This window comes from Eulemur rufifrons, chromosome 23 (genome assembly GCF_041146395.1).
Source record: "Eulemur rufifrons isolate Redbay chromosome 23, OSU_ERuf_1, whole genome shotgun sequence".
Classification (NCBI taxonomy): domain Eukaryota; kingdom Metazoa; phylum Chordata; class Mammalia; order Primates; family Lemuridae; genus Eulemur; species Eulemur rufifrons.
The window spans coordinates 21,513,961-21,585,869 of NC_091005.1; the positions used below are offsets into that span (position 1 = coordinate 21,513,961).

The 71,909-nt window shown below is 42.9% G+C and overlaps 1 protein-coding gene across 2 annotated transcripts; it reads left to right on the plus strand.

The window, feature by feature from the left end:
• Positions 1-1,232: 1,232 nt before the first annotated feature.
• GAN (gigaxonin) lies at positions 1,233-49,544 on the plus strand. 2 transcript variants are annotated; one of them, XM_069456336.1, is made up of 11 exons: positions 1,233-2,152; positions 26,822-26,936; positions 29,453-29,803; positions 31,537-31,754; positions 31,973-32,094; positions 35,804-35,916; positions 36,866-37,015; positions 37,910-38,046; positions 38,300-38,428; positions 48,653-48,762; positions 48,850-49,544. In XM_069456336.1, exons 1-11 carry the CDS (start codon positions 1,986-1,988, stop codon positions 49,029-49,031), a joined length of 1,794 nt encoding a protein of 597 aa, XP_069312437.1. In that variant the 5' UTR covers positions 1,233-1,985; the 3' UTR covers positions 49,032-49,544. The 2 variants fall into 2 exon arrangements, with proteins under 2 accessions (XP_069312437.1, XP_069312438.1); XM_069456337.1 differs by having other exon boundaries at positions 1,233-2,146; positions 26,798-26,936.
• Positions 49,545-71,909: the final 22,365 nt, after the last annotated feature.

The window sequence follows — 71,909 nt, forward strand, 5'->3', positions numbered from 1 at the left end:
TATGTTCCAAGCACTGTGCTTGGCACCTGGAAATCATGCCAAGATACAATAAACATACAAGCTAACAGGTGACATGGATAAATAAACCCATTACAATAAGTTTCCTGCCAAAGCAATGTTCACTACAGCAACTGCTTAGAGAAAGACGTGTCAACTGCTCCCAGGGACACTGGGCAAGTATCACAGAGAAGATAAGCTTGAGCTGCTCATCTTGCTTGATTTTTCCTTTTAATTATGGTATTTTTCAACATATATAAAAATATAGAGACTAGTACAGTGAATCTCCACGTATCTATTACCTGGCTTCAACAATTAGTAATTCGTGGCCACTTCTGATTCATCTTTTTACCCACCTGCTTCTCTCATCCCTCTGTTTTGTTTTTGTTTTGAAGCACATTCTAGACATTTTTTTATCACTGCACCAATGAATACTGAGCTGCATTTGAAGACGGAACTGAAAATGTGTGGATCATCCATTACTAACATCCTTCCTCCCCTCCTATTCTTCTGTCCTGAAGGCAGTTATATACTAATTCCTACTAGTGACTCCAAAGCCTTGGGTGGTTCAGGGTAAACACCCAGGACTTTATTGGAGCCTTTGCATCAGCTGAAGGAAAAGACTGAGCTGATCCAGTGAAAACTCCATTCTGCCTTGTCTGTTATGCTGACCACATTCTTCTGATCCTTGGTCCTCATAAAATTTCTAACTCTTTTGAGGTTTATATTTGCACAAAATGATAGCTACATTCCATACTTCCATGTATCCTCAGCAACCTCCAGGGAAACTTCAGACAGTATGGGGCTTGCCCTGCCAGCTGAGCTGACCCAGAGTTGCTTCCTGTCACAGCTTTGATGGTCCCTGGGTTGGGAACCCGGTTGAATCTAAACATCTGGCCTCTCTACCACCCACCCCTTCAGCATTTCCTGTCTCTTGCGGAAAGGTACCAGCATCCATGTAGTTAGTCACTCAACCTAGAACATTTATCTTTGACTCCCTCTCCCTCTGTCTATTCTTTTCAAGCAATCCACTATTGTCCCCCCATCATCATACTTTCATCCAGGCTACCATTCCCTTCTCGCTGCAATATCTAAGCACCTATCTAAATTTTAGCACCCCCATGCCTGCCTCATTCTTCGGGTAGCAGCCGAGTGGTCTTTATAAACCCCCCTGCTTAAAACCCTTCCATGGTTCCTAACATCTACAGGATCAAGACCAACCTCCTCACCACAGCCAAGGAGGCCCTGCAAAATTTAAGGCCTCCCGCGTACTTCTCCAGCTTCATCTGCTACCTCTCTCCCTAGCCTGTAACCAAAGGATCTTTTCAGGGTCTGTTTTCTCGGGTCTTTGTGCTCTCACCTGGGAAGCTCCTATTTTCTCATAAATAAATAAAGTATACCTACAGTGCCCTCGCTTACAGGTGTTAACTCATACGAGTCCACAACAACACTGAGAAGTCGTTTTCATTTTGCAGAAGAAACAGGATGAGCACCTTACCCATGGCCACACAGCTAGTAAGAGGAAGAGCTGAGTTTAGGATTCAAACACGCAGCTCAGAGACCACGGGCTTAACTAGAGTCCTAGCGTGCCCGCACATCCTTCCACCGCAGCAGCGATCACCACTCTCAGCCGTCCACACCTCCCCGCGTAACCCTGGCAGCTACCCCGCGCGGACCAGCCCGCCTGGCGGAAGAAGAGAATAAGGCTTCTGATTGGCCGCCTCCAGCGACGACGGGCGAGAGGGAAGGGCTCGGGGGCGTCGCGGAGAAATGACGCAACGCCGTGACTCCTTAAAGGCGCCGGCCCAGAGCGCCGCGGATGGCGCAGGCGCGTTCCGGGGCTTCAGCTTCTGCTCCGATCGCGGAGCCGGGTCGGGCGGGCGCGCGAGCGGAGTGTGCGGACGGGGCGCGCGGGAGGCGAGCAGCTCAAGGGGTCCTGCCGGGCGGCGTCGGGAACTTGACCCGCCGGCTGAGGAGCGGGCGCCGCGATGGCCGAGGGCAGCGCCGTGTCCGACCCTCAGCACGCCGCGCGCCTGCTGCGAGCGCTCAGCTCTTTCCGCGAGGAGTCCCGCTTCTGCGACGCGCACCTGGTCCTCGACGGGGAAGAGATCCCGGTGCAGAAGAACATCCTGGCGGCGGCCAGTCCGTACATCAGGTGAGGAGGGGGCCGCGGCGGGCGGGGCCGGGCGTGTCCCCAGAGCTCCTGGTCCCCGATCCCCAGGGCGCAGGGGTCCCCCACGTCACCGCTCAGCGCGGAGTCCCTCCCGGCAGACACCCCAGCCGGGCCTCGCTTGTCGCCGACCCCCAGGGCCCTTGTGGCCTCCGGGCCGGGCCCGTGCTCCTCACTGGACCCCCGCGCCCCTCGGAGTTGTTTCCAGACCCGGTCCGCGACCCCTCCGGGTTTCCACAGCCACGGTGACCGCCCGGGCCTCGGAGCCCCGGAGGCCCCTCAGACGCGGTCCGGGGCCGGCCCAGGACCCGCACCACGAGCTGGGCGGGGCCGCGCCCGGGAAGAGCCGCCCCCTCGCCCAGGCCCAGCCCGCGGATCCCAGCTGAAGTTTGCCGGCTGTTCGCCTCCGAATCGTCGCGCAGAGGGCTGGGCCGGACGCCGCCGACGGGGCCGGGAGCGCCCCTCCCCGCGGGGAAGCCAAACAAACACTGCTTCCCGGGGTGTGGGCAGAGAGGATCCTCTCCTTGGGATAGGTGAAATCCGACCCCCAAGGCCGGAGTTGTTCTGGTCTAGCGTGACGTTTCCCCTCCCTTGTGGGCACTCTATTTAAAAGAAGAGTTGTGCGTTACAGACACACGTGAAAGTAAGCTGTAGCGAATTTTAAAACTTACTGTAATTCTCAGGATTCAGTTACAGCCCAAGGACCGTGAGATTCTAGCGACTAAGGGCATTTTAAAACTTAAGTAAAACAAAGCTTAAACTGATTTGCCAGATGAACTAACCAGGTGCATGTACAAGTGTATCGGATCTTGCAGGAGGCTGTTTTCTTTTAGCAACTTTCTTGCAAAGTAAGTTGCTCTTTTAACAAAAGGGGGAAAAAATGCTAAAAGCTGGAGAAGCTGCCCAGTAAGCTGGTTAAATATAGACTAACAGTAGAAAATGTCACTAGAATTGACAGGTCAGAAAAAGCAAAATCATGTGTACTGTATTCTTAGTGCTTTGTCCCAGCAGAACTCAGCACACAGATTGCACTGTAACCTTTGTATTGGAAGACATTCGTGCTAACCTAGAAGCAGTTCAAGTGCTCTTGTAGTTCTGCCTTCTCCTGGCTCTCTTTTGTAAATCTATTTGCACCCTTTCTTTGTGGATTTAAAGAGGGACGGGCGTGGTGAGGATCTTTGTTAGTATGGAATTTAGGTTGTCAGTGTGACAGCTCATAGCTGGCGGTTTAGAGATTTTAACAATCGATATCAAATTGGAAGCAGCAGGCCAAAGTCTTCCCTGAATCCAAAGTATTCTGTGTTTGGGGAAATGCTTAGGAAAACTACTTTAGATGCATTGTTGTTACAGTTCTTTAAATGGCATCTCTTCAGCTTAAAAGAAGTAAATTGCAAATCACTGAACACGTACTCCCCATCCCTGATCATTTTTCTCCATAGCATTCACCACTATAATGTACCCTGTATTTTACTCATTTACTATGTTGATCTTTCTCAGCCACAATATAAGCTCGATGAGGCTGTGATTTTTCTTTTGTTCATCGCTGTACCCTCACGCTCAGAATGAACAGTGCCTAGTGGTTTAGTGAATGTGTTGAATGAATGACTGCCTTCCTTTCTACCACAGCAAATTGGACGTTACATTTCCATGTGAGCTGTTCAGTTATACCTAATTGAGAAGAGCACTGGACTGAGAGTTGGAAGACCTGCTTTCTGCTTCCAGGTTTTACTTGTATTAGCTGTGGGTTGTTGGTAAATAACTTATTCTTGTCTTCAGCTCACTAGTCTGACAAACAAGGAATAAAATCATCTCATTTGATCTTTGACCCTCCGGGTGAGGAAATTCGTAATAGTGTTTTGAACACCTCATAGGTCTGTGCACAAGTCTACAAAGGTAGTACCCATTGAATTAAAAAAAAGCTCCTAGTCCTATTCTGTCATTTTCTAAATCAGAAAATGGGAGCTCAGTAGACATTAGTGACTTGTAGTGTGAGGTTATTTGTACTTAACTAGTTGAACTAGGATGAGATTCAAAGTGAATGGTACCTAGTCTCCTACTCTTACCATACTAAGTTTAACTGTTCTTTGTGTAAACTCCACCACTACCTGACATACAATATGTTATAACTAAAATGCCTATCAAGCGCTTTTAATTTTCATTTTCAACCATCTTGTGCAGTTGGGCAGGTATTTTTTATTTTTTATGAATAAACACATATCTCTGGATATGTGTTTCATCAGGGACAGGTTAATTGCTTTAAGTTTATTTGTCTATTGAAGTGGTAGAATGACATGGGATTTTTTTCAAATTGTCAATTTCAAAGCTGTTTCAGAGTAATTTCACCAATCTATATTACTATCTAGAAATGAACAAACTGGTTAGTAATTTGTAACACCAATAATATGGGGCTTTTACAATGTATCTTTTTTGTTTGAACAGTACTTTAGGGAATTATATTGAAACAATGGATTTGTATCTTCTAGCACTTGATGTTTCTTATCTTTCCCTTTTGAAGCATAAGCATTTAGATTTGTGATATCATTAATATATTAATTTGATGTTCAAAAGTTTGGTGATCTCTGAAGTTTTATATAAATCTGACATTGTTTCAAGTCATTAGTTAGCTTAGTTTTGGTAACTGTCACAAGTGGTCTAAAATTTTATGGTTTTGAAGCTGTGTTACATTTTGCTTCCTGTGTGTCCGACAAAGGGAGCCAGTCCAGCTTTGTCACACTAGGATTTAAAGCAACTGTTTGGTATACTTTCTACTTAATATAGAAAAGTCTTTTAATCTAACATATTGGTTTAATCTTTTCCAGTCCTTTATCTTTGGTCTAGCATTTGTTTTATCCTCCTGATAGCCTTAGCAATCATCCCACATTATAAGACTTTAAATACAAAAGGAAAAAGCCAGAAAACTCAACTTCGGCATCCAGACCCTCACAATAAGCTGATGGAAGTCTGACATTTCTGGGTTGTGTAGAGTATGTGTCATGCAGCCTTAGGGTATAGTGCTCTAGCCGGGAGGCAGGGTCTCCTATAGTCTCTCATTCAGCTCCGTACGTGGGATGCCACTTTCCCAGCATGCCCTTTCCCCAAAGCTTCTCCTCATTCTGATCCCTGGGTGACATTTTTTTCCTTTGGTTTATTGGGAAAACTAAATTCAAAAGTAGCTGACAAACTTTAAGAATGACAAAACTGAATTCGTAGTTATGATGACCCACAGAGTTTTCCCTTTCTCAGCAACTCTGAGGCCTTCTGGGAAAAGCTCACCAAGGCTTATAGGAAATTTCCCTTTCTTTTGAATATTGCAGTTTGTTTCATGTCTGAGGCTCTTCCTATTCTGGCACAATCCCATTGATCTGATGCAAAGTTCAGACCAATTTCTCTCCTGGGCTGTGGTTCTTGGGGAGTGATGTAAGTGAACTGGATTTGAAAATGAATTGCTGTGTGCTTCTACAGTGACACTAAAGTGGCTCTGTACAGGTTCCTCATCCTGTGTTCACATGTAAAAGTTTGGGCTTTTCTAGGGACCTATTGCAACATTAGTTTGTTTAGCTTTCCGTCCTAGAGAGTAAAGGAAAGAAAGAGTCCCAAGATTTTTAAATCCTTTGATGAGTCAGCTTACAGTGTAAACAACTTTTTAGTTCTTGTTCTTATTTTTTGAGAGAAAGCTGGCTAGTGAGGGTGGTGTGAAACATTGGGCCTCCAGTCCAGCTTGGCCATCTTGAACAGCTTTTCCAGGACCTAGTTTCCTTATCTGTGAAGTGAGGTTGGTTGGGCTGCATGAACAGCAAATCCCCTTTAAGTCTAAGTTATGTAGCTCTATGCTATTTTGGTTTTGTTGTGCATGTTGTAGAGAGGAGGGTCTGTTTCTATTTTTGTAGCTTTATTGTATCATTTAAAGTTTTATTATATATTGATGTTAAAGCATTTCCCTTCCCTGTCATATAGGACTTGGTTGGGTATTGTGATAAAGTCAGCCCAGTAGAGTTGTGTCGTAGCAAGCATTTATTTTATGCTGTTCATCTGGGTATGTTCCAAGGCCTAATTATCGATGAGCCTGTTTTGCCATTTAAATCTAAAATTTAAGATGATACTGATGCAACTACTTAAGGAGACTAATAGGATCTTGGTAGGAGGTCCAGGTTTCATTGTTTCATGGAAATTGTCATTATCCTTTTTTTTGGATATCTGAGCTTTACACTGTAATTTAATGTTACATGGGCACTAAAGTCCATGGGTATGAGGGTATTGTGTACTACGTGCAGAGCATGCTCTTAGTCTCCAATTTTCCTTTTCTTGATTAATTTATGTAAATAACTGAACAGCCTCTTATCAGATTCTTTGCTTCCCTGTTAATGCTGAGAAGGCACCATGGAGACAGCAGCATCCACTAAGTACTCCCTGGTATTGAGGAAAGGCGGGTCGGGAAGCAGTAATTTCAGAGTAATGCTCAGTTAATAGTATTTTGCTTTCTTTACAGTATTTTCATCATCTTTTTTTTTCCACTTGTGCTTTGCATTTACAGTCTTCCATATCTATAGCAGCTGCTGGATGATTGTTGTAAGGATTTTGAATAGTGATTACAGCCTGTGAAGTTTCTTGTTGCTCATGGGTTCAGTTACAAATTCTAATTTCTTAGTTTTACTGAATCCTGAGCAGTACTAAAGTCAAATTGACTTACCTATCTCTTGTCATACTCTTATGGTGATGGAAAATAAGTTGGACCTGAATATCTTTTAATAGATCTAGGTCTTTCTTGTTTTTATCCACCTACCATAAGGCATCCTTAACAACTGCTTGAAAGATGAAATCTGTCCTGAAGGTCTTACAGTACCTTGGTTTAAAATGATTTTCATTTTCTTTTCTTTTCTTTTTCTTTCTTTTTTTTTTTTTTTGTAATTACAGTCTTGTTTGATTAATCCCCATTCTTACTTAGTTTTTCAAAAGTGATATTAAAATATGTTCAGTTTCAAAAGAGCAAGGAAGTATTTTGTTTAGGCTTCTAAGGAAACTAAGCACTTGTACATTGGAGCTCTATTTAAGTTTAACACGGACTGCTCATTTCAGCTTAAAAATATTTGTTTATTTAAGACAATGGTTGCCACTATAAGTAGCAGTGAATGTTCTAATTCTGGAGAGGTTTTTGAAAGGTTTCAAATGATGAAACAAATCAATAAAATTCTTGTTAGACTAGTCACTCTAACATAAAGGGCAGTGTGGAGTGTTTATATTTATTGTAGAACTTTCCTAAAGATTGTTATTTTGAGTAACAGTGATTTATTAGAAGTAAAAACTAGGTCTAGTTAATACTATTTGTCTAGTTGGTAAGTTATACCCTTTTAACTTTTACCCTCTTCTTATAGTTTGTATTTTCTCCTCTAAGTCCTCTTTGATCTTAAATTAATTTTTAATATATAATTTAGAGATTCAAGTAAAGTGCTTTTTCACATAGAAACTCTGGTTCCTTAGAATTTAGATTTGGATGATATAGACTAAACATCCAGTTCACAAAACCACCATATCCACTGTTTAAAGTGCTAATCAGTTCTCATGATATCAAAGTAGGACTTAAAATCTATTTATAATTCATAAAGAAAACATAATTAGGACAAATAAGGAGTCATTTGGCTTATGAGTGCCATGCAGTAAGTCCTTTAGGGAGCTACATCATCCTTCTGAAGGATACAAGACTATCATTTTGTGTACTAAAGCTATAATATAAACGAATAATTTGTAAGTTAGAATTCTGAGTTAAGGGTGGAGATGCGGGGGTGTGGGTGTGACAAGTGGCAGGCTGTGGTTGCAACCTTGAATTTGAATGCTTCCCTTGGGTTCTCTGCTTCCTAAGCCACAATGAGTCCAAAAACGGAAGGGGATCAAAGACTCAGGTAAAGGTGGCAGCTCCAGCTCTATGGAGGGTAAATATCATATGTCCACTAAGTGCCCTGACACTCTGCCAGAGTTGTTGACCCTGGTGCTCGGAAGAGCAGAGTTAAGTCATCTTCCTAAATATTTATTGCCAAATAGTGACGTAGCCATAGGATGATGGCCTAATGTTTTGCTGCTTCCATTTCTCCATAGGAATATATGGTGAATGATCTAACTTGTCACAAATGATAGGAATAATATGAAATTGAAATATATAGTACTTTGCCATTTGCTCTTGCAGGGAAGGAATTTGGGTTTTTCCTCTGTTCAAAGATATTAGAAAAATGGAATACTTGGGGAAATATTTTCCCAAGTAAGATCTTTTTTTTTTTTTTTTTTTTTTTTTTTGAGACAGAGTCTCACTCTGTTGCCCAGGCTAGAGTGAGTGCCGTGGCGTCAGCCTAGCTCACAGCAACCTCAAACTCCTGAGCTCAAGCGATCCTACTGTCTCAGCCTCCCGAGTAGCTGGGACTACAGGCATGCACCACCATGCCCGGCTAATTTTTTCTATATATATATATTTTTTAGCTGTCCATATAATTTCTTTCTATTTTTAGTAGAGATGGGGTCTCGCTCTTGCTCAGGCTGGTCTCGAACTCCTGAGCTCAAACGATCCGCCCACCTCGGCCTCTCAGAGTGCTAGGATTACAGGCGTGAGCCACCGCGCCCGGCCCCAAGTAAGATCTTGGTGAAATATTTTGTGAGTCTTCAAGCAGTAAAGCTTTGAGAGGCAGTGCATGTCATAAATGGAAAAGGGGAGGACTGGTTTTTAAAAATTGACCATTGGCCGGGCACTGTGGCTCATGCCTGTGATCCCAGCATTTGGGAGGTCAAGGTGGGAGGATCACTTGTGGCCAGGAGTTCGAGACCAACCTGGGCAACATATCAAAATCTCATCTTTATAAAAAATAAAAAATTAACTGGGCATGGTGGTGCACTCCTGTAGTCCTAGCTACTCGGGAGGGGGAGACAGGAGGGTGGTTTGAGCCCAGGAGTTCAAGGTTGCAGTGAGGCATGATTGTGCCACTACACTGCAGCCTTTAAAAAAAAAAAAAAAAAAAAAATTGACTGTCGAATAATGGAACATAGACCAATAAAATATCTTTTGTCTTCCTTTTTGGAGTTAATATGCTAATTTGTATATATTTACTCAGGTATTTACTCATATATACTATATATTTTTACTAATAGATACTTTGTGGTTCTCTTAACTACAAGTTATTTCTGTATCTTTTGAAGAACAATTTTAAAGACCATTTGGCGCTTGTGATTTTTGTGTTAGCATGGTGACATGAGTAGATACATTTTGAAACATAGTTTTATAGTTATAGTAGCATTCATCAGTAACCAATTGCCTATGTCTCTGAAAAATCATAAATTGTTTAGTGTTATTAGGCTCAGCACATTTGCATTTTTGTCATTTAAATTGCTCAGTCCCTGATTTGGGACTTCATGTTGAAGCCTCACATTTAGGATGTGAGCTTGGAATGAGTCTCTTCTAAGACACAGAGAACATTCATTCGAAATGAAGCCAGAATTTTGAGGACAGTGGGACACTGCAGAGCACTGAGAGAGAAAGGTCCTTAGAAAGAAAGGTCACTGATAATCGTGTTTGCCATTCTTCTCTCCATGCGGTAGCCCACCTTCTACCTCGGGTAGAACTGGGGGCCCGCAGGACCCGTTGGCTAATTGTTTAGTCTTCCATTTGATTAGTGGAAAGAACAGTTTCCCACAAACTTCCAGCTTCTCTTCCTGCACGAAAGCTAGTACAGGGATTTTTGACTTTAGCAAATGAGAGACTTCTCTCTGGGGGTGTGGTGCATTGATTTGTTCTCCTGCCTGGAGTCCTTAACAGCTATTATGTGAACAAAACTACCCATTTTGTCTCCTGCCTAAAAATTATAATCCATGTTGTCGGTAGGGAGGAAGTAAACTTTTCATTTTTATCACCTCTTGCAGTGGGGCAGGAGCCAAATAGTTGCCTTTTCCTTTATTTGCAGGCTTCTTCCTTATTGGTAGGAGGAAAAGGGTTGTGAAAATATTCACCGCTGTCACAGCTGTTGGTACATTCTTTAGAAATGTCATCACTGCCTTAAACCATATGCTGTGGGGTTATGTTTACCAATAAGCAGTTACAGGTGGAGAATTAGCATTGTGTAAAATTATTGAAACGTATTGTGTATTATTTCATCACAGATGCAGGTCATAGTAAAGGGACCGTATATATAAGTAGTGTTGGTTGTTCAGGGGTTGATTACAGGTTTAGTCATTCATTCAGCAAATACACAGGAGGTGACGCAGGAAGTCTCAGCAGCTGCTCGGTGCTGGTGAGACGGTGGAAAGCCACAGACAAGGTCACTGCCCCTGTGGAGCCTTCATGTCAGGAGTTTACAGAGTGTTATGCCTTCTGGGACCCCATTTTCTTGTGTGTTGCCTGCCATTTGACCGTGTATTCAGTAGTCTCCCACAAACAGTATCAAAACTAAGACTGGGTGCATGGAGACCTAAGAGAATCTATTTTTCTACCTCTGTGGGGCAAGAGAAGGAAATAAAAATAAAACTAAAGATTTTAAAACTATTATTGATGTTCACCTAATTTTGCATTGTTGTGTATCTTTGTGTTATGGGTGGTATCAGAGTCTCAAAAATGGGGAAGGAATAGATTGGCTGTATTTGTTGGAGTAGACACTACTGAAAGTCTGCTAAAAGTTTATTTAATTGGCTCATTTGACCATTTACTACCAATTAATCGCTTTTACAGAAATAACTTTAAGTAGAGAACTTCGATTCTTGGCTAAGGTTCTCTAATGTGCTTGATCGTTCACTGACCTTTGCTTGAGCCTTCCTGTGTGGCCCTGCCTGGGCTGGACAGGTGGGTTTCCGGGTCCACGGAGCCTGGCTGGGAGGCGGGCAGCGAGAAAGTCTAATTACAGAGCGATGTGAGCGTGCTCAAGGAAGTATGCGGAGGATGGACGCACTGGCAACGGCTGCTGAGGGAGCATTGCTCTGAGTGGTGCCATTGAAGCCTAAAGGAGGAGGTGGCCGAGGCACAGAGGATCAGGGGGAGGCACAGAGAACAGGTGTGCCTCGCTGGGGAGTGGACACCAGCAGGCCTGGAGATAGCGAGTAGAGGGTGTGATGGCATCCAGCCAGATCAGGGGTGGGGCCTTGCGGTCCCTGAGGTCAAGCTGGCCTTTCTCCTGCCTCCAAATAAGGTTCAACTTCTGCTGTAACATTTCCCGGAGGAGCTCAGTGTGTATTGGGAGCTGGCTGGGAAAGTGTGGGGTATAGGAAAAGGACAAAAAAGCAATTTACATCATAGTTTAGTCTGCGTTAGAGAGTTTAGGTTTTATCTTAAGTTATGGTTGTGCTTAAGAAGGGGAATATATAATTTTGTTCATTTTTTTTTAGGTCATTCTGTTGCAGTGTTACATCTGCACTATCAATGAAGTCAAGAGTGGCAGCAGCAGCCGTTTAGGAGGGAAGTGCCCTGGCCCAGGGTTTGGCTGGATTGGGGACATAGGCACTAGGATGTGTTGAGAAAAAGGAGAGCCTCAGGTTGGTTCCCAGGTTCACTGTCAACTTCCTCATTGTTCTGGGGACAGTGGTTTGTGCCTATAATCCCAGTTGCTCAGGAGGCTGAAGCAGGAGGATCCCTTGGGCTCAGATGTTTGAGGTTGCAGTGAGCTACGGTAACGCCATGGCACTCTACCCAGGGCAATAGAGTGAGACCCTGTACTGAAAAAAAAGAAAAGAAATTTGAGGGAACGAATTTCTTTGTTCCCTTTGTATACACACCTTAATTACGCTGTTCCAGTACTTGACAGCTCTGCAGAGTGCTTTCACATGTCCATGAATGTGTTTGTCTTCTTGCATGTGTTTCTTGTCTCTGCCTTTGTTGACCTCCTACTCTTGTCTGGCAGGTAAATTCATATTCATCCTTCAAGACCTAGTTCAAATATCCCTTCCTCTGTAACGTTTTTCCCACTCCCTCCCACAGGCTCCTTTCGACTATGGCGTGTACCTTCAACATGGTGTGTTATCAGTCTTTCCTTTAGTGGAGAGAAACAACAGACAGATGGACTGGGTGCTTTTAAAGTCCCTCATCTTTGATCGCCAGGGCCAGGGCCACTAAATCCATAAGTGAAACTTTTATACATGAGAGAATTGAGTTGACCAAGATCTGTAAGTCACCGTCATGCATCGTTTAATAACGGGGCTACATCTGAGAAGTGCATTGTTAGGCAGTTTCATCATTTTGCAAGCATCATAGATTACGGTGCTTACATAAACCTAAATGGTGTAGCCTACTACACACCCAGGCTGTGTGGTGTAGCCTGTTGCTCCTGGGCTAGAAACCTGTACAGCATGTTAACTGCACTGAATACTGTAGGCATTTGTAGCACAATAAGTGTGTATCTAAACATAGAAAAGGTACAGTAAAAATTCAGTATAATGTTATGGGACCACTGTATATGGGGTTGGTTGATTAAAACTTTGTTATGTGGCATGTGACTGTACTCATGAAGAAATAAAAGATCAGAGTTCAGGATGCTGTACATACCACTTGCAAACAAGGCTAAGCTTTTTGCTGTGATGTTTACTGTATAGCTGAATATGTATTGGGGGGGTTAGGGGAGAGGGACAGAATAAACCATCTTACAACAGAGTTTAATCAAAAAAGTCTTAATTTTGTACTGCTTTAGATGGCATGGTCAGCTCCAATAAATCCAATTTCTGGTGCCAAGAAACCTGGGAGAAGAAGAGACGAAATTCTCTATTCAGAAATTGTAGCTCCAATGAGAAGGCTTTTGTTCCAACATGACTAAAGAATTAATTGAGAAGCATTCATTCCCTTGGCAACATTTTGGAGGGCATTTTCAGCTTCAGGTTGTTTGGAGAAGTTTATAGGAGTGGATTATAAATTAGGGAGCCTCCAGACGCAAAAAGGTAGTTTTAAAATTGAGCTTGAAAATGATAAAGGGAAGTTCATCCTGGAGCTGCCTTTCATTTATTAATTTATTAAAGGGAACTGAAAGCAGGGTGTGTTTGAGGCTGTGGTTTTTGTTTTTTCCTACTCCCACTATCTGCTTTTTAAAAACGAAAAAAAGACAGTTTTTTAACATTCACTTAATTCTTTGAACTACTTTGAAAGGATGAATACAAAGACAGTAATAAATTTGTATAAATTTCTGCTTTCCCTTTGGATTTATTCTGGAGGTCCATTTTCTTTGAAAAGGCATAAAACCGTCCTAACTCTTTTTTTTTTTTTTTTTTGAAACAGAGTCTCACTCTCTTGCCCGGGCTAGAGTGAGTGCCGTGGCGTCAGTCTAGCTCACAGCAACCTCAAACTCCTGGGCTTAAGCGATCCTACTGCCTCAGCCTCCCGAGTAGCTGGGACTACAGACATGCGCCACCATGCCCGGCTAATTTTTTGTATATATATATTTTAGTTGTCCATATAATTTCTTTCTATTTTTAGTAGAGACGGGGTCTCACTCTTGCTCAGGCTGGTCTCGAACTCCTGACCTCGAGCGATCCACCCGCCTCGGCCTCCCAGAGTGCTAGGATTACAGGCGTGAGCCACCGCGCCCGGCCAACCGTCCTAACTCTTTATGTTGGGAAAGAGAAAATGGCAAGTGAGTAGACATATGAACCTGCTTCTGAAATATGGAGGTTCTGTATATTTAGTGCCATTTGTATACTGTAGCAAAAAAGTCCAGATAAGCCAGTTTTTAATTGAAGAGGGAAAACTGTAAGAGTGCCCCCCCATAATCAAAGGGGCTTACTCGTGAGGTGATTACTTGCATGGGGTCTTAAGGTTATAGAAGGAGCATCTGAAAAATAATACCTAAGTAGAAAATCTGGAACTGTTTAACAGGTTGTGGCATGAATGTCTGTCTTTTATGTGCCTTTCCAAAAGGTTGGGGTGTGACCAGAACAAGGAATCAGGCTTGTTTCATTCCAGAAGAATTTTTTTGCTTCACAAGTAGCCGCATCATGAGTCTGTCTTTGAATGCATCTTAAAATTTTAACATGCATTGTCAAACCTTGTCTTTTAAGAGGTAAATTTTATTGACTGCTTTACTTTCAAAATTAGAACTAGATTCAAGCTGGGTGTGGTGGCGTGTGCCTGTAATCCCAGCTACTTGGGAGACTGAGGTGGTAGGATTGCTTGAACCCAGGAGTTCAAGACCAGCCTGGGCAACATAGCAAGATCTTGTCTTTAAAAAAAATGAACTATTGTATACACAAAATATGGAAGATCACATGAGAGCCTAATTTATTTATGCCCCCCTAAATTAATTTCTGGTTCTGAGCAGTATATTTAATGTGTAGTTATAGTTGTAATCCGTATCTACATATTATTTATGGTTCATCTTTTCACTTAAAGTCATTTCACATCTCTTTTCTTATATTTCAATGTAATACCCACAGCCCTCATTTTTAATAGCTATTTGTTATTACATCATATTGCTGTTCTGTGTAATTTGCTTCATCATTCTCCTGTTTGACACTTTAATTTGTAGTATTTTCTTTCTTCTGAATGATAACACTATCAACAAATCAGAAAAAAAGTTCTTTATATATATTGTGGGTACAGGTAAACCGACTTTGGAAACAATATCTCTGATCAGATGATAGAAACAGATTTGTTATTCTTTTTATATGAAACCAGGTTACTGTTCAAGAAGACTGTCTATCATGCAAAGACCCTGACAGTGTGTATCTGATTTTTTTTTTTAGATCTATCACCATTACTTTGTTCCTTTTGGAAATGATTTATCAAAATCATTATTTTGCATATCTGATAGACTGGATTTTAAAATGTTGTGTTTATTATTGTAAAAATGTCCAAAGCAGGGATTGGCAAACTTTTTCTGTGAAGGGTCAGAAATATTTTGGGCTTTGCAAGCCACACATGGTCTCTGTGACATATTCTCTATTTTTGTTTTAACAAACTTTTAAAAATATAAAAACCATTTTTAGCTCAAAGTCCACACAAAAACAGGTGGCAGGTTATAATTTGTCAACCCTTAACCTATGGGATTAGATTTTTAAAAATTTGGGCATATAAATATTTAACTCTGAAGATCACTTTTAATGCTATTTAGATGTAATGTAATGGTTATTTATATGTGAGTCCTCTATAGAGCAAAGATTGACAATCAAGGCTTATTCCTGGCTCTCTTACCTCCTGTTCTCCCACCCTGTTTCTTCTAGGATGGTGTTCTGTTGTATATCCTCTGCCTTCTCTTCTATTTTTTTCCTTTCTCTCCCGGCCCCCTGGGCTCCCAGCATGAAAGTCTTCGTCCGTTTTTCCCAGTGCCTGGCATGTAGGAGATGTGGAAATGTTGAATGAGTGCATCTGCTAAAAGCAAACAATAGGAGCATATATTCAGGGCAACCTGAATCTACATACCTGAGTTGTAGTCTTCAAACTCTCTACTTATATTTAAAAAGAACGAACGAACGAAAGAAAGCAAACAGGCTTTGCATCTTCTTCCAACAAGTGCATGATTTCTTTCATCTCGTGCACACTCTCACCTCCTGCTTTGAGTTTGCTCTGCAGTTAGGCTTGTATCTCATCACTCCATTAAAACTGTTCTTTAAAAAAGTGTGAAATGTAATTGGCAAATCAAGTGAAAACTTTTAAGTGTTTATCTTACTCGACCCGTCTGCTGTGTTTATCACTGTTGATCATTTTCTTGGCACTTGGTCTTTCCTGGTTTCTTTGGCAACTTTTGTCCCATTTCCCCCCTAGTCTGCTTTTCTGAGTCTCCTCTCCATCTGTCCCTATGCCTTGATTAGGCACAAGATTCTGTCCCGTCCCTGCGTGTTCTCCCGTGGTTATCTCATCTGCTCCAGAGATACTGCCGCCTCAGCCTCTCTCCTGAGCCCTGGGCCTGCTGATCCCACAGCCCACTGTGTGGCCACCTTAAACCCAGTCAGCCCAGCTCCCTCTCCCCCAGGAGGTTTTCCTTCAGTGCCTGTGCTGGTTATCGTACTGGCAGACTCCCCAGGAGATATCTGGGAGTCGCTGGAGATGCTGCCTCCTCCCTTACTCGTCAGCGTCAATCGATGCCCAGACCTCTCATTTCCACCTCTCAGACCTCTGGAGTCGGCCTCCTCTTCACCATCGCCACTGCCCTGCTGAACTGCCAGCTTATATCGGCTCCGAACTGTGGCAGGACCTCTGACTGGGCTGTCTGCCTCAATGCTCAGTCCCCATTAGTCTTCCACGCTGCCACCGCCAGAGTGATGTTTCTAGAATGTAATTGGATAATATTTAAAACTCTAATGTCTTCGGAGACATGGCTGATTCAATGCCAGGGCAGGAAAAATACACTATAAGCCTGGAGCATCTTGTGCCAGAAAGTACAAAGGGGCTCAGAAGAAGATAAGAGGCTTTTTTAAAGGACACAGGAGCCAACCTGAAAGGACTCCCACTGGCCACAGCTCCAACAGTTCGAGCAAGAAAATAAATTATGATCATATTGGATTATAATCTATAGAATAAAATAAACATCCATATGTCTACAAATGAGTGAATGGATGGGTGAATAAACAAATGAGGGGAGACAGATGTTTCTTATAGAAGAATTTCGATTAATGTAAGTAGAAAGAATAGAGAATAGAACATCATCATTGAAACACCACAGTAATAATTGTTGCAGGCAAGATCTGATGGATACCAAAATTAGAGGAGAAAAAAGATATGTGCATATTTTCAAATTATCTCCTCTAATATATTTGTTAATTGCAAAGGGAAAAACAGTAACTAAATAATGGAGAAACCCAACAGACACTACCGTAACCAAGTGACCAAGGTTAATAACACCGCTAGTAATAAGACATATCAACATCATGTTCTCCTTGATATGATGTGGAGAACGGTACAACATCATTTCTGTAGTGTTCCTGCCAAAAATGCATAACCTCAGTGGAATCATAAGAAACTAAACAAATTCAAATTGAAGGCCGTTGTGCAGAATAAATGACCAGTACTCATCAAAGTGTTAGGATCACGAAAGACAAGGAAAGACTGAAGAATTGTCACAGATTAGAGGCACAACTAAATGCAGTTTGGGACCCTAGATTGTATCCCAGAAGAGAAAAAGGACATAAGTGAAAAAACTGGTGATATGCTAATAAAGTCTATAGTTTAGTTAATTGTACTATGCAAATATTAATGTCTTAGTTGGATAATTTCTGGATGAAGAGTATACAGGGATTATGTACAATTTTTTAAAACTTTGGTATAAGTCTAAAACTGTTTCAAAATAAACAGGTTGGAAAAAACCAAAGTCCTAAGAAGCAGCCCCATTTCCTTCCAGGTGAAGTCCAAGTGTGTATGGTGTGCAAGTCCTTCCGGAGCTGGCACTTCTCACCTTCCCTCCTCCCCAGCTTCCTCCCCCCATACATACTTACATTCTGCTCTGTAGCCTTGCTAAACTACTTGCATTCTCTCACTCTTTTGTCCAAGTCAAATAAAATGTAGAGCAAATCTCTAAGTTTAAAACATTTTATTTGGGAAGCAAGAATTGCAATTTGGAGCATACACAGAGACTAGGTAGTCTTTGTTATGTCTGAAGAACAAAGTGAAGGTTGGAAGTTTTGTTAGAAAGGGAAATGGTATTTATTGTTTTGAAAGAAAGCTCATTGGCACTGGAGAAGCTTTTGGGAGCTGTCGTGCTCTGGTGAGTGATGGCAATGGGTGGAACCAGTCTTATCACAGCAGGGCATTTCAGCAGCTACTGGGTCAAACTGGTCCTAGGGTTGCAGCAGGCTGTTTGAGCAGCGGGGCTTGTGGAAAATTTAATTCTTGGGGCAGGTGCTATGTGCCCCGAGTGCTTTACCTCTGGTCTTGTCTCGACAACTGTAAATGCTTTTCTTCCATATAGATGAAATTCTTGGATGGCAGGAATAGTGAGATAGACAAGTTCCTGTTTTCTCACCCATGAAAGTATGCTGTAAGAAGACCTATTTGAGAGGAGGTTATCTGTTGATGAAAACATTAACTGCAAATTGATATTACATTAAGTTGAATGGAGACTTAGAAAGTTACTTTTTGTAAAAAAAAAAATATTTTTTAGAGCAGCTTTAGGTTCACAACAAAATTGAAAGGAAGGTACAGATGATATTCCCTATGCCCCTCGCACATGCATGGCCTCTCCCTTTATCAATATCCTGCACCAGAGTGGGACATTTGTCACAATTCACGGACCTACATTATCACATCATTGTCACTCAAAGACCCTAGATTACATTAGGGTGCATTCTAGGTGTTATACATTTTATGTGTTTGGACAAATGTATAATGACATGTATCCACCATTATAGAATCACAGGGAGTGGTTTCACTGCCCCCAAACATCCATTTTTGATGTGCTTTTAGGAGCTTGTGAAGATTAAAAAGGACCGGGGGGCATCTATAAAACACACTTCCCACAGGAATATAAATTACTAGCTTGGCGTGAGGGCAGATGGGGTGGCCAGCACAGACTCCCCTTCGCGTGTCTCAGAGAGCCTGTTCCTGGTAGCTGCACAGCTCAGGGTGACGTGAATCATTGGAAACCATATGAGTAATGCCCATGAATCACCCAAAGTCTCTATAAATCTTGACTTCTTGAACATTGCATTCTCTGGCATTCTATTTGAGTGTGTTTCTTTGCTTTTATTGGAGACAAGCTTTTGCATCAGACTTACTCTCTGTCACAGTTACATCTAATCCCATTCAGTAACGTCTGAAATGATTCGTGGAAGAAGAGACCAGGCCTGATTATCTGGGTTGTTTGTTGTGGCATTTAGAATTTAGACACATTGAACTTTTTCAGCAATTTGGAAATGTGTAAGAAGAGGACTATATGGATTACTTTGGCTCTGTTATAGTTATTTAAAAGTTGTAGACCCCCTTTCCTTTCCATTGGATGTAAGACTTTGAATAATACCAACTTCTTTATTAGATAGTAGCCAACAACTTTTTTTCTTACAAAACCTTGTTTCAATGTTGTCAAGAAAAAGAAAAATTTATTTTTGTTTCGTTTTTTGTTCAACTTTAATGGAACAGAAAATTTTTAAATGCTTGGCCAAAGGATAGGTGATTGGAGGAAAAGTAAACTTAGACTGCATAATCTGCAAGAAGCATATATAAATCCTAGATAACTGAATGAGCTGGCGGGACTTCGGCCTCTAGGACCCAACAGGGTGTGTGTCAGGGCTGAGTCTGTGCAGGATCTCAAATCACCTTATTTAATCTCTTCTATTTAGAAAAGAGAAAACATGGGCAGAGAGGGGAAATGTCTTGCCCTAGAAACAGAGAACTGGGGGAGAATGTGACAGGCATGAATATTGATATGTGAACCTCTGAGGCCCATTTTTATAATACTGTCAGTTGTTTCTAGTTTGTTCCCTCCATGAGTGTTGTGAAATTCTCGGTGATATTTTAAGACTGCTGCATTTTCTAGGAGAGAGTTTGTAAATTGACATCACATAATAAAAAGGAGGATATTGTGACTTCCAACAAATCTACATATGACCCTATAGCTTGTGGGGGGCGGGGAGGGGATGGAGAACATAGAAAGGCTGCCTCTAGAAACAAATTCTCAGTTATTAACCCTTTAGCTTGGCTCTTTTTCATTATTAGCTCATTCAGTACACTTCGTTGAATTCTCAGTGATATGTGGCAGAGATAGAAATGATGTGCAAGAGATGAGAAAATTCCAGGTGAAAAAGAGAAAGCTAAGGAGAAAATGTTTTGGGAGGTATTAGAAAAATTAAGGTACATGGAAGGAAAGGAATGTAAAACAGAATGAAACAAAAACTAAAGGTATATAGAGATTTGAATTGGGGAGTTGCAGGGGAGGGGAAAGTGAAGACAGTAAGAGGAAGAATAAGACGAGTTTATGGGGCTACTGAAGTGGAAAGGAATGGTGACTATCCAAGGAATGCACGAAGGAAGTAGCTGTGAATCACAAGAGGCTGTGAAGCAAGACTGTTCCACAGTAGACTTGAGTGACTCTTAGTCTAAGATGGGAAGGGACCAGAGAGGCCCTGTTTTCCAACTTTCGTTATATTCTTGGCAGACAGATGCTCGTCCAGCCTGATGCTGCTACGATGCCGTCTACAGACTGATCTGCAAATTGTCACCTGTCCATGCTGATACAAGTACAGACATTGAGAGTAAGAGTTAGAAACTTACAGCAATTTGACAGAGTAATTTTTATCCGTTGGATCTAATGATAAAGTCATTAGGGCCTGTATTTTTTTATGTCTTTTTAATTTCGTTTGTCTAGTAATTTTTATGATATTTTACAAAATGTTCTGGGACGGATTGGAAATATAAAAACATACCACAGATAATTGGAGAAGCACCAGTGAACCCCTTGCTACTCAAAGAGTGGTCTGGAGACCAGCAGGATCCATGTCACCTGAGAGCTTGCAACAAATGCAGACACTCGGGCTCCACCACTGACCTTCTGAATCAGAAACGTCTTGTTTTAACAAGATCCCTGGATGATTCGTGTGAACGTTAACATTTGAAAAGCACTGGGGCTTAATCCTTTTAGCATTGGGCAGATAAATTTATTAGAAAGTTCTTCCTTATTATTGATTTAGCTTCTTGTACCTGAGGTCATCAGAAAAGGTCTTTCATGTGATAGTATTTCAGACATTTACAGACCACTATCAGCTCAGAAATCTATTTTACTGATAATTATTGAGCATCATCTCCTGTGGACTGCTGGGCTAGATTGCAGGATTACAACGATAAGGAGGACTCTAGCCTCAAGGAACTTAGAGTTTAGTAAGGGAGGTGGTACAGAAATGCCATAATAAAGGACAGAACTTGATAATCTCAATATGTCACAGTAAGGTTATTGATAAGTGCTGGGGAAATCTGTAGCAGGCCGGAGAAGTTATTTTTACCTGCGAAGAGGTGAGAAGGAGGTGCAGTCTGTGGCAGGATGGAGGGATCTGGAAAAAACTTGTGGAACAACCGACTTTGGAACTGGTCTTCAAAGATGGGTGGGAATTGGGTGTGCAGTGGTGGTGTTGGAGGTCAGAGGTGGCACAGGGTGATGGGAACGTTTGGGGGCAGGTGTAAGGATATGAATTCAAACCATAATTAAAATGTTGTCATTTAACCTTCTGATGTTTAGAGACTTTGAGTTTATACCAATTCATTTGTTCATGGCCTTTGGAAAGGATCACATTTTATAGAAGTCTACAGTGGTCGTACTTAAAGCAGTCTTTTTTCTGTCCTCTTAGCCATTGGCTGTACTCCACCACCTGCCCAGAGAAAACTCTTCTTGCCAGGGATCCTCGTTTACTGTGAAAACATGTGACAGTACAGTCATCTTTAAAATAACAATAATAAAACCAATCCAGGCCGGGCGCGGTGGCTCACGCCTGTAATCCTAGCACTCTGGGAGGCCGAGGCGGGTGGATCGCTCGAGGTCAGGAGTTCGAGACCAGCCTGAGCAAGAGTGAGACCCCGTCTCTACTAAAAATAGAAAGAAATTATACGGACAACTAAAATATATATATACAAAAAATTAGCCGGGCATGGTGGCGCATGCCTGTAGTCCCAGCTACTCGGGAGGCTGAGGCAGTAGGATCGCTTGAGCCCAGGAGTTTGAGGTTGCTGTGAGCTAGGCTGACGCCACGGCACTCACTCTAGCCTGGGCAACAGAGTGAGACTCTGTCTCAAAAAAAAAAAAAAAAAAAAAAACCAATCCAGTGACATGGGTCAAAAATTAACAAGGGAAACAATAAAATGTGTCCTTTTGACCTTTTCCCATTCGTCCAGTTCCCCTCATCCTGCCTCTGTCTCCCACACTCCTGCAGGTACAGCTGTCTCCTGTTTGAACATGGGTTACTTTAAAATAACAACTCTAACCCCAGCTTGAAGGTCCTCTGTCTGAACACACTTTGGAGAAACCATCCTTAAATAGGTTAGCAGCTTTATCAGTCTGCGTCCAGTCAGGAGAGAACACCATACGATAATTTGAATAATATTTAGTAATATTAAGAATTATTAACTACAACAGGAGATGGGTGTAATACAGCGTTGGCTAGTAAAAAGTAAAGAAAACTTTAAAAACTATAAGAATAGCAGATATATGGACCAGCTACTACCCCTAGAGCTGACCTCATTACATGGTACACCCATGGCTCTGTGGATGGCAGAAAAGCTACATTAGTGGAACTTGCCAGAAATCTGTCCTCTAAGGTGCCTGAGAAAGCTTTCATGGAAGGAGCCTGAAGGAGGCCCTGGGGAAACTGCAGGGCACTGCTGGCAGCTGGGCACTGCTGGAGCCTGATGCTGGAAAAGAAGGCTGTGTCGTAGGAGCCTGCCAAGCCGCCACGCCAGCACCAGCAAGCGCAATTTTCCTCCTATGGTGTCTTTCCACAGCCTTCGACTGAAAGGCTTAACATCATGCCAGTTGACAAAGGAAAATTATTTAAAAGGATCAGATCCCTTTTCACAGAGCAAGCAAAAAGGGTGAATTTGCAGTTGAGAGGCAATACATTGATAACCAGTACAGTGACTAAGAAATACAAATAGTCGTGACATCTTAAGTGAAACATTCATTACTAGGAAGACACATCTGGTGCCAAAAAGATTATATGATGCATTTCAAAGCCAAAATTTAGGTATTTATTCTTACCACTTATCCTGTTTTTTCTTTTGATTGAGAATGGATTGAATTTTTTTTTCTTTCTTTTAGTAAAAGCATCAGGCATATAAATAAACCTAGAGTACAGCAAGTGGAAGTGAAATGCCCTTTGAGTAAAACTGTTAAGTTCCATAGAAACTGTAGAGGCAGGAATAGTAGATATGAAATGTAGAGAGGAAACATAGTTGTCTAAACATCCTCATTATTTCTTTTTTTTATTTTCACTTGGCTCGTCTGAAAATAAATATCCTTTTTATGCTTTCATGTATATTATATAGTCCGTCTTCTTCAGGATCTATAAGGGCCTCCTACTTGCGCCAGAATGGACTGGCTTCCTTCTATTCGTACATAGCTGTTATCCTGGGATCCTCCTTCACCATTATCCTGCATTCCCTTCGCTTCTTTCCTGTGTTGGGTTGTGTCTTTTTTGTATCTATAATCTCCACTTTCTTGGTTTACTCCTTTGGTTGGTTGGGGCACATTGTCCAACAGCAGTATGAGAAAGGTTCCATGGTAAGTAAATTGTTTTGTGACTTTGTATAGCTGAAAATGTCTTTATTCTTTCCTGCCACTTGATTGATAGTTTAACTGGTTATAAAAATCTGGGTTGGAGATAATTTTCCTTCAGAATTTTGAAGTCATTTCCCCTTTGTTGTCTAACCTTCATTTACAAGTATGAAGTCATTCTGGTTCTTGTTCCTTTCTATGTAATTTGTTTTTCTTTCTGAAAGCTTTTAAGAATTTTTCCTTTGTTTTTAGTGTCCTGAAGTATTCTGATGATATGCCTTAGAGTGGCTTTGTTTTCATCCATTATTATGAGTATTTCCTTGGTAGTCTTCTCTTTTTTGGTGGGGAGGACATTACTGTTGTTCAGATGTTCAACCTTCTAGACTGATCTTCCAGTTTTCTTCTCTCTCCTATTTTCTACCTTTGTCTTTTTGCTCTGTCTTCTAGATTTCCTCCAAATTTTTATTTTGACTTTATGTTTAAAAAATAATGTTTTGCAATCATTAAAATTTTTTTTCTCTGAATGTTCTTTTCTATAGCTTCTTATTCTTGTTTCATGAGCGCAACATCCTCTCTTTTCTCTCTAGGAGTATTAATGAGAGGTTTTCTTTTTCCTTGAACTTTGCCTTTTAGCATAATCTTCACTTCCTCCAAGTTGCAGTTTTGTTTTTTTTTTCCTGTTGATTTTGCTTTCTGTCATTCTTAAATGTGTAGTGACTTCTGTTTGCTCAATTTTAAGAGTGGGGCTCTAAGACAGTTTCTTAACCAGTGTATCAAAAAACCAGTGTACACATAGTTGTGGCTATGTGAAGACACTGATGGTGTCAGTCTTCAGAATGGCTGCACGGCGTCCAGAGAGGCTGGGGCCTCTGCTAGCCCCTGGCCTACAGATGGTCTCTGTTTACCCCAGAGCAATAGTACATTTTCTGTGTGTGATGTGACATGAAAAAGTTTCAGAAGTGCTGCTTCAAAATGTACTAGAAGCTCAGAGCCCATAGGTTAGGCTTGTTGATCATGGGTTTCACTGTGTTGCATGATCAAACTGGATCATTTTCTTGGGGTAGATTGATGGCCATGCCTCTTTAGGGCTGTATTCTTGGGCTGAATAAATCCTCCAGAAAAATCTTCATTTCTTGCTTGGAGAATGTAGGTCTGGCTTTCAGCCTTTTAAGAGCAGGGTTGGGGAAGAAATGACTGCTGGTCCAGCATTCATTATGTAAATGTTCTCTTAACTCTGTCCCTTTTTTATATGATACATCTACCCTCAAATGTGCCTGGCAGCCCCCTCCAGAGACCCTCAGTTTTGTTCTCCTCAGAATATAAATCACTTCTCTTCCACTGGAGCTGGGGAGTCTTACTGAACTGTGCACGAGAATCGTGTATACACGTGGAGGGAGAACGTGGACATTTAACTGTTTCTTCAGACTTTGTCAACAGTTCTATTTTTAGCTCATCTTTTAGCCCTCCTTCCACAGCTGCCCTGTATTACCAGTTCTTGAGCCATGGGGAGTCTTCAGTGCAATTTGGGTTGTTTCTTGGCTTTGTGCTCTGCCAAATTAGCACTCAGTGTCCTCAGATATTCCATGTCAGTTACTCTTGTCTGTTTTCTAGCATATGAAATTTTGTCAATATTATTAATATTATTTCCTGTTGTTTTTGTATTCAGTCTACCAAAAGTCTGCTTCTTTATTGACTTTCTTATAGAAGTCTGAATACAAAGGATGAGTTTAAATTTTTGTTCGTAAGTTCTCCCTGTAACTATTACTACTTGAATACTATCATTTGGAAGTGTGCTTTTCTCTTCTTAGAAAGCATGGTTATTAGGTAGCAGTTAAGATGATGCCATTCCTGAGATTTAACATATTTATAATTCATATCAACAGCAAGTTTTAAAGTTACTTTTAAAATTTCACTTAAATATTTTTTTAAAAAGCCTTCAATTTTCTTAGTAAAAAAAACGTATTGGGAATATATCTTAGACCTTAGGTAAGGTACACGTTCTTAAACAAGATGCAAAAACATTGACTGTGAAATATTGTTCTTCAAATTGCTCATGACCTTTAAAAAAGTGTTAAGTCTGCCAAAAGATTAATATCAAGAATATGTAGGCTGGGCGCGGTGGCTCACGCCTGTAATCCTAGCACTCTGGGAGGCTGAGGTGGGCAGATCGTTTGAGCTCAGGAGTTCGAGACCAGCCTGAGCAAGAGCGAGACCCCATCTCTACTAAAAATAGAAAGAAATTATATGGACAGCTAAAAATATATATAGAAAAAAAATTAGCCGGGCATGGTGGCGCATGCCTGTAGTCCCAGCTACTCGGGAGGCTGAGACAGGAGGATCGCTTGAGCTCAGGAGTTTGAGGTTGCTGTGAGCTAGGCTGACGCCACGGCACTCACTCTAGCCTGGGCAACAGAGTGAGACTCTGTCTCAAAAAAAAAAAAAAAAAAAGAATATGTAAAAAATTCCTACCCCTCAATATGAGAAAGACAGTTAATAAAAAATGAGCAAGAGACATGGACTGAATAGGTGTTTTGCAGAAGAGGAAACATGTGGCCACAAACATATGGAGAGATGTTCAGCACCTGAGTGATAAGGAAAACGCAGATGACAACCAGAGAGAGATGCCATATTTTACTCATTCGATTGGCAAAACTTAAGAAGTGTGACAGCTTTAAATGTGGTAGAGTTTATGGATCCACAGATGCTCTTACACATACATCGCAGAGGAGGCTGTAAACTGCTCTACCTGCTTTGGAGAATGATTTAGTATCATCTCCTACTTTGTAGAATAATTTAGCATAATTCCATTCCCAGGCATATACCAAAGGAAAGTTCTTCTACATACTATAAAAGGAGGCATATACCATAATAGTCACAGCAACACTGTTCACAATATCAAAAACCTGGAAACAACCCCAGAGTCCCATGAACAGGAAAGTGGGATATTATACAGCAGAAAGAACAAAAGAAGCAGGGTGATATGCACACTTTTATAAAATTTTAAAGATACACATATTTCATGGATGTAATTATAAAAGAGAAGGCAAGGGAAAATTGAATATAGGATTTAGGATAGTAGTTACTTTAGATGGTGGAAGCAGAGGAACGGATTGGTGGGGAGGACCATTTGGTTAGAAGCAGGTTATTGTGAAGGTTGTAGCTTTTGTCTTAAGTGGTAGGTCTGTGCAGTCCTTGTTATATTATCAAAAATAGATAATTAAATACACAAAAGAATAAGCTTAAAGGGACTGGAATTTCCATGGTTATATAGAGATTCATGCTCACGTGGATCTTAGTTTTTTGGCTGTCTGTTTTGTTTTGTTTTTTAAGTAGCATTTTGAATCCTGGGACCAATGTGTTTTAGTTGCAAGTTATAAAAATATATAGATCTAAAGTTAACAAGCTAAATTTTCTAGGTGGGGGTTCATATACTGGATAAGTATCATATACTTTATAGAGTATTTAGTGCATAAATATTTATAGCTATTTCTGTTCTTTCATAGAAATTTTACATTTTTTTTCCCTTTCTTAGGACAAAGTTAAACTATAATCCTCCAAAAGATGATGGATCAACTTATAAGATTGAACTTGAAGGGATATCGGTAATGGTTATGAGAGAGATCCTGGATTACATCTTCAGTGGGCAGGTATGATGAGAAACAAAGGAAGGAAGACCTAAGTAGAGGCTTCTCAAGCTCAGGGTGAGGGTCTCCTTTCATCCATTATATGACAAAGTAACACTGTCATCTTCATCTTCTGTCATTGTGTACTTTGACTAGCATCTCCTACTGGTTAGTAATGGCACCCCATGTGTGTTCTTCCAGGGCCCTGCTCCTAAAAGAGAAGCAGGCGAAGTGAGAGCTTAGCCCCAAATTCCAGTTTTTATTTGTACCATTGTGAGCTCCACCGTCCAGTATGAGACATGAAGAACATAGGGGATGCTGCCTTCACTGCTGTCTTTTTCATTTGTGTTTTTGAATCTTGAATCCAATCTTGTTTGTATCCACGCTATTTAGGAACTTGCTGTCTCCATAGCATGCCTTGGGCAGTGGGAATTATTTTGCAGAAATAAAGAGTTCCTTATAGATCATTCCCAAGAAAGGGGATTCCCACAAATATCAGGCACCCCTATGATATTCATGACACCTTGGTCCTGCTGCCTCAGTAGTACCAACATCGCAGCCCACCGCATTCTTCCTTCCTGATCTCTTTTTCCTCTCTGTTCCCACTTACACTTCTGGAAATGTAATGATGCCCAGGGAAGAACGTGATAAGTGATGAGACTTCTTTCTTTTCCTTCACCTTCTTCTGACCACCCCACCCCAAGCCTCCATTATGTGATTTCAAGTAAAGCATGAGGAACCTTAAGAAAAATCTCAGGTGTGAATCAGGGCCTGTTTTGTTGTTGTTGTTGTTGTTGTTGTTGTTGTTGTTTTAACAGAAAGAAGAGGCCAGTGTGTCTTACATCTGGTTCTGTGAGAATGCGTTTCATCTTTATTCTTTCTGAGATCGTGTTCACTACTCTCTCCTTTGTTCCTTCTTCATCACTCTTATTTTACTTTTCCTTTCCATAAGGACTGTTTCTCCTACATATTCTCCTACAGAATACATATAAGTATTCTGAGTGTGTTGCTTTCTTTGTCTCAATATGTTCATTCTGTCCAGAGTCGAACTTAGTGATTCTCATTCTTTTTGGAGTTTTTGGTTTGATTTCATGACATTATCCCTTTCTCTTTTCTCTAAACAGTAGGTGGTGGGTATATATATGTATGATTGTTAAAAATAAATGGATTTAAATTAATTTGGGGGCAGCCTTTAAAATACTGGAGATTCTCTGTAGCATCACAAAACCAGGCCTAAGACCTAAGGCCTAAGACCAATGTCTTGTCTAACTTGTAAAGTCAAATCAGCAGTAGTTATTAGTGTAACAAGTTATAAGCCAGAAAGAGCCTATTCATGTTCAGGCTTGGATCTGAAACTTGAAACCTTATTTACAGATTGACATCTGTGATTTGTTCCCAATTTAAATTTAAAACCCTAGTTGCAATGTAAATTTTAACAAACTCCTGAATTGACAGTTTAGTTTTATTGAGATGCAATTTAGTGTTTTTTCACATGCCTATATTTGAATAGTCCACAGCTGTCTGCTGTCTTGTGGCTGAATGTAATGTCATATAAATGGAAAATTTTCCTTTGCTTGTAGCTTACTCAACATACTACTTTCCACATTTTTGTTGCTCGGTTTCTAGGACGAGATTGGCAGTTATAAATTGTTTTGTGTCTGTGGTAGAAAAAGTGTAAACTGTGAGGCAAGTGTTTCTTTCTGTACTCTTCATGAAGTCTCTCCTTTACCTTCTGAATGTAGGTGAGGGACCCATGCTCTCAGGGACAGAGTTAGACTAAAAGTGCCACTTGGGATTGTGGCAATATTTTATAGGCCCACTTCTCTACGGATGCATGAAAAAACTGCAGAATGGGTGGAGGAAGAAACATCAGTCAGAAAATTTAAGAAAATTAAGGAAAGGTAAATAATCATAATGAAAAAAAAATAGCCCATATATTAGAGATTTATTCTACAAAGTAGTTTTAAGACCAGATTGTATCTGTTGACCAAACTGCACTATGTGCTGTGTTTGGAATTCAGAACGAGGCTTCTGAGGCAGCATAAAACCCACTCCCTTCAAGGGGCTGGCATCCAGTGTGTCATGCCATTCAGCAGAAGAGTGACCTTAATGGATTGGGAGGCAAGATTTTCAGTGGTTCTGGTGCTAGAATTTAAAGAAGTCACCTGCGTTTTACCATAGAATGCAGAACTTTCCGTTGCCTAAGCTTTTCAATCATTAAGGTTTTTATCTGAGTTATAAAAGTGAGCGACATGGACTGTTCACCTTGGAAGGGTTATTGGTAGTTACTGTACAGCAAAGGAAGAGCTGGGAAAAGTTAACCAAGTACATACTGGCTCATGTTGGTAGAAGATTCCTTGGTGCCCTCAAACTCTTGGAAGAAAAGTGCTAGGTTGAACTATATAAAATTGCCAATATTCGATCATCTTTGATCTAAAAAAAAAAAAAATGGAAGTTTCATGTGGCTCAGTCTAATAAATTAGTGGTCTGGGTTTTAAATATATATACTCAAATATAAAATATTTATGATTCTCCTCCAGATCAGGCTAAATGAAGATACAATCCAAGATGTTGTACAGGCAGCAGACCTGCTGCTGCTGACGGACCTTAAAACTCTGTGCTGTGAGTTTCTGGAAGGCTGTATCGCTGCCGAGAACTGCATCGGCATCCGTGACTTCGCACTGCATTACTGCCTTCATCACGTGCACTACCTTGCCACGGAATACTTGGAGACTCATTTCCGAGATGTGAGCAGCACGGAAGAATTCCTAGAACTGAGTCCTCAAAAGCTTAAAGAAGTGATTTCTCTTGAGAAGTTAAATGTTGGCAATGAAAGATACGTATTTGAAGCAGTAATTCGATGGATAGCACATGATACCGAAATAAGAAAGGTACCTGTCCTTTATAACACGGTCTAATGTTGCCTTTTGAATTTATTTATTTTTAATCCAAATTATAGTTGGTTTACCTCTCTCCTTCAACATGAAAGACTTACAAAGTTGTGAGCTAAAAGATATCTGTAGAACATGGCCCCACATATCATTGTCCGTCTGCAAAAGCCCATGTCACGCACATAATATGTCAATGAAAATAGTAACACTTATGAGGAGTATAGTAGCCTTTGTTTTTTGTGTGCTTATTAATCAAAAGCAAGCTGGAATAGGAGCATAATAGCCTATGTTGTTTTTAATGGGAAAGTGCATTTCAAGCTGCAGCGGAAGATTACAGAAACCCAGCACCCCCACCCTTGCTTTCAGCAGCCTGCGCTGCTGCATTGTCGTCATCGGGCCAAACCCACCGGGACTGGGTTGCACGTGCAGCTCTGGCTGAGGGTGTGATTGACACCATGTGGAGAGAGCAGGCGGGCCCTGGAGTCTGTGTGGCAGTGCAGCTCCAAGAGGGAAGGTCCTAGAGAATGTCAGCCTTCAGAGCCAAATTGTGACTACGTTAGGGGAAGGAGCAAAATCACAGGACGTGGTTGTTATGTCTGATCTTTATAAATAAGACAGTAGCTTCAACAACTGTTTTCAAAATAAGAAATGTATTAGGATTTAGAGAGTGGATTTCAAACTGTGTGACTGCACTGTTAATTGTTCTTGGTAACTGTTAATTTAAGGGTTAAAGATTATCTTACAATTTTTTGAATTCTGTAAGCCTATAAGTATATACATTTAGAAACCGTGTTTGTAGTCTTAGGATGGGTAGTGTTGTGCTTTCCATGTTAGTTGGGTAAATTAGGAAAGGAGATGGAAAAATGTCTAGTTTGCTCCCATTCACCGAGGCTGCTGTAGGAAGCTCTGTGCTGGCCTCTGCCTCGCCCTCCTCTGGCCTTAAAGTCAGGGGGTGCTTGGGGGCAACTGATCGCTGAGGGAACGAGGCACTTCTTTATCCTTTGGCCAATCTGAACTTTATTCTGTAAAGATGGTTGGCTTTTAAAACTCAGAGTATAGAAGAGTATACCCTGAAATGCCTATTTCAAACCAAGAATAACCTCCTAAATATACTAATTAGTAAACTAGTCATTAAAGAGTTTCATATTATGTATGTAGAACACTCTAGTCAATTGGTTCAAATTTAATGATTGAGCAAAAAAATTATGTAATTCATATTAGACATATTAGATATTTTCAGACAGTAATTACTGCAGAAGTGATTAATACTCAGGATTTTTTTCAAATTTGGTTTTCATGTATTTTTCTTGTAATATTAATGTTGATACATTATCTGAGTTTGCCATATTGTGTTGAGCTATTACTGTGTATAATTCTGTAAACATGATTAACTCACAACACATCCAAATATGTGAAATAAAGCAAATTATAAACTTTTTTTCTCACTTTCTATCAGAATGGGAACCTTTAAGGTGTAAAGAAAGCTGCTTGAAACTTTGCAGTGATACCTCAAATCAAAATATAAACTGATGGTTTTTATAAATTAAACTTTTACTTATCAGGACTATGGGAAGTAGGAAGGTAAGGGGCCAGTGAGGCACATTCCAGCAGTACCAGCACGTCTCTCTTGCCTGTTAGCAGTCTACTTCCCGTGAGGTGGAAAATACATATTCTAAAAAGCATGGGTTGCATTTTCTGTTTTTTCTCCCCATCCTTTCTTCCCTCTCCTGCAGGTCCACATGAAGGATGTTATGTCAGCTCTGTGGGTTTCAGGGTTGGACTCCAGTTATTTACGGGAACAGATGCTGAATGAACCATTAGTACGAGAGATTGTCAAGGAGTGTAGCAACATACCACTCAGCCAGCCGCAGCAAGGAGAGGCCATGCTGGCGAACTTCAAACCCCGGGGTTACTCCGAGTGCATCGTGACTGTTGGTGGAGAAGAAAGAGTGTAAGTGTGGGTGTGAGTTGTTGGAAAAGCGGTATACGGGAAGAGGGAGTGCTATGTAAACAAGAATTCATGATATTTTTCAGTATCTAAAGTATAACAGCAGCTGGATTTTTTTTAATGTTTTAAACATTCTCTAGCGCTCTAAAGCTAGTAACAGTTACTTATAAGTAGGACTATATAAAACACATTAATGGCTGATCAATTATTTATTTCCTTAGTTCACGGAAGCCAACAGCAGCGATGCGATGCATGTGTCCTCTCTATGACCCTAATAGGCAGCTTTGGATTGAACTGGCCCCGTTAAGCATGCCGAGAATTAACCACGGAGTTCTCTCAGCAGGTACCGTTCTGTGGGAAATGTTACTTACACACAGTATCAAGTAATATGGAATTTCAGGCTTGTTCAGAATGACTCAAAACCTGTTAGAGGTAAAATTTTATTATCTCTACGTGATGGTATTTTAGTGTAGGTTCAGTTTTCGAGACTATGGTTAGGACAAGAATACGAAGCCATTTTTTAAGAATATAGTGGAAAAATTAGCTGGGCGTGGTGGCCAGCGCCTGTAGTCCCAGCTTGGGAGGCTGAGGCAGGAGGCTCTCTTGAGTCAGGCGTTGGAGGCTGCAGTGAGTTACGATCAAGCCACTGCGCTCCAGCCTGGGTGACAAGAGTGAGACCCTGTCTCAAAAAAAAAAAAAAAAAAAAAAAAAAGAATGTAGTGGAGGGGCATTTGATTGATGACTTAACTGTTAGAAGAACAACCTTCAGAGTTTCTTACCCCTAATTAGCTGCATGACCACACTTGAAAGCAGGTATTTTCTATGAGGCTGTAGGAAATACTAAATTAGCAATGACTTAAAGTTATTTTGTTACAGAAAGTATGTTTTACTTGACCTTTACAAGTTGGAGAACTCCATATTATTCAAACTCTCACTTAAGGGTAGAAGAGATTGCCATTGCCGCCTCACCATGGCTTGCCACCCCTTGGTCCTGCCCCTTCGGGTTCGCCTAGCAAGTGCCACTTCCTTTAAGCAGTCTTGAGTCCTTATTTAATTGTCCCTGCTTGCCGACTAACATTATCTTTAAAATTTTAGAGCTGTAATATACCATACCATACCACAAAAAATGACTAAAGCTATAGCGTGGTGTAGAAATGGAATTATTTTATGAGTCCCAAAATCGTTGATGTCATTGTCAATAATAAAGAGCTGAACAGTGTAGGGTAGCCAGGAGGATATGAGCCTGGTTTCCCTATTGCATCTTCTCAGAATTAGCTCCCTTACATTTTCTCCCCATAATATGTACACATATCCACAATTTTCACACGTACACACCTACCACAAAGTTTCTAAATCAGGATTTTTGAAGGTTTCTTAGAGGGGTTGCTGTTTCAGAAACCAAACAGTGAAAAGACCAGCTGTGTACGATTGTGTAGACTGAGATGGAAATGACTGAATAATTCCTTTCCATTTGTCTAGCCTGCTCTGTTTCTTTCTTTTCTTGCCTTTTTCAAAATTGATTTTGACTGTATTTTTTTTGTCATTCACTTTTTCTTTTCTACAAGTTTGGAAGTTTTATTCTTGTTTCTGTTCCTTTGGGGAGGTTTCCTTAGAAATTACAGCCTGTGTCTTAAATTATCAAAGTCTAAAGTTAGTAAATTTATTCTCCTTCAGAATAATTTTTCTTCATTTTTCATGTTCCATGGTCTTACAGTATTAAAGTATATGATCATTAATAAATAAACATATACAGCAGTCCCCGTTTACCTGAAGGGGACATGTTCCAGGACCCTTGATGATGCTGCAACTGGATAGTACCAAATCATGTATATACTGTTTTTTCCTATTCATACATATCTATGATAAAGTTTAATTTACAAATTAGACACAGTAAGAGATTAACAACAATAACTAATGACAAAATAGAACAGTTAAAACAATATGCCATAATAAAAGTCACATGACTGTGGTCTCTCTCTCTCTCTCTAAATATCTTATTGTAGTGGACTCACCTCCTTTCAGACCACAGTTGACTCTGAGCAACTAAATTGACAGAAAGCAACACTGTGGATAATGATGCTAGTATATGCATAATGTTTTTTTGATAAATGTTTTTTGTATGCATGGATGGATAGATAGTGTTCATGTAGATTTACTACTGTCTTTGTTCTTCCTTCCTTCTTACACCGCAGACTTTCTACCCAGGATCATTTTCATTCTCTCTGAAGTTCATTCTGTTGAATTTCCTTTAATGCAGGTCTTTAGGTGAAAAACTCTCCAATTTGTTTTTCTGCAATTGTCATTATATTGCCTTCATTCTTTAGGGAATTTTTCGCTAGGTATAGAATTTTAGCTTGTATTTATTATTTTTCAGTACATTGAAGATGTCTTTCCACTGACTTCTGGGTTTCTTTGTTGTGAAGTCAGTTGTCAGTCTAAAAATCTCTCTTTTCTCTGGGATATATTTAAGATTTTCTTTTCCTTTCTTTCCCCTGCATTTCACTGCAGTGTGCTTAGGTGTATGTTTTGTTTTAAATTTTATCATACTTTGGGACTGTTGGGTTCCTTGACTCTGTGGTTTGCTTTTCATCAGTTATGGAAAATTTTTATCTATTGCGTCTTCGCCCATTACCTGTGCTCCATGCTCCTGTCTCCCTCTGCTTTTGGATCAAACGCTGCTGGACCTTTTTATTCCATCCTCTGCCTCCTGTCTTCTTTTTGTTATTTTTCCATCTTGTTGTCTCTCCTTGCTGTTCTTTTGATGATTTCTTTGGTTTATCTTCTATTCAGTGAATTTTCTCTTTGACTCTGATGAATCTGCTATTAAATCCATCCATTGAATTTTTTTTAATTTCTAGAAGTTTTCTTTAAACCTTTTTCAGATTTGCTGTCATTTCTATATTTCCATGTTTTCTGGAGTTATCTTCAAATTTGTTCTTTTTAAATATAAACATTTTTTATTATCTTTCTGATTACTGCGATATTTGAAATCTTTGCAAGACTATTTCCTATTGTCTGCTTCTGCTGCTTCTTTTCATAGAGTCTAATTTTTTGGTATGCCTGAGTATCTTTGGCTGGATGCTGGTCATTTTATTAAAAATTATGTGTAGGAATAATTTGATGCCTTAAAGTCTTAGAATGTTAAAATCTAAGGCCTTAGATGAAGGCACTTTCTTCTGCAGAAGTTTTGTATTTGTTTCTGCCAGTTGCCTGAAACCACTACTAATTTGGTAAATCAAGTTCAAGGCTGAGATTTCCTAGACAACGAGGTTTAAATCTGAATACTAATTCTAGTTGGCCGTCGTCTTGATGGTACAACACTTTGGAGAGGATTTCCTGCCAGAAGCCACACCTTCTTTAGGCCTGGAGCTTAGATTTCTGTCTTCTTTATCCCAAGGACAAAAGGTTTAAATTTTTCCAGGTTGGCAAATGTCCTCAGAGCAAGATGATTTTTATGCTTGGTAACCTCTCTTAGGTCCCACTTTTCCCTTCAGTTTTGCCTAGTTGTCTTGTTGGCTTCTTCTCTTCTAAGATTATTTTTTTTAATGTTTTATCCAGAAATTTAGGTGTTTTGCAAAAGAATAACCTAATTCACCACTTCCCAAAATAGGAAGTTCAACAATTACTCTGAGATCCTGTTTTGAATATAAAGTGCTTGCAGGTGCCTCAGATCTGCGTATTCCTGGGATCTTGAATGAGCAGACGTGGGCTGTGGTTCAGAAGTTGTGTGAGAATCACAGAGGCTGGGGAATTCTGAGATGAACTGAGGTGACCCAGCATTGCCTGGTGACTGAGTGGGTGGTGTCAGTCTTCCTTTTACACTGCAGGGTGGTGGGAATCCTCTCAACAATAGTAATGAGTGAAGCAAAATGGTCAAAGTGACTCACAAATTTGGCCTTATCACCAAGGATCAAGTGAGATGTGATCAAAGTCCTGAATCCAAAGGGAAGAGTCTTGTCAGTCTCCAACTGCTGTCACTATGCTTCATGGCATTTATAGGTGTTGAAGACTTACATTTCAGGTTTCTTGTGTGTCTCCTTCGATTTTTGCAGAAGGATTTTTGTTTGTATTCGGGGGCCAAGACGAAAATAAGCAGACACTGAGCTCGGGAGAGAAGTATGACCCGGATGCAAACACATGGACTGCATTGCCACCCATGAATGAGGTAAGATGCTGGTTTTGTTTATTGGTTTGATATGTTTCTTTCTCCCCTTAGCACTTTTGTTTGTTTTGTGTTCATTGCAGGAGCAGAAGCCGTGGCCCTGCCAAGCCCTGGCCCGCTGCGCTCCCCCTGCCCCTCCAGCCCCTTTCTTGCCCCTGCCCATTCTGGCCTCCTTGCCACTGCTCGCACCTTCCAGGAATGCTCTGAGGGCCTGTGCATTTGCTCTTCCCCCCTCCAGGGCCTCTTCCCCTAGTGTCTGAGCCGCTTGTTCCCGCACCTCCCTCCGGTGTCTGTTCCTGTAGCACCTTCTCAGCGAGGGCTGCCTCCTGCCGCTCAGCTGCCCCGTCCCCTCTCTTCACGCCCTGTGTCACCTTCTTGCAGACTAGGCAGTTAGAGTTTTTTACGTAAGCTCTTTGATGGCGGAGAATTTCGTCTGTTCTGGTCAGTGTTTTATTTTCAGTGCTAGAATCGTGCTTGGCACATAGGGGCCACTAAGCAAATATTTGTCGATGAATGAATGTGAAATTCACAGGGCTTCTGTAACTCCAGACAGCCTTAGCTTGCCTTGTCCTCCTGCTGCCTCCCCCAGCAGTGGCCATTCGTATGGCTGTGGTTCTGGCCCTGTCTTCCACACGTCAGCTTGGAAACACTTACTGCCCGTTGCTATACAAAAACAGTTTTACTAAACCAGAAGGTAATAGTTCTTTTTCTTGTTGTGAGCTATTGTGGGTTAAAAGGTAAAGATTTTGCTGGTGAATTCACCACGTATTTTATAACCTCGTTCTGAGAAATTACTAGCTTTGTGTTCTCTGGCGATCGTGCTAGAAGGGTGGGCTGCCAGGGAAACCAGAAATGTTTAAGAAGCATTCCTAGGAGAAATGGTTTTGAACATGGTACTAGCTTTCAGTGATCATCGACCTTCTATGTACAAAGATCTTTGATGTCTTTTCAGGCAAGACATAACTTTGGAATCGTGGAGATAGATGGGATGCTGTACGTTCTGGGAGGAGAGGATGGTGAAAAGGAGCTGATTTCCATGGAGTGTTACGACATTTATTCTAAAACCTGGACAAAGCAACCTGATTTGACCATGGTCAGAAAGGTGAGAACTGTATCTTGCGATAACTAGTTTGTGTACAAATAGGATTTTAAAGTTAATGTTTCTTCATTTCCTGAATATGCCTTTAATTCAACTAATAGTGTTAAAAGAATTAACGTAAAAGGATTCCATCTTTATTGGTAGCTTGCCTTCACTGTCACCCACCACATACGTACACACTAAGACAGGAACGTGAGTGTGCATGAGTCTGTCCTCACGGTGGGCTGTGTGGGGCTTTGGGAACACACTAACCTCGGGAGCAACCAGAGCTCCCAACTGATTTTCTTAACCATCTTGCTGGATTGGGGAGAAAAATGAGTCTATAAGTAAAGAACTACTATTGCTTACCGAACAGAGTGAGAACTAACGGCTCACCTTAGATGTTCAGAGCATGGTCTGTCTTTATGTGTATTCCCTACTGTAGGCGGGGAGTTATCCTTCGAGCCAAAGCTTTGCCCAGTGCCGTAGGTACTTTACATCTTCGGGTGCTGGGATGTACTCGTGTTCTCTCACAGTATGTGCCCTTTCAACTGCATTATTTTGGACAGGAATTACATGGCATCTTATTGCATGGAATCTAAATCCTGGAGTCTTCAAATAATGGTAAAAGAATAGAAAGATTGGAAAGCGCTTTAAAACATTAGGATTCTTATCTCACTTAGTGAAATACTGTTGGATGGAGTAAGAGCTCCTTTTCTGAGGATTAACAATGTGTATATTACCTTGCTCTTATTTTTTAAAGTGCTGTGATGTAACATTGAAAAACACCATTGTTTTACTGTTAGAAATCACATCTTTTCCTAAGTATCTTAAAGTGCTCTCTGGACAAGTTAATATTTGTTCATGTAACCTTAATAATAAATTTTGCCTTCCCCTGCCATTGTTTCCTCCTTTCAGATTGGCTGCTATGCAGCTATGAAAAAGAAAATCTATGCCATGGGTGGGGGATCATATGGAAAACTTTTTGAATCTGTGGAGTGTTACGATCCGAGGACCCAGCAATGGACTGCTATCTGTCCACTGAAGGAGAGGAGGTACATGAATGTGGATATGGACTTTGTGGATTCCCTTACTGTTCACTGGGGCTGAAGCCCCTTACCATGGCTTTTGCTTCTCTTTTCATTCAAAGTAACCTTTTATTTGACTTTGTGTTTCCTAAAAAAGGAAGGCCCACAAAGTCACGAGACACTGAATGTTGCAGAGTTAAAACAAGTGTAAGAGGAATTAGGCAATCAGGTCTTGAGTTGTAAATTCAGTACAACTAACATGCTATGTGTGGCCTTCCAGATTTGGAGCGGTGGCCTGTGGAGTTGCCATGGAACTGTACGTGTTTGGGGGAGTCAGAAGTCGTGAGGACATCCAGGGTGGTGAGATGGTCACTTGCAAGTCAGAGTTCTACCATGATGAATTTAAAAGGTAATTATGAGTGGTTTTACATAGCTTCTACAGCTTTTTTTTTTATGCTTTCGAAGTCATATTTAGCTTTGTTTTGTTTTCAAGTTACTTCATTGTCTATTTAAAAGATATGTGTAATGTATGCTAGATATTTATTCAGTGACTTCAGAAGTATTGGTAACTTAAAGGAAAACCATAGAAAAATGTCTCTAAAACATAGATCAGATTTTGACAGTTGCTTAAAATCATCTATTGTCTCCCTACAGCTTTTTTTTTTTTTTTTTTTTTTTGAGACTGAGTCTCACTCTGTTACCCAGGCTAGAGTGCTGTGGCGTCAGCCTAACTCACAGCAACCTCAAACTCCTGGGCTCAAGCAATCCTCCTGCCTCAGCCTCCCGAGTAGCTGGGACTACAGGCATGTGCCACCACGCCCGACTAATTTTTTCTATTTTTAGTAGAGACGGGGTCTCACTCTTGCTCAGGCTGGTCTTGAACTCCTGAGCTCAAACGATCCTCCCGCCTCAGCCTCCCAGAGTGCTGGGATTACAGGCATGAGCCACCGCGCCCAGCCTCTCCCTACAGCTTTTAGAAACATGTTAAGCTGCCTAACTTAGCACGTACGGACCTTTGTGATGAGCCTTAGGTTTACCTTTTCTGCTACTGTCTGACCCAGATGCTTCCCACTGAGCCAGTTTTCCCCCAGACATGTATGATTGCCTCACCTCTGTTTGTATGCTATTCCTTTTACCTAAAATCTCCTTTCCCAGTGTTAAGCTCATTAACTTGGCCTTTTTTCAAAAACTGCTTAATGATACTACCTAGAGAAGCCTTCTCATGTCCCCAAGTCTGATTTAAATTCCTCGGTCTGTGATCCCATAGCTCTCTATACGTGCCTCTTTCTGGGGTTGTAAGTGTTAACTGTAAGCAACTGCAGGACAAGGGCCAACTTACTGGACTCTGTATCCTACCGTCCAGCACCCTACCTGGCCTGTATTGGACACTCGGTAAAATGTGGATGAGGGGTGTTGCCTGAGATCCGTCCAACATCTGATGAGCTGTTGTGTAGGTCTTACAGAGTAGATAACATCCTTCTCGACCCCCCTTTCCTGCCCTCATGCATTTGTCGTTATAATCACTAAATAGTATTTTTATTGCAGTAATATGTTCAAATCCTGAGATTGCTGTGTTAAAAATAATCCTGTTAGAGCATTTCAGTTGTGTTACCAGAAGGGGGTGCCATAATATAATGTTTCATTTCATACTATTTTTGATTAGGGCAAACAATGAACAGTTACCAGAATCTTAGAAATACATAGAAATGTTACCTAACTTTTAACATATTTTATGTTTGGGATATTTGCATAGCTTCTTTTTTCAATGATAGGGGTAGACTATCTTAGAAAAATGTATTAGACAAAGTGTGAGAGCAGTTTGGAGGATATTCGCTATGGTATGGGTGGGAGGCAGAATTTCAAAGACTTTTCTATATTTCTCCTTCCTTAATATATGACTGTGAGGGCTGACTGCCCAACATAGGAAGTTTTAAATTCATTTCCTGCCCAAATGAATCTCGAGATAGTCTGTCCAACTTCATGAGCAAGCAGTAGCCAGTGTGTTTGGTTTCTGATAAAATATTGATGTAAATTTTTTTCATAATGATGGAATTACTGTTTGGACAGCATGAGTGAGTGTCTCTTGCTTGAGGAGTCAAGTCTGCTTATGTTTTACCATTGGCCGTCCCCATTTTGACTGTGTAGGACTTAAATCTGGCTGTGACATTTCTCAGCCTGTCCTTACCATGCTGTAAGTTGTTAGAACCTTTATATTTCTGTCAGGTTGTTTTATATTTGTAGTTGATGGGCTTTAAATATAACTATTACTTGCTTTAAGTTCATAATTATTAAACATAAGAGTGTTGCTCCTTCCTTGCTATTTAAAAGCACTTTCAAATAAAATTCATGTCTCTTCCATTTCCTTATTTCCAATGTTAATTTGCAAATAGAATGAAGAAAGCTATTAATTTCTTTTATCAATATAATATATATAGGATTCTTATGTGTTTAGATAGTAAGTATGTGTATGACACCCAGTGGCATGTGTTAACTCATTTAATCTTCAAAACAGCACTCTGAGGTATAGGTACTATTATTACTCCTCTTTGACATACGAGGAAACTACAGCACAGAGACGTTAAGTAAAGTGGCCAGGGACACACAAGTAGCAAGTGGCAGAGCCGGAATTCAGACTCAGGCATTCTGGCTCCAGAGTCCACCTTTGCAGCTACCACGCTGTATTGACTTAAAAGTATGGGCTTTCCCATGAATACCTGTAGAACAAAATAACACGTAGGAGGAGTTTATTTCTCAAAAGGTCAGATGTTTCCAAGTGTGTTATATTTGCATTCTGTGGAAACCGTTGCCAGATGAGCAATCTGTATTAGATTGGAGACTGGTTTAAATTGTTTTTAAGTAATCTCTTGTCTTTCCTGTCTTTGTTTCCTATTTTTAGGTTAAAACTTTCCTGGAAAAATGCCATATCTCATTATTTTCTGTGTTTCTGAATAAAAGTAAAACTGTTTGAGAGAAAGCAAAGAAATTGCCATAAATTATTACCAAGTCATAGTAACAACTTACATACCCAAAATGACAGTTTCTCTCTGTCTGTTTTTGTGCCACCATCCTAGTTGTCCATACTCACCAGAGGCCATCATGGGTTCTCTCTTGTGCATTGCAACTCACTGGTTGCCAAGTCTTATCTTTTTTTAAGCTCCATGGTATTTTTCACACTCACCCCACCTTCAGCCCTTTGTCCTGCCCTAATGCAGGCACTTCATCTGTGCAGTGTCACTAGCCCTGTCTTCTCTAGTGCAGTTACATACTTGTGCTTGTGAAAGATCAATCTGACACACACTTTGGTCATTTTATCCCCCTGCTCAAAATTCTTCACTGTTCCCCGTTGCTTACCAAATGAAGAGTATTTAGCCTCCTACTCAGGGTCCTCCATGATCTGAGGCTAAGAAAAATTTTCAGGCTTTTTCAGTTTCTTTCTTTCACATGTCCTGTGCTGCGCTTCATTTCTTTTTATTTATTTATTTAGTAGTTAAAAAAATTTTTTTAGAGTAGTCAAGTGCGGTAGTGAGGTAGGGGGGAGAGTATCCACTTTACTTCTTACAACCGTCCTGTGTTTCGCTGCCTCTGTGCATTTGCTCAGCCTAGATGCTCCCCACCCCTCTTTTTACAGCCTATAAATTGTTAACTGTTCTTTGGAGTTGAGATCTGTCAGTTTCATCTTGTGATCCCTGAATGTATGGTTGGAATAGATGTACTTGACCACTGGCAGAATCCCATACCACTCTCTGAGCCGTGGACTGGGGGCCATTATGGCAGAAAGGGCTAAGTGGAAGTCCCTGGAACTTGCCTTCCATGCCAAGGTAGAAAACCAGAAGCAATACTCAATCCTGGGGGATTTTGCGGAAATTATGCCACCATCAAAGACTAGGAAATGCTAGAGTGGTGGTACGCATCACTTCCCCACTTAATTCACTTAGAAAAGGTAGAAAATTCAAATGGATCTGGGAAAATGAGTATGTACTTTCACAAATGTAATCAGGTGGTCCACAGGCCCTGCCCCAGATGTAGTATCTTTACACAAATGTTGTATCTCTATGCAGCACCGTCCCTGGCCTTGGTATGCAGCTGTTGACATAACTCATGGTTTTTCTTCGTACCAATTTGCAAGGATCACCAAGAGCAGTTTGCTTTACCTGGCAGGGCCAACAGTACACCTACACGGGTGGCTCAGGGCTGTGTCTGCCCTGCTATCTGCCCTGTGTTAGTGCATAGGGATTTAATCACATTGATGTTCCACAAACTGGCACATTGGTTACCACATTGTGCTGTTTGTATGACATGTGACCTAGAGGATGAGAGATGCACCCCGCTCCTGACCACATGTGTTTCAGTCATGGTCCAGTCAAGAGACAGAAGCCACACCAGTAATTTGAACAGGGAAAATGTAATATACATTGTTAACAAGTAAGGCATGATCAGCTACTAAAGGGGTAAAAGAGGACTCTGAAGAATATAGAATAGCTAATGTAGGAAGCACAGGGAAAGGAACAAATTGGGAAGAGTCCTCCCCACCTCACAAGGCTGAGATTCATCCCATTGGAAGCAGATGTGCTGAGGCCCACTGAAGGGCAGAACACCAGGGTGCCGGGGGCCGGCGAAACCCTGGAGAGTATGCCCTGCTCTCTTGCACGTTGGTGGGCAGTGCAGCAGGAGGAAGAGGACGACTGCCCCTGGGAGAGTGGCCCTTTCCTCTCCTGGCCTTCCTCACCCTCTGTGGATGCAGAACTAGCTGCTCATTTGCTTCATTTCCCCGTTGTGTTTTCTGCTTCACTGATTTCCATGCTTATCTATATTATTTCTGTTGTTTTGCTTACTTGGGTTTATTTTACTCTAGATTTTCTAGCTTCTTCAGATGGAATTTTAGATCACTGATGGTAGACCTTTTTATTTTTCTAATACGCACAGTTGAAGCTTTAAATTTCCAACAGAGCACCACTTTAGCTGTGTCTCAGGCATTTTGGTATTTTATTTTCATTCAGTATGAAATAAACTTTTTTACTTCTTCAGATTGATTTCTTTTGATCTATCTTCAGGGTTGCTGCTCTTTTTCTTTGTTATCTCCATTCTGTTGTTATGACCATCCACATCCAGTGAATTTTTTATTCCAAATATCATGTTTTCAATTCTAAAATTTTTTGTAGTTTGTTTTTAGGGTTTTTTTTTTAATTTATTTATGTGCTGACATTTCCTATCTTTCCATCATAAGCATATTTCTCTTACTGAGCATCGTTATGGTAGCCGTGTTCAAGTCCCTGCCTGTTAATCATGAGTCATCTCAGAATTGGCATCTATTGACTGTTTACTCCCTTGAGCCTGGGTTCTCATTTTTCTGGCTGTTCTTTGTGAGTAATTCTGGATTGCGTCCTGGACAATTTTAATATTATGTTGTGGAGGCCCTGAATTCTCTTATATTGCTGTAGAGTGTTGCTCAGAGAGTTTTTGCAAGCAATTAACTTGGTTAGGCTTAAATTGCAGGCTGTGGCACCTGCAGCGGGTGGCAGCTCAAACCTCAGTTCAGTTCTTTGAGCCTTTGTTATAAACATACATGGTTCCAGGGTCAGAGACGTGAGATGAGTGGATGCACACAAGTTTAGGGGTGCTTTTCTATCTCTTTTCTTTCTGGGGTTCTCTACTCGCACTTTGGCGATCCTGGTTGCGCCAAGAGTCCGTCCTAACTCCTGATTCCTGTAGCCAGAAAGACGGCCAGGTTTCCTGCAGGGGTTTAGCTACCCAGAGCTGCCCCCCTCGGGCTGCCTTCAGAGACAGCTACCAAGAAACAGGAAACTCACTCCACGTGGGGGGCTTGCTCAGCTTTCAGTTCCTTCCCCAAATCTGCCTGCTTTGTTCAGTTTCCAGAGCTTTCAGGTAGCTGTTTTTTGTCCCGAGTTTTTAGCTGATAGTTGGAGCAGCAGCAATTGGTTAAGTGCTTCATCCCCCATGCTGGGAATGACACCTCACTGAAGCTCTCTCTTTCTTTCCTCCTCCCTCCTCTGTAATTAATTACCCTCCTTCTCCCTAAAGTTCTTGCCCTTCCTACTTTCCTCTCTCCAGAGTGCACTGCTGTGATCCATTCTGTATTGTAAAGTTTCATTCTTAGAGGGACAATCTTACTTCTGAGTTATCAGTGGACACATCATTGTAGCCTCCAAGTACTAATAAGCAGTGCACCCATGTTTGAAAACATTGTTAAGGCATAATATTGCCTTGTTCATTGCAAAAATTACTATCATAATTTTTAATTTAATTTTTAATGATATCTACTGTGTACTAGAAACTGCAAAAGACTTTACATTGGCATTTCATTTCATCCTCCCAACAACCATTTGAGGTTGGTGATGGTATCTGGTATCCCCACTTTACGGATGAGGAAGCAGACGCTGGGTTAGCTAAATTGTCCAAGGTTAATGAGTTGATAAATGGCTTTCAAAACCACGTGCCTTTTACACCTGCTTTATAAGCAGTAACAGCTAAATACGTGATTCAATTAAAATTTCAAATATTTAATTAGAAGCCTCAGAATTACATAAAATAGGTCACCTAAGCTTATTTTTCTGAAACCCAGGAACTCTGCATCATTGAACTGCTTAGGACCGAATTTGGTAGATCATCTACATAGTCTAGTGTGCTCAGCTTCATGTAATTATTCCAGGGATGAATTATGATAAATTCTCAACTCTATAAAGTTATTCCAAAACATCAATGTGTTCTGACATGCTTTTTCAGTAATTTAGTCACATATGTTTTAATTTAGAGTGCACACATGGTCCTGTTCATGAGTTTGTCAGAAGAGTTGTGTGCTCTCCCACTGGGGTTGGCCTGGGTGTTCTGGTTCAGCTGTAGACAAGGCACAGTGATATTGTCAACTTTGATTGAGAACTTGGGAAGAATTTACGTGCTGAGGTTCAGTTATTTATGTTTAGCCCTGAAGACATGAAATGTGAATAAACTAGTATTGTTATTTCACATTTCTCAAACTTTTTCTTTCGAAGGTCTGTTCGGGGTCTCCATTTTCACTTTCTTTTTTTTTTTTTTTCCCCGAGACAGAGTCTCACTCTGTTGCCCTGGCTAGAGTGCCGTGGCATCAGCCTAGCTCACAGCAACCTCAAACTCCTGGGCTTAAGTGATCTTCCTGCCTCAGCCTCCCGAGTAGCTGGGACTATAGGCATGTGCCACCATGCTTGGCTAATTTTTTCTATATATTTTTAGTTTTAGTTTTTAGTTTTCCAGCTAATTTCTTTCTTTCTTTTTTTTTTTTTTTTTTTGTAGAGATGGGGGTCTTGCTCTTGCTCAGGCTGGTCTCGAACTCCTGAGCTCAAATGATCCTCCCTCCTCGGCCTCCCAGAGTGCTAGGATTACAGGCGTGAGGCACCGCGCCCGGCCTCCTTTTCACTTTCAATGCAAGCTTTTAGACTTTTCCCTTTTCCTTTTTCTTGGAGGCATTTTGGAGGCAGGGGCCAAAATCTGTATTCCCAGTCCCAGCACATTACCTTATACCAGTCAACATTCAGACGTTAAATGAATCGAGCATTAGATGAATGTATTTAGAAATCTGGTAGCTTAGCTTTGTTTCTGAGTTGTTATATGATGTTGGACAAATCATTTTGCTTCCATGTGTCTTACTTAGAATTCAAAATATGAAGCTACTTACTACTTTAACAGTCTGGGAAGAGTATTCATTAAAATAAAAGTGGTATTTTTTACATATATATTTGACATTGAGATGCCCTAGACCTGAGCCTACTGGCCTTTTGGCTGCTTCATAGCATAGTTAGGGATAATGAAACAGTGTCTGTACATCTGTATGTTCCAATAATGGGTGCGGGCCTGGGCATTAGTAGCTTATAAGGCTATTTAGATACATTCCCAAACTCCTGCTGAAATCTGCTGTGACCTGGCTTTGCCTGTTAGCTATTAGCAGGAAATTGTTTTTCCACATTACCCTGAGTGAACATTACATAGCAGGATCTAGATTTATCTTTTTTTTTTTTTTTTTTTTTTTGGTGAGACAGGGTCTTGCTCTGTCACCTAGACTGGAGGGCAGTCACTGCAACCTCTGACTCCCACACTCAGGTGATCTTCCTGGCTTAGCCTCCCGAGCAGCTAGGACTACAGGCGTGCGCCATCACACCTGGCCAATTTTTTTTTTTAAGAGACAGGGTCTCACTATGTTGCCCAGGCTGGTCTCAACTCCTCGGCTCAAGCAGTCCTTTTGCCTTGGCCTCCCAAAGAGGTGAGATTACAGGTGTGAGCTACCGTGCCCAGCTTAGATTTATGAAGGGAGGGAGGAGAAAAAACCATTTACTTTGAAGTAATTTTAGACTTGTAGAAAAGTTACAAAAATAGTCAGAGTTCCTGTTTCCACAAGCCATTCACTCAGCTTCTCCTAATATTAATGTCTTACATAACCATAGTATAAAACATCAAAACCAGAATATTTATGTTGTCCAATATTATTAAGTAAACTACATATTTATTGCAGTTTTGTCAGCTTTTCCGCTCACATCTTTTTTTTTGTTCACAGATGCAATCCAGGATCCTGCTTTGCATTCAGTTGTGTTTCCTTAGTCTCCTTTAATCTGTGACAATTCTTCAGTCCTTCCTTGTCTTTCATGGCCTTGATACTCTTAAGGATTATTCGTCAGGGGTTTTTTTTTGTTTTTTGTAGAACATCTCTTAATTTGGATTTATCTAACAATCTCTTGTGATTAGACTGAGCTTGTGCGTCTTGGCAATACCCCAGTGGTCATATTGCAGCCTTCCCCACATCATAGCAGGAAGAACACGTCGATATGCTTTGTTGCTGGTGACGTTAACCTTGATTACTTGGTTAAGGTGGTATCTGTTGGGTTTCTCCACCGGAAAGTTACTTACTCTTTTTCCCATTGTAATTAGTAAATATCTTGGAGAAGATAATTTGAAAATATGCAAAACTTGTTTCTTTTTAAACTTTTGCCCACTAATTTTAGCATCCATCAGTAGATCTAGCCTGCAGTAGTTGTTACTATGGCGTTTGCCTAATGGTGATTTCTGTTTCCCTCGTTCCTTCTACGCTTATTTATTAGAATTCTTCTGTAAAGGGAACCTGTCTCTTCTCCCTGTTGTTAAATGTTTTAAAATTATTTATAGTAGTATGTATTCGCAGATATTTATTTTATTCTCTGAGTTATAAATCCAGTACTATCATTATTTATTTCCTTGCTCACATTGTTCCAGCCTCAGCCAGTGGGGGCTGCTTCATATTGGCTCTTGTGGCCTTTTGACACGCCCCTGTCTTTCTTTAAGCACTTCCTGTCTGGCACCACGAGATGCTCCAGGCTCATCTTGTATTTTCTCTGCCTCAGCTCTGGAATCAACCACTTCTTCATGGAGTCCTGAATCCTTTTAATGGTTCTTAAATTGATTTTCAATAGAGGTGCCAAGGCAATTTAGTAGGGAAGGAAGAGCCTTCAGCAAATGGTGCTGGAACAGCTAGCTATCTGGATGGAAGAAAGCAAACTGTGACTCATAGCATGCAAAAAATTTACTGGAAATGTATCATAGACATAAATGTAAAAGCTAAAACCATAAAATTTCCAGAAGAGAGCACAGGAGAAAAACCTTTGTAATGTTGGGGTAGGCAAAGATTTCCTAGAAGAACACAGAAATCATGACTGTAAAAAAAAAAAAAAAAAAAAAAAAAAAAAGATATACTGGAATTCATCAAAATTAAATTAAAACATTTTCTTCAAAAGATTCTGTTAAGAAAATGAAAAGGCAACCTACGTGCTGGAAAAAATGTTCATAACACATGTATCTAAACAAAGGACTTGTATCCACAAAATATAAAGAATCTTGCAATTCAATAATAAGACAGGAGACTCAATTTTTAAAATGAGCAAACCTTTGAACAGACATTTCACAAAAGAAAATACATAAAACAGCCCATGAGCACATGCAAAGATGCTCAACATCATTAGCTTTCAGGGAAGTTCACACCATTAAAATGGCTAAAATTCAAGAGATTGAGAATACCAAGAGCTGATAATAATACTGAGCAATTGTAATTCTCCTGCGTTGCTAATTGGAATGCAAAATGGTGCAACACTTTGGAAAGCAATGGGGCATTTTCTTATCAAGTGGAATATACCCTTACCATATAACCCTGCAATTCCATGACGTAAGCCCACAGGAAAGACTTGCTCTGAAATGTTCACAAGAGCTTTATTCATTATAGCCCAGAACCAGAAGCTACCCAGATGAACACCAATAGGTGAATGGATAACAAATTCTTGTACATCCATATAATGGATTACTACTTAGAGATAAAAAGAAGCGAGTGACTGATGGAAGCAACATCATGGATGAATCGCAGACACCTTGCGCTGAGCAAAAGAAGCAGATTGGAAAGTACATACTCCTTAGGATTCAATATCGGTTTCATTCTAGCACAGACAAAGCTAATATCCATAGTGACAGGGAGGACAGCAGTGGTTACCTGGCAGTGGAATGTGGGGGTCGCAATTGGCGCGGTGCCTAGAACTGTGGATGACTCACCAGTTTTTGTTGTCTCAGTCTGCCTAGATGTTGTAGTCATCCTTTTGATTTCCTTATTTCTGTCCATTGTCTTTGTTTCCAGGTGGATCTATCTTAATGACCAGAATTTGTGCATCCCCGCCAGTTCTTCTTTTGTTTATGGAGCTGTACCTATAGGAGCCAGTATTTATGTTATTGGAGATCTTGATACAGGTAAGAGTGTTAGGGTAATTTTGTTGGAACTGTTTGCGTGTGATTTGGAGGCACAGTGTATCATCTTTGCTTATTTCCGTGGTTTAGGTACCAATTACGACTACGTGCGAGAGTTTAAAAGAAGCACAGGAACCTGGCACCACACCAAACCACTCCTTCCGTCTGACCTTCGCCGCACAGGGTGTGCAGCCTTACGTATTGCCAATTGCAAGCTCTTCCGCCTGCAGCTTCAGCAAGGCTTATTCCGTATTCGTGTTCATTCGCCTTGAGGAGCAAGCAGAGCAGAGAGCGAGATGCTGACCCAGGAGCACCATAACATAGCTTTACGTAAGGGAGGACAGAGATGGCCGCTGACACTTACTGTGTGCTGGGCTTTGGGATGGTAACTCTTTGGTGGTTTTATTATGCTTACAAGCTTGAGCTTCAGCTCTTCTTTGGGAGAACACGTAACTATTGCAAAACTACCTGGGAGGAATCAGTTCCTCCAGTTAGATGTGTCTGTACACAGTGGAGGCTAATAAGTATCAACAGGATAAAGGGAGCGGGAACTGGTGTCATGTAAAATATTGGAGTTAAAATACTAAGGTGCATTTTCCCTGAGGGGAACTCACATCTGACTGACTGCTGTTTTCAAGTATGTGGCTTTGGTAAACAAACAAAAAAATCCATATATGCAAATCAGCATATCCAAACATGCCAAGATTGCTTTTCTACTGCACTTGGAAGGATAAATCCTACCTAACCCTGCCCGACAAATTGAGGTTTGTGCCTAAAATGTTAGATTGGACGAGACGCCAGTTAGTCTCCATTTATTACTAATACTCTGTCCTAAGAATGTTTCTAAAACCATATTATGATGAACTGAAGATAAAATTTCTCTTTTCTAACATTCTATCTTAGTAATGTAAAGTTTCAATCAATTGATGAGTCGGGTTGCAGCCCTCATGTGAACTTGAAGGAGGTTGCCAACCTCTGTGTTGATTTAGAGAGTGACACGTCATGCCGTCATTTCCGGGGTAATACTTCCGGAGCAGTGAAGGGTCTCGTGCAGTGCCATTCTTCCTTTTCAGTGGCTCAGAACCATTTTATAAGTATGAGGATATTAGTGAGTAGGAGATTTTATAAAAGAAAGACCTGAGTCAGACAAATAATAAAGGTCTGCTACGGCTTAAAAAAACAAACAAAAAAAACTGTCCAGAGAAAATATATAGGGATCAAAAACTTTTTGATATAATCTGTCTGAAAGCACACAAAGTCTTGTTTACTACTGTTTAGAATTTGAAAACTTGTCGTAGAACGAGAGTCTGTATTAAGAATCGAGTCTTTGTAATAGAATTTTCCCAGTGCCGTTCGCTAGCAAGTTTTAGACAAATTACATTATGAGTAAAGTTTGGCTGGTAGAATAAACTACCTCAACTTAATTTCATTCTGTTCATAGTAGAGCAAATCAGTGTTTTCCTCTGTCCTTCCTTTCCTCTGTCACTCCTGCCTCAACTCACTCTGCCCTACTTCCCAGTGGGAGAAAAAACATCTTTCATTAGTGGGGACTTATCTTGTAAGATATTTTGTTTTCCACTCAAATTACACCATCATAGTGCAAAATCGGGGACTTCAAAATGCTTGATTACTTCATAATTTGAATTTTATGCAATATCAAATTTCTAATTAATTTAACATAGAGCACTTCATTTTTAGTTGTTTCTACAACTTTTTTTCCTCTTAGAATATGGCTGTAAGAAGCAGCATTTGTCTTGATAATTAATACATGTATAAATGTGTCCTTCAGTTGTAAATTTGAGAACAGGAATTTCTCCTAGAAACTTTCTATATGGAATGTTTGTATGCTGTTAACATGCATAGGAAACATCGCTTACATTCTCCCACCCGTGGACATAAAAAAAGAGTGACCTGTCTGCAGTTTGTCTCTTACACCTCTGGAAGTCAGTACAGTGCCACAAACGTTGCTAAAAGAGGCTGGGGGTTTTAAAGAACATTGTGTGTGCCACATTGACTCTTCACAGTGGCCAAAAAATACTCGGTAAGACAAGGTTTAAGGCTTTTAGCTTATATACCAGAGGCAGTGGGCCCGGTGTGCCATGCGGGTGTGTAACCCAGTCAGATTTGGTATATCAGTCTGAGTTCAGCTTAGGATTTCTTGTGTACCACTCAGCCGCTGAGTGTACATTTTCCCAGGAATCCTTTGGACATCTTTTAATCAAAGCAAGCTATGTGGCCTCTGCAAAGAAAGAAAGGTTTTTCTTTTTACATCTAGGTATTAGTTCTAGAGCAAACAAATTACTGAAAAAGTCGGTTTGCTTGGGTGACATATCCTGTACAGAGCAGGAGGTCGGCATTCAGCAGCTGCAGCTGGGGACCAGTAAAGTCATAACTGACATCCTGTTAAAGCCATGAGAGTCAGCAATTCTCTTTTTTTAATTTATAACATTTAAAATTTTTTCCAGTTTACGCCAGACCTCTCCAAGGAGACAGTTCATTATTTGGGAGTGAATGGGTTCCTATTAAAATATTATCAGTACCTGCATGACTCGGTAAATTCATTTTATAAAAATTTTTTTTTAATTCAGTTCATTGACACTGTAGCTACAGAAATTAGATAATGTTTTATAAAATAAATTTGCCGCATAATATGGGATGCAATAACCAACAAAAGCTGCTAAGTGCCAAACTGTTATTTTACTGTATGTAAATACAAAAATACTGTGTTGAAGCATAGGGGTGTATTTAATTTTATTATGTTCTAAAATTAATCATGACTTTTAAAATAAATTATAGTTATTTCAGTATTGCAAAATAAATTTTAACTCATCTCCTGCAGGTTTGTGTTTTAACATTCCACTTAAGCCTTGAAACATATTTCTTGATAAATTTTTGATACTTCTTACTCCATAAGGCACTTTTTACCAGGTGTATGTTGAGTTGGTGGCTCAGGATAGGTCTTATAAATTTTAAATACAAGTATCTGTGGGGGAAGTGCAATTTATTTTCAGAAGGAAAGTTGTCTCAGGTTAGAATAAGTGAATATTTAAAGGATTTCCCCTAGGCTACAGTCTAAAACAGGTTTGTTTGTTTGTTTCTTTGTTTAACACATCCAAATAGAGACTTTTCAGAGGTCTAAGCATTTAATTTAAAACGAAGTGGGCTTTTTGTTTTTGATAGTGCTCATATCCTGTGAGAAGGGAAAGTATGAGAGATGAGTGAGCACGTGCATGCAGGAGTGTGTGTGTGTGTGTGTGTGTGTGTGTGTGGTGCCGTGTGACGTGAATGTGTTTACATATGTTTACGTTCTGGGGTGTAGTTCCAAACTACATGTATTACTGTCTCCTGGTGCTTCAGATCAATTCTTGAGCCTGTTGACCTTCCGTTTATACTACTGTGTTAAACTCATATTGAGTGTAAATATTGAAATATTTGTAGTTTATAATAAGTTTTACTTGGTATTTGCATTTCTCCTCTTTAGCAGGATTAAAAACAGTGTTTACCAACTCATAGCTGGTATACTGTAAAGATTTGGCCTACGAAATTTCTGAATTCATTGTTTAGCGTAGTATTTCATTGCTGTGAGGAGGTGATAGCTAACGGGTAGGCTTTTTTCAAACTGTGTAACAACCAAAAAAGAATATTTGGGGGTATGTCAGAGGTATATTGTTTGTAATGTGAAGTGTTCTGTTCTATTGCACTACCACTTTAATGATGATAAACTTTCCTCATTGATGGTTTAGAAGTGTCATTTTTATAATTTATAAGTGGGGGGGTCCCTAGGCAATGTATAGGAAATGCATTCTTTGTATTGACATGGTGCACAGAGGACTGTCCCTGCTGTGGCACCTGAGTTACTCATGGGTAGTACGTTAGGGTTCTGGAGAAGCAGCTTAGCTACCTTGGTACATTAGATTCCATTTGGTACATTCAGTGTACCAAACCACGAATTCCCAAAAGTTTTCCAAGGAGTGCTAAAACACCACAGTATTACCTTCCGGAATGTTGGCTTTCTTGATTAAAGAGGCCTCCTGTGGTCAGGTGAAGACATTTGATTATTTGGGGAAAGAATGAGGTGGCGCTTTCACTATATCAACTTGCAGGTGCTAGAACCCCCTGAAAAACACTCCTGTAAGAAGAGATGGAGTCAGGGCCACCATGGGGCCACCGCCATGGTTTATTGACCACCTACCGGGAATTGAGCTTGCGGTTCTGGGAGCTTAACAGTGAGGCAGATGTCACACCGCCTTCCCTCTCGAGACTGTAATCTCGTCATGGGATAGGCAAGGGCCCTGTCTTCATCATCTGCCAATCTCATTGCTTGTACACGGTAGGTAGTCAATAAACGTTTGACAAGTGGATATAGTTTCCTTGTGATCAAACTGTTGTGGTCACTGGATTGAAAAGGGCTCTCCATGAGTGACCGATTTTGTTGGATTTTAAATGAGCAGCTTTGTGCACAGGTGGGCTGGCCTCCTGTGTGGAGTGGGAAACTAATGTAGAATAAAAAATGCAAAGTGCCTGATATATACAATGCACAATGCTGTGGTCTCCATATGTTCTGTAGGATCTTTGAGACCCTACACTCAGCATACCTAATCGTGTTTATCATGTTTAATGTTAGGTTTTATTTATTGCTTTTCACGGGGGCCTCAGAATCTCCTGCAGGACATACTGCTTTGATCTGCACATCTCTGAGACAGGCAAGGTGCTCTCCCCGTGGTAGAGAGCGGTCTTTGAGGCCTGGTAGATGCGGCTGCCTTTCTCTCTTTAGATGTGAGTAGGGGCCAAGAGCAGAAGCCAGGTCTCTGGTTTATCCATTCACCAGTCAGCCTACCAGACCAGCGGTCCCCAGCCTTTTTGGCACCAGGGACTGTTTTCATGCAAGACAATTTTCCACGGACGGTAACTGGGGGTGGTTTCAGGATGATTCAAGCGCATTATATATATTGTGCACTTTATTTCTATTATTATTATATTACATTGTAATATATAATGAAATAATTCTACAGCTCACCATAGGTCGGGGACCCCTGTATTAGACTATAACTTGATTTTTCTAGGCATGCAAGGATTTTTGATCATAAAAATAATCATTTGTGGTACAATTTAAACTCCCAAACATAAACATATCCTTTGCAAGTTGCACAGATATGAGCTGAAAGATATTTGGTTTTCTTTGTTAGTTAGCTATAGGAAATGTAAGAATTTACTAAGGTACTAAGAATAGAAATAATAGTTTTTGTTTAAAAGAGAAGCTGTTTTTACTTTCAAAGAGCCGAAGCTTCATTTATACTTCCTTCTCTTACCCCATGTAATTAGTAAGTGAAAAGAAACTATGTCTTAGAATGTTGAGGGAAGTATTTTGTTACCTTTTTAATAATCCCTGAAGTATTCTTTATAGCTGATTTAGAAATCATAGAAATTGATGGTGTAAGGATAAGAAATGCCCCATTTGCCCATATTTGAGAAGAACATGAACTTGGGTTGAGTGTCTCACGCTTGCTGGCAGTTAAGTTTCAATATATGGAACATAGACTTGTCTGTATTTTTTGAAGTCAGCTGGTAAAACTTTTGAAGGTTTTGTTTTTTTCAGAAGTACTTCTGTTATTTCAATTTTAAACGTATCTCAACAATGTCTCATTATAATAGTTCCAATAATACGACATACAAGGAGTTCAATCATACTTCCAAATTCTTTGGTCCAGTGCATACCGTTTAGGAAAGTTTGTTCTTTTTCAGTTTCATCAATGAAGTTCTCTAAGTGACTGGATTTTTAAACTCCTTGCCTTTCTCATGAAATCAAATATCTAATAAATAAAACTATATTGTATAATTGTTCAGTCAGAAATGTCTGTTGCCCTCTCTTTTCTATTTGAGATAAGAAGTAATCTTTTTCAGATGCCACTCAACTGAAATTTGGCCCAGTTATAAATTTTGGTGTTGATGTCCTCATGGCTCAGCAGAGTTGTCGAGCTCCCAACTCTCAAACATCAGAAGCAAACTGTGAACTGTCAATTCTTAAATCACTGTGATTTGAATTAGAGAAGCTAAGAGTAGTAAGACAGTGACGGCCCACAGAGGCTGGGGACACACTGCCTAAGATGAAGCAGAGAACCATTAGCCACTTAATAGGATCCGTGTAAATAAATGGCCATTTCAAATAATTCAGGTCCCAAGTAAATGTAGGTTCATCTTTCTTCTGATTGGTGAATTATATTTATCACAACCTTATTTTTAGCATTTCAGTACAAATAGTAGGTTTAGGTATCTTATTTGTATTTTTACTTATCAGTTACAAATAAGGTGTATCTTAGAACCTTGGGTTAAATTTCTTCGAGTTATACCTACCAGTGAACTTGGTTTAAATCCGACTATAGTAACTGGCTTTATCATGTTTCCTGTTTAATTGGATGAGAATTACATGCATTTATTCCCTTGTTCTTTGTGTTTATAGGAAAAACTCTGTTCTCAGCTACCTCATTATGTGTTGTTGTGCTTGACCCCCTGCCAATCTAGAAGAATTCAACACATTCTATTCTTTAACAAAAGCCTGGAAGCAAGCGCTAGCGCTAGCGGCCCTGAGGAATACAATTCTCTAAGGCCTATTTTCCATTTTACTACTTTTTTAAAAATAGGCACTTTTAATCAGGAGGAACAATAATTCTCCTAGAGCTGCTGCAAAGTGATTACTTGAAACTCAGCTTGAACTTTAAAGCGTCTTTAAAAGGCTATGTTTTCACGAGGCAGGAAAGTAGCATATTTAAACACCACTGCTGTGTAAAATAGAGGGTTTGATTTCCATTCTCGTTAGATCAGACAGGAAAATGTGTCTGTCTGTAATTTGGCTCAGTATTTGGAATTTAGATGCTTCAGGCTACTATTTTTTCATTTTCTATAAGGTGCTATTGTTTCCCAAGAATCTTTCATTTTGGTGAAAATCGCGTTACTGGGTTCCTCTTTGGTTCTGGTAACTGGGGTTATTAGAGCGAGACACCGACAGCGTTTCCTGAGTGTGGAGTCGAGGTCGGCCGAGCTACGTAGAGCTGCGTGAACGTCACGAATGATCTGACTCGGTCCACATGTCAGTGGCGCTGCCCTCGACTTCCTCTGTGTTTGCTTTCTCCACCCCACGTGACGGACTCCACCCTTCCCAGCTCTGTCCACTCAGCTGGTCACTGGGTTAGGAGGAAGGGGCTGGGAAGGCCTGTCAATTGCAGGCGAGACCCTCCCTTCCAGGAGTTGTTCTTGTGAGAATGACCCAGTTTCAGGCTATAGCTGGACACGGCCCACTTAAATGGAGGACTTCAGTGATGCTTCCTAAAAGCCTCGCGAGCTCGGTATAGCTGAAGCACCAGGTACAAACTAAAGCTTACCTGTCCTGTCCTTACACGTGAGTGAGATTTAATCTTTATGCTTGTGCTTTTCAGAATAAAGGGCTTCCTCCCAACAGTAGAATGGCAAAGCCTCTCTCTCCTCCAGTGACAATAGATGAGCACCCCGTAGATGCAGCTGCAGGTACGAGACAGTTCCTGGAAGTGGTTTCCATGGGAACTAAGGCTTACCCCTTTAACTTAAGCCCCAAATTCTCTTATTTTATTTATTTTGAGGAAATCATCTGTAAATATTTTATATACTTTCCTGAGCGAACCCAGTGGTTCAGAACGCAGGCTTTGGTGTCAGGTGAATCTGGGGTTGAAGATTCTGCCACTTACTGCTCTGTGACCTTGGGGAGCTCCCTAACCCCAAGGCTGCTGCTTACCTGAAGAGGCAGGATCTCAGCGGTGTTCGGCTCTAAGGTGGTTGAGGACTAACTGGAGTGATGGCTGTAAAAACTTGGGACAGTGCCTTGCACACGGTGGTGGCTGTCACTGCCACCATTGGTTATGTCAGCCGTCAACACAGGAGGGTTGGAGGCACCGTGGTGGGTGGGGGGTGGCTGCTGAGTGTCCCTGGCCTTCAGCACTCTCCATTGTCACGTCTGCCGCCATACGATATGCAAGTGCTGTGTTCATGAAATGATTTGCTTTCTGCATTCAAGATAATTCTAGATAGCTGAAACATCCCAAAAGACGTGTTAGAATATTTGGAGTTGTTATAAATAACTCTGTTCAGAATTTGCCCAGTGAACTTCTCTAGTAATACTTTAAACACTTTACCAAAGTTGAATTTTTCTTTTGTTTTGCTAAAATAGCAAAGGTAGTAGTCTATGTAGGTCAGATAAACTAGATTATTTTCTAGGTCTCTATTTGAGATCAGTAGACCTAAACTATGCTTTCTTAACTTGGATGTTATATGAAACTTAAAAACAAACAAACAAATTTGTGTTACAAGTACTCGAGCGTGTGTGTGTGTGTGTGTGTGTGTGTGAGAAGGACTTTTGCACCTTCAAATATAGAAGGTTATTTAACAAAGTGATACAAAAAGTGAACTATTGAATCCTTCTATGATATCACTTCCTTTCCAGTTCAGATTACAAGACTGGTGGAGGTAGCAGTATGTGACAGCCCAGCTTGTCTTGATTTCATTGAGACATTTGGTAAAGTCATTCTTGGTAGCTTTGTGAATAAGAAAAGGAAGTGGAACTAGTCCTTTAACAAAGGACTGAGAAACAGGTTGAATACCCAGACCGTGTAGGCAAGAATGGAGTGAGCTGCTCTAGCAGCATCGTGTTGAACACTGACTAGTGACTTGTGGAAACAGAAGGCCGAGCAACGTGCGGGGCGGGGTCACGTGTTGGCTGATAGGGTCTGCAGTGCTCTGCACAGTCTGATGGCTGAATATAAAGTCTTATGCTTAGGTTCAAAAACGACATGAAAGAACAAGGTGGTAGGGGGTGGGTTATTGGAAACTTGAGCATAAACCAGCTGTTTAAAAAACTAGCCGTGTCTGAGTGTGGGACTGGTGTCTAGAAAGGCCCTGTTCTTCCGTATCCCGTGTGCTGGGGTGGGCTGGCCACCGGACTGCGGAGCTGCCAGTCCCAGGATGAGCCTGGAGGCCGTCACAGGACGACAGCTGAGGGCAGGCGTGGAACCGTCACCAGAACCCAGTAGATGTGTGTGCTCCGGAGAGCCCGGCTCAGGCCAGTAGGCAGAAATTAGAGAGACAGGATTTTTAAAAATCATTTTTAGAACTTGCAAATAGAACTGCCTCGTGATAAAGCGGGTGCTTTCTGCGAACCGAGCACCCGTCTCTGAGCAGCCCACGGGGCCGGCTCCTTGCAAACCGGAGGTTCTGTGAAAGACATTTAATAAAAAAAAGGAATAACAATCATGTATGTACTTTAATTTTTAACTTGTTTTTGAGAAGAAGAGTCTGTCCCTCTTTACCCTGTTGCTTCCTCCTTCCTCTCTGCCCGTCACCAGGTGAGTCTCCCGTCCGCGGCCAATGGCCCCGGCCTCCTTCACCATTTGCACCTGGGCATTTCGATTCTGGTAGAACTTTCAGAAAGACTCCTATTTCCAAAGATTGTCCTAAAACCGTGTTGTCAACTAGAACAGTGATTTCTGCTCTTGATTACTTTTTGTTTTAATTCCCTCACTGCCTCTACAGACTCGAGAAAGCTCCTAAGTGGAAATTGAGTTCTTTCCAGCAGGGCCTCGCCGGCCCCTGGCCTGGGCCGCTGTCGGAGGGTCGGCGCTGGGGACTTGGGGGGCTGGCCTCCTGCAGCCCTGCCCGCTCTAAGGGATCGGCAGCCTGCGGACGGTCTCCGGCTCTGCCTCTGAGTTTCCAAGGATCTGATTCTTCTCAGGTTTTGCCTTGTCCTTCTCCCGGCTGAAAGTCCTCTGCAGTTTTCCTCAGCTCTGGAGAGCTCTTTCTGACCCCCGCCCCCACCTTCTAAAAGATCTGCCCAGAAGTAGGAGCAATGTGCAATCACCATGGTAACCGATCGGCAAACAGGGGGGTCACTCAAGTCTTCCGAGCTGGCCTCTTTGTCTTCTCCCTGTTTTCCAAAGTCAACTTCACCTCCTAGTAATAACCTTTGAACTAGCGTGTTGGCTTTTCTCTCTGGGTCCCACTGCAGCTGCCCAAAGATGCCACTGGGTGGAATCTCTGAGAAATAGGGGAAATAGGCCCTTCACAAGGTTGGCACGTCTTTCTCTGCCGGTTCAGGGGCCTGTGTCAAGAGGAAAGGTATTTGGCCATGTGTTCTCTTATTTGTGCACTTTTCTTGCGATCGATTGCCCGCCCTGCCCTCCGTTCATCCATCTCACACCTCTCCCAGCCTGTTTTTTTAACTGCTTGAATTGTATAGCAAAAAAAAACCCGAGTCAGCGCTCAGGAGGCCCCTGAGGCCCCTGTCGCTAGGACAGGAGGCCGGCAGGGCTCCCCTCTGGGCCAGGGGCCAGGCCGCCCGCACTACCTCGGCACCCAGCACGGCACTGCGTGCCCCGTCACCCAGCCGCGTGGCCGGGCCCCCAGAGCCATCTGCAGAGCCACCGTAGGACGTCTCCGCGTGGGTCCTGTCGCGGACCTTCCTCGCGAGCGTTCGCTAGAGCAGGCGGAGGCCGGCGCTTCCTTCTGTCCTGTTTAGTGCCGGCTTGCACACTGCGCTCTGAGTTGTGAATAGGGTCAGAAATTAGAACTGCTTGTTTACAATAAGAGACCATTTCCTTGTTTTTTCAAAAGGAATCTTTCCTTCAGAAGAAACTTCAGAAAATAAATTTATTAGGAATCTAGCATATGCTCATTGAATTTGACTCTCACATTTGTAAGCAAAAAATCCTGTAGAATCTGGCACACGGGGCAATAGGGCACCGTCAGCTTAAAAAAATAGAGAAGTAGACCTTTAATTGATGTAGGTTATAACATCTTTTTCCTGTAGGGTACCTCAAAATTCAAGTTCTACATGAAAACAGTGAATCCGAATTCCCGGGGGAGTTTTGTACTGGGAACTGTATCAAGTGGCCTTTGGTTGAGAAAAGCACAGGCTATTTAGCAAAACTTGCTTCATTAAATAATCAGTGGCTTTTTCTGCCCGTGGGGTTCTTTTCATTTTGAACTCATTCGTAGCGCGGCTCTTGTTCGGTTCCTTACTCCTACACCCATTCAGGTCACCAGTGGCACAGTGATACTCCTTTGGTTTAGTAGCATACGATTTGTGAATTGTGACGACCATAAAAAAATAACTGTCTGCAGCAGAAATTCTGAACCACCGCTGCAGCCAGTGCCGCGGCAGTGCACCGACACCCCGGCGGCAACAGGCTTAAAAGCACCCCATCCTCCCCCGAAACTGTCCCGGAAGCACCTCAGGCACGCTTGGGTAGACTTCACTGTATCACTGTGTGCTCCTCGTGACAAAGATGTTTGTACCTGTCTGTGAATGAGGTCGTAAATGTCTAAATGCATTTGTTTCCTATCACCGGTGTAGGTCTTCTGCTATGAGACAAAATTCAAGGAAATTCCCTAAAACAAGCTTGAAAATTCAATTTGACTCACCTACATTTAGGGCTGCTCTGTTCACGGTGGGCCCCGGTCGGGCAGACCGGCCAGCATCGCTCCTATTGACTTGGGCCGGTGCTGTACCAACACTTAAATATGTGACTGTCACCATTGTCAAGAACCAGTTTTTAGCACATTCTTGATTTGTCACTTTGATGCTTTTAATACTATAAGGAAAATTCCATACACACCGTACCAAAATTCATCTGTTTAATCAACATAGCTGTATTCTCTGACATGGTACCTGCAGAATCGTTTTTAATTTCAATCCCACAGCTTTTACTATCAAGTAAAATTCCAATTTGAGGAAGTCTTACGTGCGCATTTGGATAAGGTTGTATTGTGTGATAAAGTTATCCTATCTTTAAACAAAGTCCTACCACTGAAAAACAAGGGTTTGCAATGAAAAGATGTAAGCTGAATGAAAGACGTTATATAGAAAGTTCAAAATATTTGAAGTCCTGGAAGGCTGCAACTTGTAAAGTCATACTCCCCAAGTTCAGTAGGATAGTAGAGAAATTGTGCTAACTTGATTTCATTGAAACGTCTCCCATCCTGTGGTCTAAATGTATTTGTTCTGTGGAGTAATTTTCTATTCCTTTGCTGGTATGAAATTTAACAGTCAGAAGTAATTTTTAATTAGTAACCTTTCTTACACAGTTGCTTTATGGTTTACAAGTAATACTGATGCAAAAAGGGTATGTTAACTTTCTTAAATTAAGTAGCACGCACTTTGTTTACATGCTTCGTATCTTGTGGGGTGACCATAGGTCGATCCCTTCTCACGAGCACAGACCTGTGCTTTGGGAACATATTGCCATTGTGCTGTTCTCTTGTACCGAGGATCAGTGAAAGTGTTTTATCTTTTCTATGTAGTTTGTATTGACTGGATTTTATAACTGTAAGAAAACAGAAACAGAGTGTTGTATTTTGATCTGAAATTTGTGTATGGTAAAGTAATTTTGTTTTATGTATTGGAAGTTCATTTAAAACTTGAAATATTTTCTAGAAGGGTACCAAACAAAATGAATCGTCTTTAAGCTGTTTAATTAACCTAATAAAATCATTTGATGGGGAAGGCATTCTGATCGTTGCTGATTTTTAGGGTGGTTCCTGATCAATCAGTGTTATTGAGACAGCTTGATTTGATTTATGGATGTAATACTGTCCTTTTCATAACCTCAGCGGTCTGGGTGTCAGCCGCCGGACCCTCACCTGTGATGTCAGACATGTCCCTGGATAGCCACACTCCACGTCACTGCCTTGGTCTCTCCCACCCCTGTCAGAATGAGTCTCCATCGCTGTTTTCCCAGGAAACTGCTTCGAATTTGCTTTCCTCAGAAGAGAGAGGGAAACTAGATTTAAGAGGAGTAGAGAACATTGATAGTTATACGCTGCGGAATTCCATCTGTGGAAAATAGAATTCTCCATAATTTTCTCTTACTACCATGTCCAGACAGGTGGTACTTACATATATGTTTTTTGAAGGCAGGTCTCTATTGCGAGTAAGGGACAAAGACCTTAGAGAATCTACTATAATGTCCAAGGTAAGTAGAGCAAGTATGTGCACTTGAAGTCTTGCAGACTCACTCCTGAAATCACGTGAAAAAGAAGGAGAAATGGAACGTTGATTTGATCGTACAGTGCAGCATAACATGGGTGTGGCAGTTGGGTTTTACTTTTTTCCACCTTCATAACAAGGCTCTGTGGCCCAGTGGTCTGCAAGCTCTTTTATCTTGGTGGGTGGAGGTGCTGCTACGGAACACTTTGTTTAAACACAATCTTGGCCAGAGACCAGTGCCCAAGATAGACAGGCACATCTGTCTGTGGGGGAGGGCACTTGGCTGGTGTTGGCGCGAGTGTGGGGCGAGGGGCTGGCCATCCTGACCCGGTTCACCACTCCCATGGGGATGCAGACCTCCCATTGAACAGCTCTGGCACAGGGACCATCTCCAGCACCTCACACGTCTTAAGTCACTCCGTCGTGACGACAGCCCTAGGAAGAAGCCACTGTTACTTTCTCTTGTATGGCAGAGAAAACTGAGGCACTGAGAAGTCGCTTGGCCAAGCTCATGGGCCCTGCGTAGGTGGCAGAGCTGGGATTCAAGACCGGTTCCAGCGTCCGCACCCCGGATGTTGTCACAATACAGCCTGTCTCTCCAGAAAGGGGACAGACCTTGTGGAAAGCTGCTCAGGTGTTTACTTAGTGGCCAAGGGTGGAAAATCAGACACCGTGTGCCGAAGGGAAAGCGTCCAGGCTGGAAGCTGACTCAGCACGGCCGTCTTTCAGCTGGAATAGAAGCTGGTGAAAGCCAAGGTCTGTTTCTTGGTTGGTTGGTTTTAACTAAGACCAAGTTTGAGTTTTTGTTTTTAAAGAAACCTGTAGTTCCCTGGAGAACATAAGGGGGTTTGTTCACGTGACCTCTGCCTGTTGGCTTCAGAGCAGCCTCTGAAACCGGCGCGCGAGTGGGTCGTGCGTCCTCCTGGTTGTCCCCACCATTCCAGGGCCAAGGGCAAGACTGGATTCCTCTAAGGGCTGGGTCAGCTGCTTCCACTGGCCCCGTGCATTTGTGCCCAAGGATCCTCTAGCAATGGCACAGGATGGCAAAATCCTTCCCGTCAGCTGGATCAGTAGGGGTGGGATCAGGGGGTCTTAGCTCTGCTCATAAAATTGAGGGATAAACACTTCACTCTTTAGGATGCTATAATTTTAAAAAATGTTTTTAATAAAGTATTGGTGCCGGTATGGAGAAACTAGAACCCTCGTGCACTGCTGGCGGAAATGTACCGTGGTGCAGCCACTGTGGCGAACGGTTCCGTGGTTCCTCACCAAGTTAAACACGGAGCTACCGTAGCGCCCGGCAGCTCTCCCGGTGTGTCTACCCGGAGAAGTGCAACAGGCACTCACATACTTGCACACACGCATGAGCCAAAAGGTGGAAACAGCCCGGATGTCCATGAAACAGTGGAGTACTTTTCAGCCACGTCAAGGACTGAAGTGCTGACACGTGCCACAACGTGGATGACCCTTGAACACAATGCAGAGTGAAAGACGACAGTCACAGCAGGCTACACGCTGTCTGATTTCACTTACACAAATGCCCAGGACGGGCAAGTTCTAGAAACAAAAAGCAGGTGACTGGCTACCCAGAGCTGGGGGGAGGAAGGATGGGGGAGTGACAGTGGGCACGGGGTTTCCTGCGGGTGGTGAAAAGGTTTGGGACCAGACGGAGGTGAGGGTTGCCTGACATGGTGAATGTGCATAATACCACTGAATTGTTCCCTCCGCCATGGTTTACGGTAGGAGAATTGTACCTCAATTTTAAAAAGTGAGGGAAGAAAGATAGGGAGTAAATAAGAAAAGGGATCAACACCGTGGTAGCGCATCACTGATAATATTGAAGAAATAGGAAATCCACTTTGATACCCAAAGCGATGTTACCTGTAGACGGCTGGGGGTAGGGAGACTCCGGCTGGAGAGGGGTGGGCTAGAGGTGCCTGCAGGGGGCGCTCTGGAGTCGGCCCACCCCCGTGTGCATCAGCGAGTATTCACCACGATCTGTCTCTCCCTGGCATCAGGGGATTGAAAGAAGCCTTGTAAGGCATCTCCCCAGCCTCTGAAATTGCATTTCTGTAGTTTTTCTATATTTTCTAGGGATGGCGGGCAGCAGGGTGTCTCATTATGTTACCCAGGCTGGTCTTGAGCTCCCGGCCTCAAGTGGTCCTCCTGCCTTGGCCTCCCAAAGTGCTGAGATTACAGGCACGAGTCACCACTGTGCTGAATTAGATTCAGTAGGAAGCTGTCTTCCAGTTCAAAGCCCAGGTCCTGGAGCCAAACTTGGGTTCAAATCCAGTCTCCACCACTAACTCGTCCGTTAGCTAGGTCCCTACCCTCTCTGCCTCGGGTTTCCTGGGGACAGTGGCAGGACCTACGGCCACAGGGTGGTGGGGAGAACTAAACTGGTTACCATGTGGCAGAGCTGAGGGCTGTGGCTGGCACGTGTTGAGCCCCTGTGCTCGGTGTTGAGCTTTTGTCCCCGAGCCCCATCAGTGCTGGGAGTTCAACTACATGCGTCTGCACTCTGTAGCCACTGCCAGCCCAGCCTCCTCCTTCCCCAGCTGGAGCAACAGCCTCCCGTCCCAGAGCATGGAGCTGGGTAGGGAGGGACCCCTGGCCCACCCGCAGGTGCCCACTCCCAACTCGTTTCTAGGGCAGGCAGGGGAGCGTGTTCCCCGGGCTGGAGGTGGGGTGCTCAGAGAACTCTTACCGTAAGGGTGGAGGTGTTTTTATCTGGCAGGATATGCTTACCAGCTATGATCAGAAAACGGGAAACACAGTTCCAGCTTGGCCAGGGAGCAGCCGCCACAACTGCCCGTGTGTGCCAGTGCAGGGAGGAGGAGGTGGGTGTGGCCCACCTTGGCTGTCTTCTCTCCTGTCCTCTGAGCTGCCCATAGACCATCCAGGGAACACCTGCCCTCCCAGGCCCTGCAGAAGGTCCTTTGCACTTCTGATTGTTCCAAAGAAGCTAGAAAATCTGGAAGTTTACACGAAATGCTCTGGTTTCTGCATTTAGAGTGAATAAGATTTTTAAAATTTTTTAGTTTAACACTGTACAGACCAAGCAAATATGTCTCCGGACCTGTTTCTGATTTCTGCCCCATTTCCACACCCAGTTTGTTTGTTTCCTGGCCTTTGGTAGATTGAAAAACATGGCCGTATTATTTTATAGCTGCTCCCACCAAAAAAGGGGAGGGAGTTTTTTCTTTTCCTGATTCTGGGCTGGTGTTGTGACTCGCATTGGCCAATGGGAGGGACATGGCAGAAGTGACATGGTGCTAGTTCCAGAGCCTGGGTCCCAAATGGCCTTGCAATTTTGGCTTTGCTCTCTTGAAACCTCCTGACCATCATGTAGGGAGGTCCTCAGGCTAGACTGTTTAGACAACAAGAGACCTCACAGAGACAGAGGCCTAGCTGACAGTCACACTGAAGCCACTGACACATAAGTGAGGGCACCCAAAACCCCTCAATCCGTGTTAAGTCACCTGGCAACAGCCTCTGAGTGACCTCAGGCAAGACCAGCAAAAGAACCACCCAGCTGAGCCCAGCCCACATTGCAGTATTGTGAGAAAATAAATGATGGTTGTTTTATGCCAAACATTGTGGAATATTTGTTATGCAACAATAGATAAATGATACATGGCCCTTATTACAACCTATCATTGTTTTTATCTACTTTTTTGTTTCTCTTCCCTACCCATCCCCCTCCCCACACCCTACTGGAATGTCAGCTCCATTAGCCCATGCACCTTGTCTGTCTTGTTTCCTGTCCAGGTCCTGGTACTCATATCATGCCCAGTAGGTGTTCAATAAATATTTGTTGAAAGAATGAATAAATAAATGTTTAAGTTAATAAACATTTGCAACATCAACTCCTTGTTATAAGACACCAAGCTAGAGATGAGAGTGATCCAATCCCTCCATGAGGAAACCTGTGCCTTCCTGGACTTGTTCCTCATCTTCCATCATGCAAATTTCAAGAAACAATTTAAGGTTGGGTGTGATGGCTCACACCTATAATCCCAGCACTCTGGAAGGCCAAGGCAGGAGGATCACTTGAGATCAGGAGTTCAGGACCAACCTGAGCAAGAGCAAGACCTTGTCTCTACAAAAAATAGAAAAATTAGCCAGGCACAGTGGTGCATGCCTGTAGTCCCAGCTACTTGGGAGACTGAGGCAGGAGGATTGCCTGAGCCCAGGAGTTTGAGGTTGCAGTGAGCTATGATGACACCATGGCACTCTAGCCCGGGCCTGTGAGCGAGACTCTGTTGCAAAAAAAAAAAAAGAATTTAAGGAGGCCCCTTGGGCCCCTGGTTGACATTTCAGTCTCCTCTCATTCTAGCTTGCAGACAGACTAGAAAAGATGTGGCTTCACACTCGGGCAAATGTGGGTTTGGATTCTGGAGCACTTAACCCCTCCAAGCCACAGTTGTCTTTAAATGGGATCAGAGGTTGGTGCTGGAAGGGCGGCCAGGAGGCTCACACAGCACCAGCCTGAGCATGGCACTGAGTCCCCATTTCATGCAGCCCCTCCCCCCACCTTTTGCGCCATTATATCACTGTCCTGAGTTACTTTCAGATGAGGAAACAAAGACCCAGAGAGTCGTTAGAAGTCACCTGTCAAAATAGTATAATATAAATAGCCAACATTTATCATCCTTTCGCAGAAAGGGATTTAAGGGACTTGCAAGGAAGGGGTGAGCAGGAGCTCGGTGGCCTCTGTCTGCCCCCACGTCCCTGCTGGACCACAATTTCTTTTTCTGGCACATCCCAGGAATCCAGGGACCAGCAGGGAATGACTTAGAAAGAAACAGGGCGGGTCCCTTCTCAGCTCAGTCCTGAGCGGAACTTCCAGAGCCCTGGGCAGAGAGGCAGGGCCGGGGTGACTTCATGTGTTGGATTAGCGACTTCCAGGATGGGACAAAGCCTATCTTTATTTCAGGGCCGATGGCCTCGGTCTGAGTGGGTGACCTCCCTCCTAACCAATGGGAGACGAGATCCCAACTCTTGATGCTGAGTAAAGAGTGAGGAAGACACAAAGGCCACCCAAGCAGCCCTCCAGCGTTTCCTGATTTCATGACACCTGCCGGGCGCCGCCCACTGTGCGGGGTGCCCAGGCCGCCACCCCTGCCCTGGGGGCTCCAGCCTGGGGCTTCTCTCTTTCGCTTGAACATCAGAACCAGCTGGGGAGCTCCAACTTGCACTGAGACCAATTAAAGACCAATTAAAGCAGGAACCGCACCCGCCGCCCACTGAGCCCGCACGTGGGCATTTGTCCAAAGCGCCCACGTCGATTCGCAGCCGGGGCTGAGAGCACCTCGCTGGTGAATCACGAAAGCCCGTATTTTTGGAGCAGGTACCCTGCGCCAGGCTCTAAGAATTTTATATACGTAAATGTTAGTTCCTTTCTCTTCACATGAGCCCTCCAAGGTAAGTGCTGTTGTGATTTTCTCTGTGTTACAGGCGCGGAAACCGAGGCAGAGCGCGGAGGCGAGCGAGGGTGCTGGTATATGAGCCAGGGCCTGCGTCCCAGCTCCGCTGGGGACCCGGTGCTGGCTGAGGGGCTGCGCTTGCAGAGCTGTGGGCTTGGCGCTTAATCTTAGGGGGCCTCAGTTTTCTCATCGGAGTAATGGGCTTCAGGATAGAAGTGAATATTAAACCGGGCAGTGAGTGAAGCACAGGGCGGTCATGGCCACTCTGTAGGGAGGCTGTTGGGAGTCGTTCTAGCTGTTCAGATAATTTTAATCCTGTGATTCTCGTGGGCAGCTGAAACTCCTAAATCAGTGGTGCCCTAAAAGACAGCCTGTGGGCGCGCTGGGGTCGGGGAGCTGGGAGGGAGGAGGGGGAGCCAGTCACAGGCAGCAGAGGGCCGGTCCCTGCCATGAGAAGGAAGACACAAGTGGAGGAGCCGGTACTTTTCATTCCAGGCCCCTGCTGGGCCACACATCCCCAAATGTCCCATTCCTGAGGCCGCTCCAGGCAGCCGAGGCAGCAGCGAAAACGTCCAGCAGAGGGCGCCCCAAACCCACCAAGGCTGGCGGCTCTAGACGGGCGGGGCCAGGGAGGGCGGGGGAGGCAGAGATGACCCTTCTGTCCCCTCCCCCCAGCCAGGTCGGTGCAGAAGGACCGCTGGCCACTGGGCAGGGCTGGCGGCGGTGGGGAGGCACGATGGGCAGGGCCCTCTCCGCCCGTCACGGCCCCCACTCAAGGCTGCCTGTGACTGCCAGAGGCTGGAGGCAGCTGTGTCACCCCGTTCAGGCCACCTGCCCCCGAACTGCAGCCCGAGCAAGTTTGAGTTCGGGGCTCCGGGCTGACCGGAGGGACCCAAGTTCTTCGTCCGTGGGTGAGGTGGCCAGGGCGCACTGTGCCGTCCTGCTGCGGAGGCGGGGTCCCAGCCATGTGACCGTGGCAAGGGTGTGAGCTGTCTGCCCTCCTCTGTAAAAACGGTGACAATGATCACAGTGGATCTGGCAGAGAGGTTTGCTGGGAGGGTCGAGTGTGCCTGGCCTGGCGTGAGGCTACAGTGGGGTTGGTGGCACGTGACTGTTTTCCTCACTGCCCCTTTATTTGTCCAGGTCACTGTCACTTCTTCCCTCTGCCCCAAATAAGACCCAGGCCACCCTCAACCCCAGCCCACCCTGGATGAGTCAGGCCACGGCTGTACCCTCCTGGGCAGTCCATGCCGCCATGGCATGCCCTCTGTGTGACCCGGGCCACCAAAGTCCTCCCCCACACCCCACTGGCCCCAGCAGGCTCCTAACTGGCCTCCCTGGCGCTGGGCTTGGCCCCTCCCACCCACTGTCTGCCCTGTGGCCAGACTGATCTTTCTAAAATGCAAATCTGATCACATTACTCTGTGTTTAACATTCACCGATGATTTCCCAAGGAGCTCGGGATGAAGTTCAATGCCAAGGCCTTTGGTGATCTGGCCAGTGCCTGGCCCTCCGGCCTGACTCCCTCTAAGTGACAGCCAGGGCCCAACCACAGGGGACCCAGGCAGGAATTCTGATACCCCAACACTTGACTTTTAAATATTTGCACATTTATCGAACAAGGAAACGACTTTTTAAATTATTGATAGAAAGGATATTCCTGTCTTCGGGTGAGGACAAGGGCTTCAGAACATGCACTGTATCAAAGTAACCTGATAACTTGCCAGGAAGTGTCTGTCATTTGACGTCTTCCTGCCCTCAGCAGCAGGTGCACTTAGTCACTCTCACTCCTTAAAGGATGACTGTAGCTTACGTGGGTTCAGGTTCAAAGTCTTCTCCTCTGTGAAGAGCCTAAACCTCTCCAGCCCGGTTCTGGGTTGGCTGTGTGCCCACCGGCTCCCCTCGGGACCGGAGCCTTCACCACCTGACGTGCCTCTGGGCACACAGGTGCGTCTGCACCGGGCAAAGGTGCTTGTTAAGTTGCCACCTGGACGAGGTGGCACAACTTTCGGTCCCCTCTCCTGATTCATCCCCACGTCACTGATTCACTCCCATGGCATGTGTGCTTCTTGCCCTGGCTCTTCCGGGCTGGCTGCCTGCTCCATCGCCGGCTCACCCGCCATGAAACCATTCCCTGAACTCCAGACTCGGTCACTTGCAAATGTTTAGACCCGCCGGCCACTGTTGGCATGAAATTAGTATTTTGTGATGTGCCTTTCTACCCTGAAGTTGAATTCATAGGGATATAATCCACCTATCCATGTGATTTCAGAAACACCCATCTCGTGCCCTAGTTATAATATAAAGGAGGATTAAAAGCAAGGTAATTTGTCATAAAATCATATGTGGGGACACTGGACCCTCTCCGAGACATAAAGAAGTCCGGGCCGGGCGCAGTGGCTCACGCCTGTAATCCTAGCACTCTGGGAGGCCGAGGTGGGCGGATCGTTTGAGCTCAGGAGTTCGAGACCAGCCTGAGCAAGAGCGAGACCCCATCTCTACTAAAAATAGAAAGAAATTATATGGACAGCTAAAAAATATATATAGAAAAAATTAGCCGGGCATGGTGGTGCATGCCTGTAGTCCCAGCTACTCGGGAGGCTGAGACAGGAGGATCGCTTGAGCTCAGGAGTTTGAGGTTGCTGTGAGCTAGGCTGACGCCACGGCACTCACTCTAGCCTGGGCAACAGAGTGAGACTCTGTCTCAAAAAAAAAAAAAAAAAAAGAAGTCCGACACTTGCCCCCGTTCAAGAATCCCCAGGAAGCCTTCAGCCACAAGTGGAGACAGCCACAGGTGTGCCCTGCGGGTGACTCAAACATCACAGGCAGCGAGGCTGCGGGTGATGTGATTTTCCAAAATGGTGACCAAGGCTTGGTTAATGTCCAAATGAAACAGAGAACGGCCTTCCCTCGATTTATGCAGTGGCTGCACTCCAGGAGGACTCTGGGACTATTGAAACTGAGCAGAAATTAAAATTGCATTTACATGTGCAATGGAGTTAGATTGGAGACGCAGATAACTGCGAAGCAGGGTTTCGCCCACCTGAATGCCCGGAGAGGCCGCGGACCATCCTGTGGGACGTGGCCCTTTCCTCGTCGTGTCGGACTGTCCGGCACACTGCGGGACATCTAGCTCTCCTGCCCACTGCCACCACCAAATGCCAGCGGCTCCCACACACGTCATGGGGACAAATTTCCAACTGCGGTAGGGACAATTCTGCCCCCAGGGGAACAACGGGGCTGGTGGGTTGGGTCATGGCCCAGCCCCTGCCTGGTCTTCACTGATACTGTTCCTTTCCTCGCCTTCCCGTTGGGGCGCCTCCTCTTCCTGCGGCTCCCCTTGCCGGCTTCACTCCTCCAGGAAGCCCACCCTGACCCCTCCAGGCTGGGGAAGTGCCCTTCCCCACCCCCACAGCCCCACACCCCACACCTTGACAACCTAGTGACTTTGTGCCTCTCGCTACCCACCCCTTCCCCAGGGGAGCCGGAAGCTTTCACCCTTCACCATCAAACCCCACTTCAGCCTCAGCGCCTGGCATTCAGTAGGCACTCAATAGATGTTTGCCAAAGACGTGAATCCTGTGCTGTGCTCCCTTGACCTCACAACCGTCCAGAGCATTGTTCTTATTGCCATTTTTCAGATGAGGAAACAGGCTCAGAGAGGCCAGGTGACATGCCCCAGGTCACACGGGAGGGGGACACCGATCTGGCACTTCAGATTCTTTAGAGAGGCATCTTCCTGTCTAGGTTGCTGCCCCGCTCAACACGCACAGTGGCTTTCCTGGAAAGACCCAGCCACCAAGCCCCCGCCAGCTCCTTCACACACCTGGCGCTTTCTGATGGACAGTCCCGGACTCCCAGACCCGCACCTGCTTCCTGAGCACAGCCAGCACCCTGCCTCCCTGCCTTCACCCCTCCTGCCCTGTCTCGAGCGTACGCATCCTTCAAGGCCCCTGCCCAGGGCTACGCTCTCCCCACCGAAGGCCCCTCTCCCTGCCCAGTGGCCCCGGCGCTCTGCCGGCTGCAGTGTTTGCGCCTGAGTTCCAGCCTGTAACAGCAGCAGCATCTGACAGACAGGTCCCAGGCCTCACTCACGGCCGAGCCCCTCCCTGGGCACCCAGCTCAGGGCCTGCCCTGTGGCTATTGCGTGGTGACCACGTGCCCGATCCCCACACGCTTGCTGAGCAACCACAAATGCACACGGGAGAGCACAGCGGCAGCGCCCAGGGCACCCTCCTTTCTTCATGTCTGCTGTTGCCAACACAGCCATGGGGCTCCGGTGTCTGGTCACCACCACCCCGGTGGCCCTGGGTCCAGATCACCCAGGCTTTGGCCCATTTCTAGCCGCAAGCAGATTTGGAGTCACCCTGCGATGGTTGCCATGGATGAGGAGCAGGTGGGGCGTCGTGCGAGCCCTCGGCTTCAGAAAGCAGAGACCAGGCATCGTCCCTCTGGGTCACTCAATAGCCACAAGTGACATTTTGCTAATGATTTAGCCTCTCTGGACTTTGGTTTCCCCATCTGTAAACTAAAAGTTGGGAAGTAGATGATCTCCAAGGCCTCTTTCAGTTTTTATATCTTAGGATTCGCCCAAGAAATATTTTTTGAGCACCTACTGTGTGCCTCAGTGGTGAGACACATTCCAGAACAGAATTAAAACTACCCCAATCTAAAATCTAAAACCAAAACCTCCCACTCCCTGCACTCCGTTTCCATTT

Coding starts and splice junctions, on each gene's coding strand:
- GAN (XM_069456337.1), top strand. CDS start 1,986: ATGGCCGAGGGCAGCGCCGTGTCCGACCCTCAGCACGCCGCGCGCCTG. Junction 38,047..38,299: donor TGTCCACTGAAGGAGAGGAG/GTACATGAATGT, acceptor GTGGCCTTCCAG/ATTTGGAGCGGTGGCCTGTG. Junction 48,763..48,849: donor TATTGGAGATCTTGATACAG/GTAAGAGTGTTA, acceptor TCCGTGGTTTAG/GTACCAATTACGACTACGTG.